We start from the raw sequence: 72,089 nt of genomic DNA, 5'->3' as shown, positions 1-72,089 counted from the left end.
TAAAGACAGACATATAGATGACTCCATCTAACAGACATAGATATTAATTCATTCAATATTACTGTGCCTAAATAGTTAAGCAAAGCGATTAAAGCGATATTACCACACTCATCATTTATATTATCGACATATACATGATTAAAAGGAAAGCATATCATAAAACATCCAATAGTGGAAAGAATGTAGAATTGCTGTTAAAGCGCATGCATATAATCAACAATAGCAAGGATAATCAAATAACAATTCACATAACAGGAATGAATTCAGACATAGATAGAAATACCATATGAGTTGCTTTGACACTCCCAATATCAATCGCTACTTCTAATTCTTCCTTCAACGCAGAAACATTCTCAAAAAAGACAATAGTGCACAATTGCATAAAAAGCCTCCTTGTTGAATTAAGAACAACTGGTCCAGTTTCATACAAGAATATTGACTGAAGCACAATAGTGCAAACTTCAGTCTTTAAGTTTGGTACAAAACTTTACGACCCTTTCCAAAACAATGAAAGGGTCTATAAATACTAAATTAATCTAAATATCTACTAAACTGAAATCCTACTAAATCGATATCAATAAATCTTGATCCTATTTTCCTCAGCGATCTGGCAATCGGCGGCATGATTCATCAAGTAGGCTGCTTGCCTTTAAATCTGAGCTGACTTATCGCAAGCATTGGCTCTACTTCAGGAGGTTTGTTGAGGCACGAACTGAGCTGGGCGGCATAGGTGGCATCCTGAATATCGGCAATTATATACCCGATCGCATCTGTTAGGCACTTAAGGGCGGCTCTCTGTGTATGCGGCTTTACCAGGAAGAGCCAATATGCTTCCATAGTTAAACTGTTAATCCCAGCGATTAACCTCCCCTTTTCCTCTAAATCAGGATAACATGATTGCTCCAATGTGTTTGTTGTTGTCAACTTTCCTGGTGTACATTGGGAAATCATATTCGATAAGTAGAGAGTGTTGTTGACTAGTTCAACCAGATTGCTGGAAGTTGATTTACATCTCGAAGCTGCCCTCTCTGCTTTCATCATCTGAGAGTGCCATTCTGTGAAAAGTATATCTTTATGTGTTTCTAAGATTCTGGGCAAATTTGCTGCTCTTCCTTGTTCAGAGTCTTGCCAGTCAAGAAATGCAGTTATGATTTCTTCAGCTTGATCCAATTCATTCCTGGCCTTCTCTACCTGCTGATTTATGGATGTCGTTAATTCACAGAGTGGCTCTGCCTGAGCGATTTGTTGACACAGAAGCCTAATTTGAGATATTAATGCAGTGTTTATTTGTAATGCTTCTGCTCTGAATTCAGCCACTTGTGGAGCGCCCTTTATTATTTCGAGCTGTGATGACAATTGAGCGATTTGCTCATCCTTTGTTTTCATCATTTGCTCGTTTGCTGCCCTTAATTGTGCCAATGCCTCTGATAATTCCTTCTGTTTCTGGATCGCGCTTTGGTCGATCCTTTGCTTTTCTGCCTGCAATTGCTGAGTTAATTGACTGTTCACTTGCTGTTGTGTCGACAATTGCTGCTCTGCCTGCTCTGCCTTCTGCTTTGTCTCAGCCAATTCTGCCTGTAATGCGAAAATTTCTTGGTCCTTGGTTTTCAATAGAAGACTTACCTCCGATGCCTTATCGATTGTCGCCGCCAAATAGGCTCCCGCATACTGTGATAGTTTTGTTAGGTCATCGGAGGGGTCGAATTCCTCCTTCCAAACCACGCTGCCCGTAACATTTTGCTCTGGGAAAATGGAAGGTTGATCAATCCTTCTTCTTTTCCTTTGTCGTTTAACCACTGCTTTATGCCTTGGGTTGTAGAAGACATCCACGGGAGGAATATCTTCTACCTGGAGAATGATTTGGTCGGAGGGGTCTTTTGGTATTACCTCAATATCCTTAGAAATGGGTGGGCCGCTGGTTCCACTTAGAACCTGAGGTGAAGTGATGTCCTGTGTATCGTTGGTCTTCGAAGTGTCTGTATCCTTGGAACATTCCAACCCACTGATGATAGAGTCAAATTGCTTCCATTCCTGGAGCAATTTAGGGTCAATACGAGTATCTATATTGACATCAATGGTGGTTTGTTTTTGCTTTTCAGCTCAGGACTCCTTTCGCACTTCTTCCTGCTCTTTCTTCTGTTGCCCCTCTTGTTCCTTCTTTTGTCTTTCCTCCTCCTCTTTCTTTTGCTGTTCCTCTTTCTCTTTCCTTTGTTTCTCCTCCTGTGCTCTCTTCTTCCTTTCTTCTTTTTCTTTTCTCTGCCTTTCCTCCTGTTCCTTTTTATGATCCTTTGTTATAACCGGAGGTTCCTTTGACTGTTGCCGACCAGGCTCGCTTGATGATGTCGCCGGGGTTGTTGCTAGTAAATCTAGAGGCAGAGTTTGCAACCTCTGTTCTCTAAGTTTATTAAACTCAGTCAACCCTTCATCATTATATTTCATTCTAGCGAATTCTCTAGCCTGACCTATTGATTCGGCTGAAACGAACAGGTCGTCAAACATATCTTCTTTATGCTCAAATTTTGTCAATTTGGCCTGTTCTAATGCATTATAGGCAACTTTCTTTGGATCAAAGTGCCTATTTGGGAGAGTCGCCAGAGTCAAGGATTGAATTTTTGTGGCTTCCTTTTCAGCATGTTTGAGATCGTGCAGAGTATAGACACCACACCTCAAGGGAAAAGAGGGCCAGCCCTTCTTCTTTTCTTTCTTGAGAGTCTGTGTAACACTCTCAGCCGTAATCTGATAAGCGATTTCTCTCGCTAGCAGTTTATCTGGTATGTACAAAGGGAGAACATGTGGTTTGGCTTGGCTACCGAAAACTCTAACATAAGTGAATTTTTCTTCTCCAAACCAACTCCCTACCACTGTTAAATCAAACGAAGCTTGATAGGAAATCTTGGGAATGGGTTTATCAAAAATAGAATAATAAATAGGCACCATAAAGCCATATCAGATTTGGTACAGATGGTGCTTGTAAGAGGACTTCCATAATTTCTAATGGTATATGTGGATAGCCGTGGGATCTTGTGGCGTCCACCTGTAGCCGAGCATGGGAAATTCAGAATTGAAACATAATATATCTAAAATATATGCACTGTAATAGAATGGGGGAATTTTCCTTTCAGAGACGACAGTATGATTTCTAAAATCTAGAACAGCTATGGCTAGTTTATCTGAGAGAATAGTGGCCCAATCCATTATTTGACTGTTCACTGCAGCTTCCATTAAAGGAACCATCTCTATGGTGAAATTAGAGGAGTCATGCAATCCCCACAATCTACACATCATTATTCCAGCGTAGCAATAAGGAGAAGCCAGGGAATCAACTGAGTACTTACCGGAAGATTCGTGTTTGTGCTTGGCCGGATTTTGTCTCCAATCCCGGATGGGTTCGGATTCAACTTCATTTTCACTTGCGAATTTCTCCAGGAACGCCTTATTGTATATCTTCTCTGGCTTAGGCAAATGGTACATTTGCCTCAAGTCCTCAGCTTTGAACGACCCGAAAATTCTTCCGTCTCTGGTGCTGAAGGTTCTATCCAAGATTGGGATTTCTTCAATCGCCCACCGTACTACATCTGTGTATGGGAGAATTTGCCCCCTGGCTGCTATCCTGTGAAGGAAGGAGTCAGCTAAATCCTTAAGAGTGCACTCAGATTTCCGAGTGGAATCAGTAGTGGCTTCTACTATTGTCACCGTAGGTTCTTCAATTTCGATTAAGTTGTAGGTACCCTGCCAAGTAGTTCTGCCGAGACCTGAATATGTTGTATCCGAAATTAATCCTTTCTTCTTGTCAGTGAGAACCTGTCCTGCAGCTGGCGTAGTGGAAGCGCCTGAGGTCTTCTTGGATTTCTTCCCCATTTTGCTTGAGCTTTCTCCTTTGGATGAATTCTGCACAGAGGTGCAAATATACGTAATACAGAGAAATAGCAATGAAAACTTGCAAGTGATGAGAAATATTGACAGATGCGTAATAAGGGATTAGCTTTTAAAACGGGCGCAGACACAATCCATGGGAGAATTTTAGGACTTACGATCACATTAAATGGCCGTTTAAAACCTGCCAATCTTAAATGCCCATTATATCGTTAATCGGTCGAATGATTCATTTAAGCGTGCTGTGGGAATTTTGGCGATTGTGCATAGGTGAATCATTGTTGGACGGATCAAGCCTTTAATATGAAACAAATCATGATATCCCTTCATTTAACGGCTTTTTCGAAAACTGTGCTTTATCGCAATCGGTCATCGGGGCAACCTTAAACCTTTTGTATTGACACTATTCAAAACCTCCGATCGCCGATAGCGATATCGCATCGCATCGGAATACATTACCCGGGTGCCTTAACAATGTGGATGAAATACTGTCGATCACCGATCGCCGACTGCGCATCGCATCGGGGCATTGGCATCACATAAGATATGAATTATATATCGCCGATCACCGATCGCCGATTGCGCATCGCATCGGGACTAATGGCATGGGGGCGCTTTAAAATGTGTATGAAGTATTGCCGATAGCGATATCGCATCGGCGGAGACCAATGTGCCACTTACGTATGCTCCCTTTATGTCATTGCGATATGCGATCTTGCGATCGCTTTATCCGAATGAAAAAGGATTGTTTTATTTGATCACATGGGTTTTTCAAAAGGTTTGTATATAATGTATTCATTTGGTTTTCGGACCATTTTGAAAGATACAATGTTGATACCAATTAAACTCTAAGGGACCCATTTCATATGATAATTTTGGGAATAAAAATGTTATGAAATGGGGGGTTGTTGTGGAGCACAACAGTTCCTTTCAATGCTACAATAAATATATATACATGTCGAAGAATCCATAAACCCCAATCCATTAACATGGATTAGAACATAACCATAGTTCCCTTGGCTGGATCTACAAAATACCATGGACAAAAAATCATCATGCCCAAAACCATGTGCGAAACCCAAATACAAAACCCATGCGTGGGGTAGTCATGGAAATAATATAACACAACCCAACATAGATGAGACATGAAGAGATTCTCCTTCAAGTCTCCATTCAAGAAAGTAGTCTTCACATCCATTTGGAAAATTTTTCATCCATTCAAAGCTACCAAGGAAAAGGTGGTACAATTGGTGTTCCATTTTGTTTTGAGGGAAAAAGTATCCTCATTTTAAACACGTTCCTTTTGTGCAAATCCTTTTGCCACAAACCTTGCTTTATGCTTATTCAAAGGATCTTCTTGATCTATTGAAGTGGTTGGAACTTCATGAGAGAGAGATGGTGCTTCAAAATGAGATTCCAAAGATTGATCCAAGATAGGAATCCCCCATTCAAGATGTGTAACCTTTTACCAAATTCATGATATCTCTTTAAATCAACAAATATATCCAAACAATCAAGTTGTCACTCAACAATGTAGCTAGTTCTGGAAGAATCAAGAAAACATACATCTCTGGAAAGAATAAACATTTTGATTACCTCATCATAAATACAATATGCCTTGGTTGTACTCGAATATCCCATGAAGATTCATTTTCAATCACTTGCATCAATCTTATTCCTTTCCCCTAGGAATCAAGACATAATCAGTGGAACTAATGAACTTGAGATGTCTTATCAAATGAATGCAACCATACCACATTTCATGAGGAGTCTTATTTATGGGCGCATGAGATGGAAATATGTTTTTCACATACACTACACATAGAACCTCATTAGTGCAAACCATCAACTTTAAATATTTTAAAAACATCGTGGAACAAACCATATTCAAGATAGTCCTATTCATTCTTTCAGTGACACCATTTTGTTGAGAAGTTTATGAAAATTTAGTTTGATGTTGAATCCCATGCTAGAAAAGAGAGTTTTCAAATTCATTCTAGGGATATTATCTTACATTATTAGTGCGAATGGATCCAATATGTGATTATGCTTCATTTTGGATTCATACATGAAAATTTCTAAAAGTTTAAAAAGCTTGAGATTTATTTTTCAAATAGTACATGTTGGGCAGCGGACCCCCCGTGTAACGGTTTTGGGGTTCAAGCCCGCAATTTTGGGTAAAAGTATGATAAAGGTTCTACCAAGTGAGCAGAGCACGAATTGTAATGGGTTAAGTCCAAGGGTAGTCCACCCTAAAATAATATAGATTAATCTAGAATGTGTCTGCTTGCCCATGGTTCGCAGACCATGGGAATGTATAAATAGAGCAAGGGTCTAGGTTTAAAGGACAGTTTTTGATGTTAATGGTAAGGAAGAAAAAAAGTGTATGCGTTTGTGAAAGCGAGAGTGTTCTGAGTCCGTAAGTCTGAGTCATGGATATAGGTTAGAGTAGGCTCTGCGGCTATGTGCATAGAGGCCTGGTAGAATCTGCAGCTATGTGCGTGTATCCCTGCAGCTGTGTGCACAGGGTGGAAGGTGGATTGTACTGAACAGAAGATTAATAAAGATAAGTGTTTCTGAATTATTGTGTATCTGATCGCAGATCTGGATGGTTATGCTTATGTTATGATTTTATGAAGTATATTTACTATTTATGACTGCGTGTACTGGGTTTAAATGTTAAATGTTTGCTTAAAGACCTTAAAGAATAAATCAGATCTATAATAACAGTAATAAGGCTAAGGATCTAAGAAAATTCCCTTCACGCCTCGTGAAGGCTAGATTGTTACACGGAATAACAGAAGTGTGTAGATCGGGTTGCGAATTCTCCAGATCTCATCAAGACATCCCTAGGGTGCGGAAACCTAGTTCCAGCACCCTCCCCTACTGCCTCGGGTGAGACTTTAGTCCGCGCTCCGTAGCCGAAAGGGCTGGTAGTATGGGATTTCTTTGGCTAAAAATCTTTCGAACCTGGGTCAGGGCCCAATAATCCAACAAATGGTTCCGTTGCTGGGATCGGGATCTGCCTAAAGGGATGTCTGATGTTGGAACACTAGAACCCTACGAAAAAATAGATTAACGAGTGGTTGGATCAAAAGCTTCACGAGTTTGTGGTACAGGAAAATGAAACCCCGCAAATATTTGAAAAGAGGTGATTGGATCGCTACATATACACAGAAATCCACGAGATCTTCTTCGCGTCCTTCTCGCTAGAATTGTATGAGTGGATCGCGAGGCTAGCAGACAACATAGGGAGGTGTAAGCTTGATCAGCCAATAGTGTGGACTCCGGAGTTAGTGCACAGGCTAAAGGCATATGAAGATAAAATCATGTGGGCCTAGATCATTGGTTGGATCGGATAATATGAGGGTTTATCACTAAATTCATGATAGACACAACTGTCAGCTACAACAAGGCCAAAAAGAGTTTTCTCAAAGGACAACGAGGTAAGTACATCAAATCATTGAATACCTAGATTAAAATTCCGTTATGTGAAAAATGGGTTATGCGAATGCATTGATGTCTGGGGTAATGCAGAGTGGAAGAGGCTACCAAAGGATCGAAGGATTAGAGAACGGTCCCCTGATTCAATTTCACAGAAAAGATAGGAGGAGCTCGCTGGGTTTTCTCCGAGAAGTGCAGTCCGGTTGATCAAACAATGCATTCCACAACTACTGTCCCCATCCACACTGTCACCTTCTCCATCTCCATCCACCCCATCTCCACCTACCCCACCTCCACCACCTCCCAGGGTTGGAATGGTGAGTGCAATCAAATTGCCCATGTTTAGAGGCATAGGAAATGAGGAACCAGATCAGTTCTAGTTTGTGGTAAATGCAGTATGGGAAGCCCAAGGCGTTATGGATGATAACATTAAAAATGCCACCTTGGTGAGTGCGCTATAGGATCGCGCGTTGACGTGGTATATTAAACACTCTAGTGATCATCCGAATGCTAGAATAGCCGAGATCCAAGATGAATTGAACAAAGAGTTTAGTCGACCAAGATCAAAAACTCAATCAATCATTGGATTTAAGGAAATTGTGATGCTTCTAGGTGAGACACCATGGGATTTGGATCAGCGCCTGAAAGGTATGATCCGTGAAGCTAATATGATGTTGTCAGATGCGTAGCACCGCGCCTGGTTTGTGGCATCCCTGACACCGCACCTAAGGATGACGCTGTCACAACAGAAGATCTCGACCCAGGCTGAAGCCTTAGAGATAGCGATGAGGTTGCATGAAACGCCAATTCAAGATCTTGGGTTGGGAGTCCAACAAATCCACGCGCAATTGCAAAACCTATGCCTAGAGATGCAGAGTTTGAAGAAGGATAGGGTGCCCGAGTAAGAAGCGCATGAAGAGGTGTGGTGTATAAAGTGTAAGGGCCAGGGGCACGATAAGGATCACTGTTGCATATTCGCGAACTATTTGGTAGGAGGGGGACCAAAGCTGGTAAGGCTGGAGGTACAAGCAAGGCAAAGTGCGGCCCCTGCACTTTGGTGTGTGATTTTTCAAGTAGGATGAAAGCACGCAACAAACAATTGTCACCAATTACAGAAGTATACCCAGCCTCCAGAGTAATTATACTACAACTTCTATAGATCGGTGGGCCACGATGAGCGAACATGTAGGAGCTATGAACTAATGATGGATAGAACCCCAGCGTACCAGATGTAGACCGAAATGTGAGGCTTCAATCCAGCCGCAGGGGCATGCGGAGGATTCCAAGGACGTGGACGAGGGAGAGGAGGAATAGGACCTGGACGAGGGCGTAGACAACTGATTTGTTATAATTGCGGAGAACCGGGGCACTATGCGCGCAATTGTACCAACCCAATGAGAATATCTTGTCTGTACTATGAGCAGTTTGATCATGAAATGGTCGATTGTCCAACTCTGATCACCCAAATGCATGAAAAAGGGGTACTAGAGTCTACCCCGACTCGAAATATCAAAATGATGAGTTCTGAACCACGCGAAGAGGACCCTAGCGTAAATATGATAATCAAAAGCGGTGCAACTACGGGGGAAGATAAGAGGAAATAGCCTGAAGAAGATGCGAAGGTTCATGAGGCTCCTACAAGGGAACCTATGTCTGAGACGGAACGCGTGAAGGAAACATTCAAGGAAGCCAAAAAGGGCATCATGGAAGACTCCAATACAGATAGTAGGGATCAACCTGAGCCGGGAGTGGATCCTTCTATGCTTAATACCTTCTTAGAAACATGTATGAAACTGCTATGCAACAATAAGGCAGTTAAAGGCCTATAAGAACTGATAACTAGGTGCACATGATTAGGAGAGCCATGCATGGTTCGAATGCTCGAGAAGCATGCTTTGCGCACTAGACGAGAAATGCGATTGATGGCGCAAATAGGTGAGTATGAGATGGACCAGGTCATCTTGGATTTTGGATCGGATGTGAATGTATTGCCTAAGCAAATGTGGGAACGCATGGGAAGGCCTGCACTGCAGTGGTCTCCCATTAAACTGTGGATGGCCAACCAGCAGAAGATTTTACCAATGGGAAGGTTACAAGGGGTGATAGTGGACATTGAAGGTGTAAGTATGCAAACAGATTTTGAGGTAATAGAAATTGTTGATGACGGTAATCCATACCCCGCGTTGCTAGGAATAGACTGGGCCATGGACATGAATGGGGTCATTAACTTAAAAAGACAGAAGAAGATATTCAAGAAAAATTCACTCCGTGTAATAGTTCCATTGGATCCAGTCGAAGGAGCGCATTACACTGAACCGGTGCACGATGAGGACAACGATGATGAACTAGACTAAATTTACTAGGTAACGACGCAAGACCAGGATTGGGTGAATCCAAAAGTGGATGGAAGACTCTCATGGGAGCACGACAATCCCTACATGTCAGATTCAGAAGAAGAGGTAGAGCGTTGGTAGAACTGATTGCATGAGGTAACGACGCTAAATTGTAATATGATGATCAGATCACTGCGGCATTTCATAATCGAAGTAAGGACAATGCTGGCAAGTAACTGTGCAACAAATGGGGAGGAAGTTGTAAACCACTAGGGAGCTACAATTATAGAGCAGAAGCGGCCCGGTGCGTAAGAAGAGGTGTTGTGCGCAACAACTACACAAGGATGGAGTACACCTAGGAAGATTAGGTGGAATAGGCAGCTGTGTGCAAGGATCGGAGGCTCGCAGCACCAAACACAGCCTGGATAGCCAGGACAAAGCAGGTTAACCTACCCTCGACAATGAATGATATAGCCGCATCTGTGTGTACCAAGGGTGTGATGGACCTATAGGACCGAAAACAAAATAGGGTATGCGAGGATGGCCTTATCTGTGCTCAAGCAGGATGGAACCAGGGAGGCAGAGAGAAGTTCCATGATCACCACCCCTACAACTCGAACCAGACACCAAGACTTGGGTAAAGGGATTCGGTGATTACAGGAAGCCATTCGGCGCGACAGCTTGAGACGTCTCGAACTTGATGAAAAATGGGCAAGGCTATGGAGGAAAAGCGCGAGGTTGGACGAGGAAATCAACAGAACAAAGATAGGAGTCACACAAATGGACTGCATGAATCTGAGAAAAAGGGGACTAGAACTGGCTGGCCCTCCTACGATACTAGAAAGCGCTGCGATCCTGCTATCATGGTTGCAACGACACCCTACTGAAAGGGCGAGTACAGAATGTGACACGCTACTAGGTTCCAAGGTACGCGAAGGGTGCCCGTAGCCTGGGCTAGCAGGGAAAGGGGAGCCTCGCACGAGGGGTGCGACCACCTGACTATCCATAGGAGGCCCAGTCTCAGCACTCCACGTAGTTGGAAGAGGGCGCAAGACTATAAAGAAGTCTGTAAGGAGGTTGTGTGGCTCGGATGTAGCGGGTAGGATCAGTATGAAGTATAGAACGCGGTCGCGTATAAGAGACTATGTTGCTGCATGGGGAGGATGGAAGGTGACCATTTCAGACACTGTTCATGACAAGATGTCCCATTTAATACACCGAGAAGTAGACGACGAGCAATTAAGACACAAGGGTCAAGGAATCTACCACCAAAATTGCATTAATAAGCCACGAACGGAAGGCACGACTGAATTTGAATTCGAAAAGATATATAGAGCACAGGTCACCTGGCACTAAACCATGTTTGGCCCTTTGCATATTAGGTCATTCTGGGTTCAAGACGACAGGAGCAAGATGAATAAGGTGCTCATGAAAGAAGGCACATGGTTTCAAGCATTGCTAAAGGAACTGCAAGAGTCCCTACTAAGGTTGATATCCACAACCAAGAACGTTACACAGAACCCTGCTTCACAGGTGGGAAGGACAGCCGAAATACCTAAATCACCCAGGACAATGCAAACCAAGAAGGACCCCCAGGTAGCAGGACCAGTATGGATGTCTTCGCAGAATCAAAGATTCAGCAAGCTGTTGATGGAAGAAAAGGGAAAAACCGTTACTATTGAGAGCGATGATGAGGAAGAGGATCCCCCGACATATGTCGAAGAGATGGAACCAAAGGAAGAGATAGAAGAGGATATCCAACCAGTACGGGCTCCTACAAAATGACCCAAGTATGTCCCCTCGCAGAAAGGGAGGGTCAAGGTACCTAAAGATTTGGATGCTATTCAGAGCAAGCTCATAACATCGTCCCTCCCCAAATGGGTTTCTCTCAAAGGAATGGAGTTTGGCCGCATTCATACTATGGAATTTTAAGACTGAGACCTCGAGGATACTAAGAAGTTTCCTCATTTGGAAACTAGAAAAATGATGGAACAAAGCACAGAGGGGGCCGTTACAACCCTACAGCTGAAGGAATGGCTGCAAAAGTTGGAGAAGGACGGGCTACTCCACCTCCTGTCAATTCCACATTTTCATCGGGCCCCAATTACAATATTGGTCATCAGGCAATTGCTCTGCCTACTGCACGATGGGTACTTGTGGCTCGGAAAACCCATCCCCATCACGGTGGAACTCATTCATACGATCTCTCAGCTTCCTTGCGAGGGAAGGGACCCCACGGAAATAGTAGGCATGGGTGGTGACTTGGCGATTGTAGAAATCATGAAAAAGAAATACAACTTGGAGAAAAACTAGAGAGGGTATGCTATTACCAGCATTCAGAACAAAGGGGTCCACATTGCTACCCAATTGTAAGCAAGGAAGGTAATGAGAAAATGCTGAGGCAGTGAGGTACCATCAATGGTCATCGCGTTAGCTAAGCAATGTGCAGAGGGTGTACAGTTTAATTGGGCGCAGTTCCTCCACGATGAATTCCTAACCAACTAGAGGGAAGCTCAGGAGGAGGGTAAGACCTTCCACTATGCGTGGTTACTCTTATCCATCCTATTGGTTACAAGTGAATTGCCCAAATATAGTCAGTTCCCCCCATGGACTAGGATTAGCCAGAGGTATCCAGATATGCATCACTATGGGAAACAAAGGACGTTGCAAGAATCTGTGAAGTCAAGATTTTCTGGATATTAATGGACACAAACATCCGACAGTGGATCAACTAGCAACCCTGCTTAACTACTGAAGTATATGACAGTGTAATGAATGTTGTTGAGTTCAAGGTGGATATGCACCATGTGTATATCAGGGTGCACAAGGATCCCAAGCAGACGTGGGCCACGCTTCCTTTCATCAACATTGATGACGCTATTTTCACGGTGCTTGATACTTGGCCACCAGAGTGGTGTGGACCAGATGTGGTAGGGCACGATGAGGTTGCAATCCAAAAGTAGAAGGCTGCCGCCAAATCCCTAGCACAGTAGAAGAAAAATGAACAACTCGCTGAGGAATTCTGGGCATCCCAGGAGGCAGCGTGGTTTGCCATCGACAAGATGACAATAGGAGGGGCTTCTACAACAGAAGGCGAAAGAGGCCCAAATATAACTACAAAGCCGGAAAAGGATACTGTGACGGAAGGTGCGGAGCCAAGCACCACCTGCTCACCCTTAAAATGACCACACGTGACAGAGCGGTCGAGGTCAAGGAAGAAGACCAAGGCATCCAAGATCAACGTGGAACCTATCACATTGACTAAGTGTGACCTTTGTGACATCGGGGATACAGTGCGTGAAGTTACTAGGGAGGCGCTCGACGAGGCCATGAGAGAGCAGCAGACTATGTTGGGGACATTCAAGATGCAACTGTAGGAACTTCAAGAACGGCCCCCACAGCTGGCTGTGATAGCTGCTCAAGGAGCTACGGGTACGACAACAACTGAGAAGCTGCTGCAGGCCCAAATGGCAAATACCATCATGCTTCCAGTCGGAGCAATGACAGCCGACAATGCGAAGGATAGAGCTGTGGTAGGCTGACTCTCGGGACTCGGATTAAACTTGGCTGCCCTCCCACGAGAAGTATTATATAGGCTACAGGATGGCGCAATGATGGAGCTCTGTGCTAAGGAAGGACATGCAGTACATCTCCTCAGTGAGCAATGAATTAACATCGAGCAGTTGAGCCTCCAACGAGATGAAGTAGTCGTACAGAATCAACAGTTGGAGAAAATTGTGCTGGAAGCATGTTGACGTGCCTCTGAGCTCGTGATTATGTCAGATTTACCTGTAGGCATACGGATCCATAAGTTGGCTAGTGGGTTTTGTGCAGCAAAGGAAGAAGCAGCAAAAGTACAGTTGGACCTCAGCTTATAGATCATCAAATTGAGACTCAAAGAACAACCTTATACACCACCAAAAATTAGAGAGCAGCGGCAACGCGACATGCAATTAAGGTGGGAAGCAATAACACGTGCCATATAAGAGTGCACTGGTTTTCTAGATCAACCATTTAGCATGGTCACTTCACTGTAGGAAATTCCAACATTGCAGTGGTTAGAGACTGAAGCACAGGAGCTGCAGCAAGCCTATGATAGTGTTCGGGGGACTGCAAAGATGGTTTCCCTCACTCAGCGATTGAAAAAAATGAGGGAGGCCCAGGATCTCAAAGCACAAGTTGACGTTGCTCGTAAAAAAGAAGCAGTCCTTAAAGAACACATCCAGCCATGGCTTGAAGAGGCATTCGTGGTCACCGTCAATATCAAGGGAAAGCTAGCCCACCTACAGGAAGTATATGCACTCCGAGAACTAAGTGAAGTTGATAATGATGTATCAGAGGCTTGCACGCAATGAGTACAATAGATGGTGGAAGAATGTGTTGCAGAAGTAAGTCAAGTGCAGAAGTTGCTGAATACCCTCCGTGCAAAGATCACTTCACCTGCCGAGTGACTCGAGACGAATCACCACGATATTGTTGGGGGCCTGTTGGGCAGTGGGCCCCCCACGTAATGGTTTTGGGGCTCAAGCCCACAATTTTGGGTAAAAGTATGGTAAAGGTTCCGCGAAGTGTGCGGAGCGTGAATTATAATGGATTAAGTCCAAGGGTAGTCCACCCTAAAATAATATATATTAATCTAGAATGTGTCAGCTTGCCCATGGTCCACAGACCATGGGAATGTATAAATAGAGCAAGGATCTAGGGTTAAAGGATAGTTTTTGACGTTAATGGTAAGGAAGAACAAAATTGTATGGGCTTGTGAAAGCGAGAGTGCTCTGAGTCTATAACTCTAAGTCGTGGGTAGAGGTTAGAGTAGGCTTTGCGAATGTGTGCACAGAGGCTTGGTAGAGTCTGCAGCTATGTGCATGGATCCATGCAACTCTGTGCATAGGGTGGAAGGTGGATTGTACTAAACAAAAGATTAATAAAGATAAATGTTTCTGAATTATCGTGTATCTGATAGCAGATCTGGATGGTTATGCTTATGTTATGATTTTATGAATTATATTTACTATTTATGACTATGTCTTGGGTTTAAATGTTAAATGTTTGCTTAAAGACCTTAAAGAATAAATTAGATCTATAATAATAGTAATAAGGCTAAGGATCTAAGAAACTTCCCTTCATGGATCCTCGCGAAGGCCAGACTGTTACGCGGAATAGCAGAAGTGTGTAGATCAGGTTGCGAATTATCCATATCTCATCAAGACATCCCTAGGGTGCGGAAACCTGGTTCCAGCACCCTCCCCTACAGCCTCGGGTAAGACTCCAGTCCACGCTCTGCGGATTGTTGCCAAAAGGGCTGGTAGTACGGGATTTGTTTGGCTAAAACTCTTCTGAACCTGGGTTAGGGCCCAATAAGCCAACAATACACCCAACACATCCTAGGTCTAATCATCGGTAAAATTCACCATATATTTATTTCCATGAGTAGATGGAAGAGACATAGGGACACACAAATCAAAATTTATCATTCCAAGTTTTCTACATACTCTAGAATTGGAATCATGAAAAGGTTGTTTGCTACATTTCCAAGGATACAAGCATTACACTGATTTAGTTTCTTAGGAGTAGTAGGAATACTAGAGATACAATTATTCTCCAATAAATGAGGGTTGTCATAATTAATATATCCAAATCTAGCATGTCATAGACTAGATGGTAATATATGTACCTTCATCATGATGAGAGAGATATGCATAATCATGTCCATGAGAAAATGTCCCTTTCAGCTTTAGTAGACTTTCATCCTCCACTTTAGTCATGACAACCATGTTGTCAGATGCCTTCCTTATTCCTACTTTACCATAAAGGAAATGAATAGAGTAGCCTTGCTAGAAAATTTCAATAAGAAATAACAAATTTATTTGCAGTTCTAGAACATAGAGTACATCATGTTGAAGAAATTTAGGAAATCCAGGAAATTTTAGCCTAATGGTGACAAATATTGAGGTTTTGATACTTGATTTACTTGTGAAATGCATTGTTCCATCTACATTGTCATAGAAGTATTTGCAAAATGTCATGTGGCATGTTGCAATTATGTGATGCATCCATGCATCTCTCTAAGAAGAAAATTCAGTTTGAATAAATCCTTCAATTACTCCAACATTGTAATGGAAAATGATAAAATGAAAATATTCAGGTCTTTTATTTGTTGTTGGATCTATTTTTACCTCTATATTATTTTTTATTTTATTTATCTTTTATCTTTTTCCATAGGATTTTGCATGTTGATGCATTATGTCCATCTATGTTGCAATTAATGCAATGAATATTATATTTTTCTTCTTGATGGTGCTTACCCCCCTTACCTATGAAATTATTTCTTCCATGTCTGCCTCTTTTACTCTCACTTCCTCTAGGGGAATCATGTCACTGATTCTTCCCTTTTGAGAAAGGTGCACAATTTCTTCAGGTGGTTAAGTTGTTGTCTTCCTCTCCCCAAAATTTTTCTCTAGTTCTGCAAATTTCTCAGCTAGACAATCAAATTTATTTGACTTCACTTGGTCACTATCTTGCGGGGATTCAAGGTAGTGAGAGTATGTAGGTTAGAGGGCCTTGATGAAATTTGTGAGAAGAATGTCTACGTTTCCTCTAATGACATATATATCATGCATGATGGTTTTAATATCATAAGCTAGGTCTAAGGGAATATCATCTTTGAAATCAACGTTGAAGAGTTTGACCATTAATTATAAAAGTTCCAAGTTTAAATGTGGGTTATACATATCTTTTAACTTCTTTAAAGCACCATAACAATGTGTAATGGAAACAATATGATGACTAACATCTTGAATTATTGATGCAATGATCAAAGCATACACTTTATTATCTTTACTCTTCCATATGGCTAGCTCCTTGTTTGATGTAGGCTTAGTAGGAGCATTTCCATCTTCTCCTTTTCCAATGGGAGCATCTCCTTGACAAATTATATTCCAAAAAACATTATAGATGAGGGTGTGCTTGATCATTCTAGACCATTCTATGTAGTTCTCTTTACTACTCAATACCATGCCTATGATGGAGATGAGAGGATGCCTCTTCATTGGTAGTTTCTCCTTGTAATACATCTTCCTTCCTTACAATCTACGGTTATTCTCTCAAAACCCCTCTAAAGTAAACAAGATATTATCCTCAAATTCCTTACCCTTATCACTATAAATGTGCACTGTGAATAGATTACACCCTTTCCTATGACTACACTTGGCTTGCATAGTTGTCACCATGCTAACTGATGTAGCTTTCTTCTTACCATGTAAGGCTCTTGGTTCTCCATTTTCATCAACACACTCAATAGATTTTTCATAACATTCTACCTTGGTTCTACGAAGATACAACCAATCCATGCCTAACAACATATTGTATGAATCCAATGGCAATTCATTCAAATGTGTTGCGATAGGCATACCATTCAAATCAAATGCACAAGATCTTACCCAATGATGAACTCGCTTCTTCGTACCTGTAACCAACTGCACTAACCAAGACTCTACATGAATTGCTTACTCAAACCACACTTATCCACCAAGTTAGGACTAACATAGCTATAATTAGATCCAGGGTTAGTCAAAATAGAAATAACTTGATCGCAAAGCTTACCATCCATTTTAATGATAGATGCCCAATGCTCTGCATGCTTGTTATCTAATGATGCAAATATACTTGGAATACTTGGACCAATATCTCCAACAATCTATGCCTCATGCACACTGTATATCTTAGGCCTACCACTATGGTACTATGGATTGTCCCTCTTGTGATAATCTCCTCCACAAGTCCAACACCACACGAGATTCTTATTCTGCTCCTCAAATTTGTGTCCCTGTCCTCTATCTGATGCATTGAACCTATTAGATGGTGCAACATTCTCCTTGTTACTTGTATCCCGAGTCATTACTCTCTTTTTATCCTATTTGTCTTTTTTTTGGTCCTGTTGTCACTTTTTGAAAATAGAGTTCCAGTTGTACTAATAATACCAAAGAAACATAGAAGTTTGCAGCCACCTTCTAAGCCATGGAATCTATCAATGATTAATTGTACCCTCTCCATTGCATAGTGCTCGGAAAGATATTTCCAACGGTATGTTGAAATCCAAAAATGGATTTCTGGATTAGAAGATAAGGCCTGTTGAAGTTACCCTTTGGAATCCAGAAAAGAAAGAGAAAAAGACCATAGGTAAGGGCTCATCGCAAATCACATATTGGAAGTCTGGGAGCTCATCTCAATTGCAAATTGATAGTTTTTATGAATTAGCAACAGGGAATGCAGTGAAATATGAGATCAGCTGATCACCGATATCGCAAATCGGCGCATCAGGCATATCGACGGGTCTGGTCTATCGACGATAAACGTATTTAGGGTCCAAGCTTATCGATGATCGGTAGGCCTAGGGAATAGAAATCAGAAAATTGATGGAACAACGGGGTTACCACTATAAAAACCTAGCGTTATTGTGTTTTTGCGATAATAGTGTTAAATCATCGGGGAAGGCCAGAAACTATTAACAAAGAAAATCAAGGAAAAACCAAGGGCAAGTGACCCCTTCTCTCTCCTCCAGGGGGCACGTGGTGGAATATGATTGGTCCCTCATATCATACTTACCGTAGATCGTTGATATTGAATGGGATTGGGGTTAAAAATACCGTGAAGTGGGAAAGTGTTGAGATAGTGTTAAATCATCGGGGAAGGCCGAAAACATTTAACAAATATAACTAATACAAAAATAGGGACATGCGATCCTTTTTCTCTCTCCTCCAGGGGGGCATGTCATAGAATATCATTGGTCCTTATGAATCCACATGGCATCTGACATCATCATGATGTGGCAGTACGGAGCTGACACATGGCACGTAGATTTGGAATTTTCAAGGGTCCTAAGAAGGCATTTTTGAGTGACATGTGTCACCACACACAGGGTGACACGTGGCACTAATGAGGTCACCCATCACAAATCAGCCATCAGTGAATGTGCAAGGCAAGATCCCTCCTCCACCAAAGTCACCTCTGACTTGCGATTATGATATGTGAAGATCCTCTCAGACAAGATATTTTATGCATTATATCTCATGAGGATTTCATGTCCGGACTATTGGCCAGAGCTATGAAAGGAGGTAAAGGGGTCTCTCTCTCTAGTATGGAGATTGTGATACCTATGGTGGGCTCAACCCCATAGATCGGCAATTGCAAGGGTCCATATGAAATATCAATGGCAAACATCAGAAATCGCTAAAGTGTGGGATTTCATGTATTAAAGGAAAAAGGCCCCCGGAAAGGCTTTTAAAGGTTATAGTGCCTTTGGGCTAAGCACCTGGTTAAAGACCCCGGTCAAATGAAGAATATTAGAGAAACGGGCTGAAGTAAAGGGGGCCTAAAGGAGATCGAGACTCACATGTTTCACAATGTTTTAGTGATAGGGGAAAGCACTAGAATTTCCTCCATATGACACCATTATCGCATCACCAACCATATCAGGGCATCGATAGTGCACTATAGGACTTTAAAGGCATGATGGGTCGGTAGCTGTGGCTTTTAAGAAAATAGGTGGTGCATTCTAATGAGGCTCATCAATGGGTAAATTATATGGGCCTTAATGCACCTCTAGCTTACTAAAATCAACTTTTCTCATAATTATTTACATGTTTTCATTATATTTTGCTTAATGGGGAGAGTGAAGATGAGATATCATGTTTAGTGGTCTAATGTGCATTTATTACAGGTTTTGGAGTAAATTTTGGCTAATTAAATTGAAAGAAATCGAATGAGACAATCAGGAGGGATTCTAGGAGATAGGATCTCCCTCCTTAACTCCTCACTCACTCGAAGATTCCTCAATCAAATCTCATCAGCTAGAAGTTGAAAGAAGTAAAGTCATGAGTTTCATTAGCAGCCAATCCAGTGACAGTTGAAGACCAATTGATCTCGAGATTGGGAGCCAAGCCTCCTTAAATTTAAGGAAGTTGTTGGTAACTTCAATTGTATAAATCAAGAGGGCTAGAGCCTCATTAGGATTCAGTTTTTTGTTCAAGATAGCTAGCATCATTTTCAAGTTGAAGCATTATAACCAAGCACTCTTGTGTATTTTTGATATTTTAATGAAAATGAGAAGCATTCCATTGATCCAGCATTGAGTTGACTCAGAGGACTAAAGCTCTTGTGTTAGGGCCCAACCCTAGTAGTAGAGGTTCCTCTTGATGTATATGTATGCTTAGATTATGCTCATAGTTAGTTTCCGAACTGATTTTGGTGTTGTTAATTTGCAAATATTGGTAGGGTTAATTAGTTTGCTTCCATTTGTGGATATTTCTAACACTAGCATCATAATGAAAAGAAGATATCCCATAAAGGCTGATAGCAAGTGGTTTTCACCTCATTTCTCCCGTTCAGGGATCATGGCTTGAGGAACACTTCCCATACAACCCAAAAAAATAGAATTCTTGCTTTTTTGTGTAATTGAGGGTTTCTTGCTAATTAGGTAATTATCTTTCACTTTCATAGGGTAAGCTGCAATTGGAATTTCTGATCTCTTAGGGTTTGAACTGATTTCGTATCACTTTTGTATTGGTTTCAATAACTTCCATGCATGAACTTAACAAATAAATGGTGACAACTTTGTTTTCTTCTATTTGAATAAACCATTCTTGTTTTTAGATCAATTTTATGTATAAATTCCAACAATGATCTGTGTTGTTGTAGGAGTTTCTACATTGCAGGGATACCTCATATCATCAGCCTCATCCAAGCCATATCCACCCATGATTTCCAAAAGTCACAAAGGTCTCAATTCAAATTCTTGTTTTATTAGGAAAACTTTCCATTTCCATTGACCAAATCCAACCATCTTAAAGCTTTTTCTTGAGTTCTGAGTAAGTGCCTACCACTTACATGTCTTATTCCCTCCTTATTCACCTTTTCCAACCTCCATCCCACCTTCTAGACCACTCCCTAAGATTTCGTCCTATTCTTGCAATAAAACAGGGGATCCTATAGGAGAACTAGTACATCCTGTAGACACCCTATAGGAAAACCTGTAGCAGCCTATTTTGAGCCCGAATTGAGAAAAATCATCACTAAAGCCAGGATTAGGCCCGTACCTGACCCTCCAAGCCATCAGAACCATTGCACTCCTCTTCCTCCACACCTATTTCCCATGCCAAAGGACAAAGAAAGATTAGCATTTACAATTTTCAAGCAAAAAGATAAAGAAAAAGAGTCATTTTATATTTATTCATGCACACAGTAGTTAGTACTCTTTAGATTATATTTCATGCTTAGATTAGTTAAGACCTCACATGTCTTAAAGTAGGGTTCTTTTGAAAGAAAGGTATTTTAGCAAGTAGATAGAGGATTTCATGTTATTTTGAAAGCTTTTTTTAGTCTTTCATTCTTGCAATAAGCAATATTTATTTTCTCCCAATTAGGGTAAATTTCCCCTCTCTAGTTGGTAATCAGACTTCTTCTAGTCAATAGAAGGCTGCTTTGAGAAACCCTAGTGGTCTATCACCCCAGCTTAGCACTGAAAACGAGTAGACCAATTACATCTATTTGTGTATATAACACTGTCACCTCTAAGTTTGTATGAACCCTAGGTTGATGAAGTAAAGTTGGTAGCCCCAGGAGTTGCAACATCCTTGCTGCAATACTGGTGCTCATCACTTTTTGGCACAGTTGCCAGGAAGGTGTCTGAGTAAATGTGATTTCTAATTTCTTTCTTTCTTTCTTCTCTCTTTTATTCTGTAATTAGTTCCATTCAACAAATAGTTGCAATTTAGTTCTGTTTTCTTTAATTTAAAATTATAAAGAAAAAAACACTCCTTTCATGCCTTGTAGGAATAGGGATAGCTTAGGAAAATTTCTTCCAAATACCCCCACCACTTCAAACAACCAACCTCCCCTCTTCTTCGTTGGCTATGAGCTAGAGGACCCCTTAGGCGAACAAACATATATTTTTGAAGAGATTATAGGGGAAGAAGAAGAAATCATTCCACCAACTAACACAATGGCTGAAAATAGAAATGAAAGGGGAGATAGGGAAAGAGTTGAGGGTGATTTTCCCATCAGAGAAACTAATGGGGATGCTAATATGAAAAACATAAGCCCCTCTTCTCTTCCTCACTCTCATGGCCTCACCTCAGAAGATCCAAATACTTTTTTTTTTTGAATTTTCTGTCATATCCAAAACTTATGATTACACCTCTGATGATCAAAAGTTGAAATTATTCCTATCCACTCTCAAGGATGTAGCCCTGCACTGGTTCATGGGTTTACCTGGGGACATATCACCACTTGGGATCATATGCAACAAGATTTCAACAACAAGTATAGGGACTACTATAAGTCCAAAGATACCAAAGAGGAAACTTTTAGAATGACCTTGGGACATGATGAATCCTTAGAGGATTATGGGGAAAGATTCCAACTCAGCTGCAAAAGGGCCAAGTGAACCCTTGATCCTAAATCACTTAAGTTAGTCCTTCTCAGGGGGATCAAGGAATATATCCTAGAAACTCTAAACCTACTATCAGGAGGGGACATCTACCAGTTAGACTATAATGATATCAAGACAGTTTTCAAGAATCATTCTAGGGTAGCTAGAAAGAAGGGTAGGGCTAGTCAAGAGGTGGCCAGTTCATCCTCTTCCAATACATCCATAAAAACTGAAATTGGGAACATGTTGGAAGACTTTATGAGTGAAATGTTGCAAACCCTTTCTCTGAAAATGGAGACTATGTAGATTAAAAGAAAGGAGGAATCAAAGAGAGAATTAGCCATATTTTGCCCTAGATGCATAAGGAGGAACCCTAGGAATGGATTCCCTTTGAACCTTATAGAAATCTGCTCGGTCTGTGAGGAAAACCACTCCACAGATAAGTGTCCTTCGCTTCCTAGATTAAAAGCTGTGTATCAGGGAACAAAAGGGGAGGCTGAAAAACTCTGCTACATAAATCAAAGGAGGCCTCATGGACCTCAACCATACCAGCAAGGCATGCAAGGGTAATCTTATTCATATTACAAACCTCATCAAAACACATCCATTCCCCCTTAGTGCCCCCCTTCTCATCCTTCCTGGTCTACACCTTCTCCTTGGTATTTTTCACCTCAATACCATTCCCAATCGGCCAACCAACCATTTCAACCATATACTCCTCCAAAACCTCATTGGAATGCACCACCCCAGGGGTGGATGCCCCCATACAACCAAGCCCCAACTCTATTTCCTTCACCTCCATCTCAACCACAACTCTTACACCTTACTCCACGTAAACAACCTCAGATGCTTGTCCAACCAAACCCGAAATTGAACAACAGATATGCACAACAGGTCTAAAGTGGAGAAACATCTTAACCTGCCTACGCTATGGAAATTCATGAAATTAACCTTAGGTCTAGGAGAGTTCTCTCGGATAACCAACCTCCATCTTCACCTAGGGAGAGTGAGGAGGAAAGAGAGGAAAATGTACCTAGAGAGAATCCACCCCCCTTTCTTGAAAGGTTAACCCATCCAGTCCAACGCACCCCAGAAGAGATTGAACTTTTGGGTGAGCTGGAAAATATGTGTCCAAATCCCACTTCTCCAAGCTATCAAAGATGTCCCCATCTTCAACTGTCTAATCAAAGAGAAGTGTCTCAAACATCCAAGAAGGCGAAAGAAAGACACCCTACCATTAATTTCATTGGACAGTTGTCCAACTTAGTGCTGCTACAGGTAATTTACCCAAAGTATCTAGAACCTGGGAGTCTTGTAGTAGAGGTACAAACCGATGGCACCATTGTTCCCCATACCTTGATTGATCTTGGGGTTACCATTAATGTGATGACTAAGGACACTATGCTCAAGTTGAATCTCAAGGGATCATTAAGGAAGACCATGATAGTCTTGCAGCTTGCAAATCGATCCATAGTAGCTCCTGAGGGAATTGTTGAGGATGCAATGGTCTCCATTGATTCCTGGGAATACCCTACTAAATTATTAGTTCTCCAGCCTAAGACCAAATTCAATGGTTATCTCGTCATCCTTGGGTGATTTGAAATGTAGAAATTAGATTTTTCTTTCTCTCCTTCGCAAGAATAATTAAATGATGCTTCATGCAACTCTATTAATTAGTTGTTCATTATGGATGAGTTCATCACATGTGAAATTAATTGTAAATAATTTTAAACATAAGTTACGCAAATCAACAAGATGGAAACACCAATGTTGATGACGGAGTTCACCCCTCGTGGGCTACGTCTTTGAGCCCTGCATAAAAGGCTAGACCACTCATATTTCAGTAATAAGAGGCATGTTACATTTGCTTCCACAGTTGCAGCTATTTCCATATAATGGAAATTCTCTTAGACAGAGAGTTCTCGCAACTTCACATGGACATTCTATCAGTGAATTTTTCAATTACAACAAAGCAAAAGAGCCTTAAATTTCAAACTCAAACCTCTACTTAAAATGAGAATATATCAATAGAAATGAGAATACAAATCAAACCTCCCTCAACTTGACATAGGAGTTAGATTGTCTCTATACTAAAATTTATAATTTCAGCTGCTTCATTCACCAAAAGGAACCTGTCAGTGTCTCTAGAGCACCTTAAAACCCATGTATAGGCTTTTGAATCACTCCATTGGTTTCTGTATGACTTCGGAAAGCCCAAAACTAACTGGCTCATGACTTCATGCTTCTCGATGCCTTGAACTGGCACAATGGTTCTCTACCTTCTACACTCAAATCTGAACTTTAATTCTTCTAATCGAATTGAGTATGTTGTATCCTCTGCTACCTTCCTGAAAATCATCAAGAAGAACTCTCACACTGAATATGTGATCTCCACAAGTGTGCCCTCCTATGCTTTAAACATTCAAAGCATTTATAGGATGGATGAATGCTATATTTAGCATAGTTAATTTTAACAAACTTAGAAGCTAGAAAATACAATGGCTCAGTGCAAATATATTATGCACTTAGTTTTAACAAACTATATCATAATATAGCTCCTTAACTTCAAGGTATTTTGAATGGTATCAACACCATGATTTTCAAAATATGTATAGATGACTTGAAGTCACCTTATGGTTGACTTATCCAAAGTCTCAACTATAATGCCTAGCGTAAATGAAAGTTGTTTGTTTTTAATAACAAAACCCAAAATTAGACTTTAGGAATAACAATAATACGCTGGCGGTTTGCAGACAGCGTGGAAGGCTTAATGTTTGTTATGTGACTGGTGGAACCCCTTATCCTTTATCGGTTATGTCAGGTTCCTATACCAATAGGTATCATTTCTCATGATTGACTATGGAAGTGCCAAATATGATCATCCTTTCCAGGTTGCAAAGGTTACATATTTTGTATACAAATAAAGAAAATTAAATAATGTAAAGAGGGTATGCCCTAAAAGAAAAATCAAAGGGCAAGAAGAATGAATTGGTCAACAAAAAGAAAAGAAAATGAACCCCAAAGAAAGACCGGCAAAGTGGCCAGTCAAAATTCCACTATTATCTTATTTGTGCAAAGCAAGTTCAAAAAGTGCAAACACTGTTTCATCACACTTAATGGATGGCCCAACAGTTCAATCTGGACCAGTTCATATTTAAATGTCCTGTTGTAGAATAGAGAATGAAGGTCTGTACAAACAGTTTAAGTTTGACATATCACTAGCTTGGTAGAGAAGCAAAGGGTCTCAACTGCTTAACTTGAGCCCTTGGAGGAAATAAGGGTAGACCTAGATAGGAGGGTAGCCAAAAGAAAAAAGTTAAATAAGGGTTTGCTAGTCCAAATGCATCCAATCCAAAGGAAGAAAAAATGCTAGGTGTAGGCTGGGTAGGCAGTTTGAGGTTGCAGAAACAAGTTTATGATCACTTTTTGTCTTATCAAGAAAGACTCATCCCATTAGTGACACTAGTACCATGGCAAAGTGACTGCAGAATAGTGGAAGCATGACTAATTTCCCCCATAATTCTCCCAGAAATCATTCACTAACATTCCCTCAAGGACCTTGGGATCTGCCCAATAGCCCCACTTCACTTCATTTTATGAGGAATGCTAAGTTGAACTCTGGGTTTACTTAGTTGAAAGAAGCCACATTTCTTGTGTAAAAATCATCATTCCATACTCCTTTCATTTCCCTATGCCTAAGTTTTCACTCTATAAACTTAGCATTTACTCATGCAGTTTCATTCCACAAAGTCATATTAACATTTAACTTTATTATTTAGCTCCCTCAATCATTTTTCCTACCCCTATTCTACAAAAAACTATATAAAAACCCAAAAAATATAAATATCCCTACCCATTGGCAATTATAGCCATACAATACAAGTTCGGGGAATATTAGGTTCATTTGGGACTTTATATTAACCCTTCCGCGTCCGTAAAAACCTTGGGGTTTATTTAACCTCTGGTTAAATAAATAACCACGCTAAACCCCCGCACAAACCATACATTTATACCCTCCGCGCATGTATAACAAGGGATTCGTTTAAAAGTTTGGTTAAACGAATAACCATGCCCACCCATATATACCACATAAACCCATAACCTAAGGATTAAACCCCTGGTGCAAACATTAAAATATTAAATATATGGGTAGGTCCCCGCGCCATATTGTACTATCACCTAACCTTCCCGTCAACCCTCTGATCTGGCCCTGCAGATCCGACGGTCCACGCTGATATCGGAGCCGCCTCGGTGTACACACGTTAGCTCCCGATGGAAAGCGGTTTTGTCGTCGTACATGGGGATGCATGTCCTATTCCTATTGCATCAGGCCTGCACTGACAGAAACCGCTCCCATACCAAAAGCGGTCCCATGGAAACCGTTTACCGCTTGTTCTCCTTGCCGCGCACATCATCCCCACGTCTGCGTCTGTGTCAGTGCTCGCGCTACTATACAATCTGTCGTTTCCACCCCATCACCCATCCACATCAGCTGCCACGTTACCCTCCGTACCATGCTACTGGACAAGGTGACGTCATGCTGACGTTAGCACAAAAAGCACCAAAAGTAAAAAAAAAACCCAAATTTGTTTAAAAAGTCATGAAAAGCGATGTTTTTTTGTTTATTTCCTATTCGTCGCTTTGTGGGTGCTGTGCATGCGAACTATGTTCAATCCACCACCCAAGTAAAGTCAACCTACGAACCGGATCCCTTCAGCTCACTCCGCAACTGTATTCTCTATCAAGCGCCTATAAAACAGGTATTTATTCAATTGTCGCCCGTAAACCCTGTTTTATGAAGTTTCTATGTTAAATCAATCTCCTAAAGAGATAAATGTGATTGAAATATGATTTTACCTCTAGACCTCCCCGTTTCAACTCACTACTTACCATTGCTTCCAAAGAAAACCTGTTTACTCTATAGCCCTATGCAAATTGCCCATGGAACTTGAAATTGAGCTCATTTCTGCCCGTAAAACCATCAAGAAAGCACCTGCGGGCGAAGCGATCTTTTCACTATTTTCTCAGCTTCCCAGCTAAACTCCGAAGACTTTGTTTCTCCTTTGAATCTTGCCCAGAGAGGCCATTCCCATATAAACTCAAATTGCAGCATTCCTGTCAAAAAATCCACTGTCAGGACTCTATTTCCTGTTGAAACATAGACTCAAATCCAACTATATTCACAGTAAATCATGGAGGCTCCAGTGGCTCTGAATATTGCACCATTAAATGCACCTCATAAAGAGTTAGAGTGGCTACCTCTTACTGACAGAGACTTTCATATCGATGATATGGAGGGAGACAAGCCTCACCTTCAGGCTTTCTGTGAAATAAGGAATAACTTCAGAAACAAAGTTGACCTATTCGGAATATGGGAGTCTAATATGCCTATATACTACCTGCCCTCAGTGAATGTCTTCCCTGACCTCATCCATCAATGTTGTGCTAATTATGAGCCTTCTCAAAGGGCAGTGATGGACCCTTCCGGAAATGTCCTCTTTTACATTACCCCTCAGTCTATAAATGAGATGCTGCAATTCAAGCCAACTCAGCCTTTGGTCCCCCTTTCCATGAAACAATTGTTGGATCAAGCCTCAAAGTTGTCCTCTACAGAAGTTGACCGAATTTCCAAGCTGTTTATGCCACCAAATTGTCACTCCAAATACAAAATTCCCTATCACCATGCCTAGTTTAATGAGGCTGGAAAAATGCTCATAGACATGATTTCTTATATCCTGGGATTCAGAACAAGTGAGATTGTGGATGAAACTATATTTGCTTTGATGTCCATATTTGCCCCAGGACAACCCCCTGCTGTCAAGTATGACTATGCTACCTACATAGCCAAAAAAATTCATGAGCAGTTCATGAATTTGGAGAGAGAAAGAGTGTTCAAATACACTTCATATATATATCATTCGCTGCTATACTATCATTCTGATAGTTTCCCGGTCTTCCTTAAAAAATTTGATTCTAGGGGAGAGTGAAGGTCTGTAATATTTTGGTCCTCAGTGTTCCATCATGTTAATTCCCCCCCATACACATACTGTGAGTTTATTGACCTTTTTATCTATCTAGCCACTTGCTTATTGTCAACAGATCCTCCTGCCAGGCTCACTGCTGAAATGCAGAGAATCCTACATCTCTCAAAGGGATACAACATTGGTGACTGGTACTACTACCAAAACCACACTGTAATCAGGATTTATGGCTGTGAATTAGCCCCCTACAGACTGCCAAAATATGTCCCCATGAGACTCTTTGCCTTGGAGTACTATCGGCAATTCAACAGTGCAGATTTAACTCACTTCTATGGTGCTAGGAAAAAAGCACAGCTTAAAATAAGACATCAATTGGGCCCCTTTATCTTTAATAAAAGGGAAGAAGCATGGAAGGATGCTGACACTATTCTGAGAGAGAAACTTAAGCTCAAACTAAGTTTCCATTGGTCACCATATGACCCTGAACATTTCATAAGCTTTAGAAGAGTTAAAAACAAGCTCACAGGTTATGTGCACCAAAAAATCCCTGAAATTCAACAATATACCAATCAACAGGAATGGGTAGAAGGCACACTAGTGGAAGAGCTTACTGAAGAAGAGATAACAGAAAAAGCAATCAAAGACCTTGAAAAATCAGTTGACCTGGAATCTTTTGGACAGGTGTTTTGCACATTGCCTCGACACCTTGGAGCGGGCACATCATCTGCCACAACTTCCCAACAGCCTACCCAAGAAAGTGCTCCACCAGCAGACACATCTAAAGGCAAGGAAGTACAACATTCCGAGTAGCAAAAGACAATGGTAGACATGCCAGTTTCAACAGATGAACAAAGTCAAGGGCAAGACCCTTCAACAGAAGAAAAGGTGGCTGAAATCCTTGTGTTACAGACTCCTCTTAATGAGGAAAGGGCAAAGAAAAAGGATAGGCAGGAAGAGACACCCACAGGGGCATCTACAGATCAGCAAGGAGAAAAGAGACAAAGATTAAATCCTTATTCAGAAGACGAATTGCCAGAGGGGCCAGTTGGATAGCAAGTTCCCCCAAGTATAGAAACATCAGCTAGCTCCTTTCAGCCAGAGCAAGAGAGACAACACGGTGTGGAGGTTACATCCACTAGGCAACAGAGCAAATAGGGCTCTGACATCAAGAAAGCATTCACTGATATCAAGGCCAGAAATGAGCCAGTAAGGTTCTAGCTCTATAACCAATTGCTAAGAATGGATCCCACTAATCAACAAAGGCTAATGGCAGCCTATGATATCCAAGAAGGGAAAATGACCCTCAGTCATTTCATACCTACAATGCAGCAACCACAACCAGCTGCTGACTATATCAGGATCAATCTGGAAGTTCTCTCCAAAGACATCCATCCAATGGACCAGATTGAATTACACAAGCAAACCGGTGAAATGGTATATTATACCTTGGCGGACAAAACATTATTGGCTCATAGATTGCAACATTCATTCCACAATACTTCTGCCCAACTAGAATTAGAGAAGGCCTCCTCAATGGCTAAGGATAATAGAATCAAATCCTTGGAGGAGATTATTATGGAGTTGGGACATGATCCCAAGGATCCTAAGGGCATTCAGGCCTTGATCAAAAAGAAAGAAGAAGACATAGCAGCCCTCAGAAAACAACTCAGGCTGCCAGCTACAATACATCCTCAAACTACAGAAGTAGCACAACAAAAAGAAGAGGAGGATGTAGTAAGCTTGCTCATGAGGATGCATAAAAGACTGATAGAAACAGAGAGTGCCTTGGAGGCATCACTGCAAGGAAGACAGGGAGAGTTGGCCTCTCAGCTAGTTCAAACAACTCACATTCTTACAGCTGCTCCTCCTACGGTCACCACAACAGTCCCTCCTACTGATCCAACATCAATAGCAGGTACCTCAACTCCAGCCTCAACTTCAGCAACAGTTTCAGCAACAACTATAGCAGCAGCAGAGCAAGAGGCCAGCCTAAGTATGGAGGAGATGATGAAAGAAATAAAGGCTCTGGAAGTACAGATGGTAGAATTAAAAGAGGCCAAAGAAAAGCTGGCCAAAATTGAGGTAAGATATGAAAAATCAAATATGGATGTAGCAGAGAAGATAAGGGAAGTAAAGGCCTTGGAGAAAAGAATAAAGGAGCTGGAAAAGGAGCTTACTCTTGGTAAAACTCTAGCTGAAATCAAGAAAATTTTGTGGGCCAAGATTGGCCAATCTATTACTGACCAATGGCAATCAATTGAAACTATACGTGAGAAAATGGAATTGATAAGCTTAGCTCAATTCGAAACTCAAAAGGCTAGAGCATCTTTAGGAAATATGCCTGAGCAAGCCAATAGAATGATTCAATTTCTGAACACTCATACCAAAGAGCAGTTGGCAGCAATAGGTATCAGGAACAGGATAGATACCATCTTACTAGTGAAAAGGGTGCTAACCCTAAGGAATTTTGTGCAGACTCTAGAAAGAAAATGCCAAGAAATGCAGGCAGAGATAAATGACTTCAAAATAAAGTTTGCAACATTACAGAGCAAAGGGCTACCCAGTTTATTAACCAGCACTGGAAGACTGCTATCACATGAGAAATATGCCAACAGGGTAAATAACTATGCCTCCAATCAAATTACAGCATCCTCAAGCACCTCAAAAGAAACAGGGCCTCCCTCTGGACAGAGTCTTTATGACAAATTAGAAAATTTGTTCTACATTGAACATGAGATAAACCACCTTTTCAAAGTCCAACCCAACTTTTATAGATACACTGAAGCTGATGAAACACTGATAAATATACAAAGACATCAGTTGCCTACAGAGGACTGGTGGCAAGGAATGCTGGAAATGTTACTTAGACAATTTTGTTTTTACTTCCCTTTCTGGTCAGCTACATGTTAGCAAACTCTAAAGCACAGGCCACCTGTCCAAAAGTAAAAACAGCAAAAATAAGAAGTCAATTTGTGACTACAGCTCATTAATGCAAAAAATCAAGCACTAATGACAAGGCCAAGACAGAAACACAACAACAAAGCAACATCAAGGCAGCAAACGCAGAGTAAATACGCAACAACCAGCCAACTCACTCAGTCCAAAAGGTCAAATATCTCTGACAAGTTGAACAGCCAGCACATACACATTTACTGCAGCATTTATTTCCCTCATTTACTTCTTCTTAAGAGTTGGTAAAGGAAGTTATGACTTCAGAACTTATCTTCATGATATTTTGTATCTCCCTGTTTGTATAAAAACCTCCCCATAATATGTATTTGGGGTTGGTGATTTTCTCTCTGGACTGCGCTGTAAATTTTGAGACTGTCTAATACCAATAGCCATTCAAGTTCACTGTTGCTACAATGTCTGAATGTGGATCTAATGTTCTGGGGACCGCTACAGAATTATTGTGTCTTTCTATGGATCAATAAGTTGCTCTAACCTATGTTTATGTCTTTTGTGTTTGCAAATATCATATATGTTTCATATTCTTAGTAACAGAGAAAAGGAATAACCCAGGATTTGTTTAAATGCACCCTGTGTTCAATCTCTGCTATTAATTATGTTTTCTTCAGAATTAGTCACAAATATGAATTCTTAACTGCTCATGTTTGCACTAATTCCTTCATTTTGAATACTATTTAGGAATTCTTAGTTGCTCCTGGATAATATTCAAGCACCTTCCCTCTGCTAGCATGATCAAGGATTCTTCACTGCCCTTCATCCACTAGCCTACATTCCATCAATTTCTAGATTTGAAAATTGTTCCAAACTGCCTATCTTGCTCTGTAGCATTGCCTTTACCAAAGCAACACCTCCAGCAGTACACCATTATTGACTCCATTGCCCAATAGTATAAACTGTTTTTGACTTGCACCCTAGTCCTATTTGATATCACCAACCAACAAACTAAAAACCAAACTCTGTGCATCATACCTAGCCTAAAATACTCCAAAACAAAGCTAAATTACAAAGAGAGAGCCCTCTCTGGTTGCAGATTGGCTAGAATCTGCAGCTAAAAGATTGGTTAGTGGTTACCTCGGCCGTATTCCCTTCAGGAGGCAGGGAACAACCTGAGTGATAACAGGTTATCTTTGCGATGGTTCCGGTCTTCAAACAACGACAACTATCTCTATGTAAAATGTAACATTGGTGGGTTGGAGTGTGGCCACATGCGCACAACCCCAAACCCTATTACATAGCATAAAAATCCACATTTAAATGGAGATGGAGTTAAGTTAAACACCAAGTGGAAACTCCACTCACCTAGGCACCGACATATGTGGTTAATGCCAATGGTTGGAGTGGGCGGTTAAAGCCACGCGGGTTTGACTCACCATGTGACAACTCCCATATTTCACGCTGACTATTTAATGCAACCGCCGCACTAGCCTGAAACCTTGACTCTGGTGGAACTTCGAATGTGACGTGGTCTTGAACCACTCCCATGTGGAGTCAACCATAGCCATCACAGACAGGATTTGCACTTTAACTGGCAAAACCTGGACTTAGAACCTTGACATATGATGCAACACCTTAGTCTCCTGCTTTGATGTTCTCCAACGCTTTCGTGGCATGTTGTTCTGACTGTTCAGCTACGTGGATACCATTGTATGCTTCATCATTTGGTAATTCCATGGATTTGCAATACAAATGTAATGCAACAATAATACATTTACCATATAAATGAGACATTTCACAATAGTTGAAAAACTATATCATATAGTTTAAAAACACTATTGTGTATAGTTTGATGGTGTTTATTAAAATTCCACAATGAATTTTATTAACATGAATAAACCATTCGATTTTGATTTTATATGCACTCACCTTGCCACATAAACTTTGGATATGCATCTTAAATGCGACATAACCTTTACCATCATGGTTTTAGACATCAAAGTTGTGACATCATAAGTTTGCAACAATAAAACAATCACGACCATGCTCCTGCAACTGGAATAAGAACCCAATGATCTTATCATCAACTGAAGATATGCACGGTAAATGAAAGTTTGACACATGTCGATCTGTAGAAATGTCACCTAGCCATGATCCAAATGGAAAATGGCATCAACCCATGGTATTCATCCACCCATGTTATTCATTCACCCATGGAATTTAGCCATGGTATTGTAAGTGGCATCTGTTAGAGTTGGTCTGGTCATCCCTCCATCAGAGATCAAAACTCTTTTTGCATTTCATGTTTAGGTGTCCCATCTCGCTCGATCAATTGCATTCCGTTAGGAGCATGCCATAAATATTTCTGAAGGGATTTTGTCATTCATCCCCCTCATGTTTTGCACTGCTGGCTCAGGTCTGTCCATCAAAATCAAGTCTTAAAAGTCATTTGCAGTCCCGTTTCAGTTTCTAGGTCATAATAGTCATTTTAGTCATTAGGTCTAGGGTCAGTCAATTTGGTCTTCAACAAAGTCTAATAAAGCCAGCAGGCCAGAGGGAGGTTCTTGATAAGTTGTTATTTCAAAGATTTTTATCATCATATGGATGGATTATGACTTTTCTTCAAAACTTTGTTTTGAAGACAAGTCGACATTTTGTTTTTTGTAATAATTTTCCAAAATTTTCAGTTCTTGAATTCTTCAGGCGCAGCCCTGGTCTCCTTTTCCAAATCCCATGTTACCTATTCCTGCAAAAATTTGCCAAGAAATTCATCATTTCAACCAAAAAATCAAGGAGGAAACAAAAAGTCAGAGTTGTATTAATTATGAAAAAGTGCCAATTTCAAAACATTACAAAAATGGGTTTTGAAGAACCAAAAATCAAATCAATGTCTTTATAAAGGTTTTGCTATGAAGATGAATGTCATTCTGCATGCCAAGGTCGAAGAAAAGCATTTCAAAGCGAATTGGGTGAGCAGTGCGTGTTTTGGAGAGAAATAGCTTGCAGCTAGCCGGCGCGGCGCACAGAACAAGTGGCGTGGCGCACTAGAAGCGCGCGACGCACTAGGAGTTTTCATCCAGTGTTCTTTTGAACGGGCACAGCGCATTGGAAGCGTGCAGCGCACTGGGCTCTTAGTGCGGCGCATACAGTCCAAAGCCTGAAATTGTTTCAAATTTGTCCAAGTTTCTCATTCCTTGTGTGAATTTGACAGGTAGGCCTCTCTTCTTGATGTTGCATCAAATTTTGTGATAAGTGGTGGTGGTTTATGGGTGATAACGGTTGAAACAAAAAACCCAAACCCTACATCTAAAGTGCCTTCAAAGGGAGATTGTTGTAGGTTCTTAAATCTTTGATTTGTCACCAAGGACTCTCCTCCTTCCCCATTTCTCCCTTGTTTCATCATTTCCTACCCCCCCCCCCCCACTAAGCTCATCAATCCTACATTTTATTTCCTACATTCAAATCCCAAAACCCCAAAACCCTAGCCCTTATAAAAATCTCCCAACCCTATACAATAATCCCAAACCCTAAACCCTATTCCCATACATAAAATCCCCCTCTTCTCCCTAATAAAATTTATTTCAAATATTCCCTAATCCCCTACTGTTTTCCCCTTCCTAACATTCCCTGGTTGCATTTGTTTTTTCCCCTTGGTGGCAGAATCCATATTGCATTACAAACACAACAGTTTCATACATCATTAAAGAGTAGTCCAATCACAGTTTATATACAACAACATCTTTTCTTCAAGGTATATTGTACAGCAGTCATGGCATCTGAGCATTCATCAGACTATGAAGTGGAAACCCAAAGTGACTCTCCCTTGGAAGAACAGGCACCCCGGAGGCCTCATAAAAGTGGCAGACATGTTAGGGAAGAACTGACCACCCTTACAGAATTGTAGGCCTGCCCTCTTGCTATGCAGTGTTTTCAGCATCAGTCATGCTATGAGTTTTGTCAAAAGGTGGCTAGTGTCCAATTTCATCATGAGCTAGCTCATCTGTTCGTGCTACACTTACATGGAGATCAGGCTACCTTAGCTGGTGTCACCTTCATGCTTACACCAGAAACTGTCTCATTAGCAACCGGTATACCGAAAATTGATGAACCATGGCACAAGAAACAGAAGATTGACCAACAGCATTATGAGCCATACATTAAAACCAGTTTCTTGAGGCAGCTCAAGAGAGTGTTCTTGATTTGATTTACTTTGACCTGAGAAACTATGTTTTTGTTTCTGTTTTTGGCTTGTTGTGTGTGGAATTGGGCAGATTTAGTAGATCTTGGATTATTTTTTATTTTTCATACTTTTGGGAGAGGACCGCACCCTCTGCTTGTAACACAGTGCGGACCTGTCCGCACTTTTGCTTTACACACAGAGCGGTACCGCACCTGTGTGGTCTGTGGACCTGCGGACCCTGCTAAAATTTTGAAAAACTTAAGATTTTCTCTTTCAGTCAGCTTAGTTTTTGTTTAGGTGTTGTTATCTTCTGCCCAGACCTACATGTGACTTGTCAGGAAATTTTCTTAGGTTAATTCCATTGGTGCCAGGGTTTTAGGTGAAATTCCTAGAAGTTTTGGTTACCGGGCTTGATTTTCATTTTGGTCTTGTAGTAGCTCAAAGCTTAGAAGCCTTAGAAGCCTCAGATCACCTTGGTTTTTACTGGCCTTCTTATGAGTCTGACCATTTGCAAAATCTACCTTTGTTGAGGAATCCATCTTGTGTTTTCTCTTTGCGAAACTTCGAAAAAACTTGTGTTAAAAGTTTTGGATTTCATTTTTAGAAAAGAAAACAAAAATTGGTTGTTTTTTGACTGATTTTTGATTCTGGACAAATTAGTCCTTAGTTTGCTTATAGCTAAGTAAAAAATCCTTGAAAAGCAATCTTGTAAGCTTTTACTTCAAATAGTTTTTTATAGTTTATAGATCTCAAGATTATATTTTTTCCATAGTTTTGAGTGTTTTATAAAAATAAAAAAAATATCTTTTGGAAAAAAAGTTTGTTTTTGTAGTATTTGAGTTTGAAAGAAAAGGGAAATTTTTGTGAGCATAACTAGTTGTCTCGTTTTGAGTGCATTGGAAAAGACAAAAAGCTCTTCTTTTGATTTGTTTGTTAAGAAAGATTTGTGTTTACAAGCATTTGCATTCTCAAACTCTTTCCTAGCTAGAAATTCATTGAAGGGAAAAGATTGCTTATCATCTTAAGTGCATTTTTTAGTGATTTCGAGTTGAGTCTTCACACCATAAGTTTCATCTCCGCACCTCTTGACTTAAAGAAAAACCAATAAAAATAACGCTTAAAGTAAAATCTATCTAGTAATCTTTTTATTTCTAGGGCTCTATTACATCAACATAGCTTAGGCTAGTATCTTGGAGTAGGGAGTAATTAACTCTCCAAGATAGTAAAACAAACAAGTAAATGTATCTTGCGGTAGGAGAAAAATCCAATTGTTACATCTATGCTCTAGGAAAGCTCCTCTTAAAGGAGAAGCACGAAATCGTGTCCGAACCAGTGTGGGAATCAATCCTTCCTGATTGGGAACGATGCCAGATATTCACGTATTAAAAACAGTAAACCTCGGATTAACCATTGTCGAGGAGCTTGGGGTCACTTGTTGGGAAACCTTGGATTATGTCAAGGAGCCTTCAAGGGGATTGAGCTTGTTAATCTGCCCTTGCGTGCGTATCGGATCGTAGAATGTTCCCCCAGGTATATTTGTTTCCATTGGTAACCATAGTGACCATATTCTATAGGATTCTTTCCTAAGGTGACGGTGGAGGGAAGATCCCACTGTACCTGGAGCAGACATCAGCTAGACTCACTTGGATTTTCTGGGGGGTTCTCTTCACTCGAGACGGTTTAGTGGAGAAAGTTGTGCCAGTCTATTCATTAAGCAGGTTGTCGGGGTAACTGTTCCAACCGCCATTTCTGTATTGAACTCTGCGACGTTGGATTTCATCACCAACTAGTGTTTTCAGTACGGAAAGTTACTGTTTGTGTGTGGTTTGATCTCCTAGATTCTTTAGGCGTGTGATTCAAAATTTGTTTGGTTCTTTAGAGGCTTTAGGTGGTTTTCATTGAGATTTTACTTTGTTTACGTGTGAAGTAGTTAAAATATTTAACCGTGGCTAAATTACCGAGGAAGTCCTGTAGACTTCGGAGCCAACCTCCTGAGTTTTCACCGATCCAGCCTGAAGGGTTAAGAGCCCTTGTAACTCCTAGAGACAGTAGAGTTGGGTCACCTGAAGAAGGAGAATCTTCTTTGGTTGTACATCCTGATTATCAAGCTCTAGTAGCAGATTATAATCCACAATCTGTTTCTGTTTCCGAAGTTACTGGTAGTTTTTCATCTACTAGTGATTTAGGTGAGGAACCTGAAATATCTAAACCTGAAACTAAATTTGCTGCTACTCCAACATCGGGATTTACCTCTCCAAGTTATAGTGGTCCTGGTTCACCCAGGGTAGAAAGAATAATTACCCAAAATATTCCTTCTGGACTCATAGCTATTGAAGAACTTGCTACTCCGGAAGAAGAAGGTATCCCTATCCCTAAAAATAAACTTGTTATAGAACTTGGGGAGCGTGAATCAATCTTTTACAGTCCACCTAGGAGCACCACCTCGCATTCCTTTTCACCCAACACCTAGGGGTTACTATCCTCCGTTAAATATGTCAAGACAGTTGTCCATGTTTTCTCAATCTCCAAAAACCTTTTTGTACGGCGATCCTTCTGTTCCCTCTGGGTATCAGTCACTTACTCGTACTTTTTCGGGAGCATCTCCTCAACCCATTGAACAAGGGTTATTAACTGGAAATAATGGAACTAGGCTGTTGAGTGTAGAAAATATTCTCATGATGTCAGGTACTATTCCTAATCCTCAACCTCAAGGTGGCTAGTTACTGCCTGGGGGGCAGCCTCAAAGTCATCAATCATCGCCTGGGGGGCAACCTCAAGGTACCCAATTTGTGCCTGGGGGGCAACCTCAAGGAAAGTACATACCTACGGGACAGTACGTTCCTCAAGGTCAACCCCAGACTCAATATGTACCTCAAGGTCAACCCAAATATCAATATGTACCTCAAGGTCAACCCCCGTATCAGTACGTGCCTCAAGGTTATCAACCTCAAGGTCAGTACCCGAACCAAGGTTTCCAACCACCTTCCGGTCAATCATATGTTCAAGGAGCTGGGAATGTACCTTTGAATTATAAACCCTACCCTCAAACCGGTTATGGTCCTCAATATTCTCAACCTGTTATGGGTCCGTACCCCGGAATGAACTTAGTGTCGGATCCATCTCAAACTCAACAGGTCTTGCAATCGAATGTACAATTGCCATCTCAAACTGGACAACCCTTGGTTTTTGGTTCACCCCAGCAACCTGTCTAGTCTACTATTCAAACTTCTGCACCTTCTGTAGTTTCTCAGCCTGGGCCTAGTATGCCTCGTACTCCGCCTCAAACGGTTGCTGCAACTGCTGCAACATCTGTTCAATCTACCCCACCTACTTCTGGAGTATCGACAGCTCCGGTTTCTACTGTCCCTGTATCAACTCCTCAGACATCTTTACCTCAGTCTGGATCCACAATTCAGACTTCGGTTCAAATGCCTGTATGACAACCTGGTCCAAGTACGGTTGTCATAAGTCAACCTCAATTTACTTATCAACCGTACCAGGGAGAGTACCAATTCGGTCCTGCTGTGCATCAGCTAGTCTATCAGTATCAACCGTACCCTGGGTATACATATCAGCAACCTCAACAACCCTAGTACGGTCTGGTTAATCCTGGTTTCTGAGAGGATATAATATCCCAAATGCAATTCCAATTCCTAGTTATCCTGGATATCCTCATCCTGGGGCTGGTCTCATGACCCAGGGTTTCAGGGACCCTAATCTTCAGTTACCGTTTATCGCAACTTTGGATTTTCCTAACTTGTCACGCCTTACGAATGATCCAATTAACTATCTTCCATTTTGGCCGCCAATGCCGAACAAGTTGCCTAGTGATATTCCTAAGTTTGAAGGCAAATTAGGAGAGGACCCGTCGAGCCATGTGATGACTTCTCACCTCTGGTGTGCGTCTAATTCCATTTCAGATGATTCAATCCATTTAAGGCTTTTCCAGTGCACTCTAATTGGTCTTGCAGCCAAGTGGTACATTGAGTTACGGCGAGCCACTTTTTATAACTTTAGTCAGTTAGCTACTTCGTTTTTAACTCATTTCAATTGCCAGTCAGATATGACAATGGCACGGAATTATTAACTTCATTAAAGCAGTCAACGTCCACATACATTTTAGATCACATTCATGAATGGAGATGTTGACGGCGTTTAGTGAAGGTTTTTATTCCGGATCAAATCTTAGCTGAATGGTTTGTAAAATCTTTGTTACCGAAGATCACTGAGGATGTAGCTAAGGCCAGTGTCGTTACTGAGGAGCAAGTAATTGCTCAAGCTCAGTATCTTGACTTAGTTTATACGCAGTCAGGTACGTTACACAAGAAAATCCCTGATCTTCCTAAGAAAAATCAAATCACTGTAGCTCCTTCAGGGTCTCATGCCGCTGATGGTATGATTGGTACAGTTAATACCAAAAGTAAGAAGAAATCTTCCAAGAATTCTTCTCCTATCATAACTTTGCCAGATTCCCCGACAGGAGATTCTTCCACGGAAATTTCCGCCGATATTCATGTTGTAGAGTCATCTACAGCCAAATCAAAATCCGACAGTAAGAAGAAATGGAAGAAGAAAAATATAATAGATAAAAATTCGAAAGAGAAACCAGAAAAAGCGGAATCAAATGATGAGAAACGCAAACCTCTTTATCCTTGTCTCATTTGTGACGAAGAGCATTTTACAAGAGACTGCCCTCATCGTGCAGAGGTTGCGAAAATTGTCAAATGTTCCCAAACGCCTGCTGTTTTGAAGGATCCTTTTCCTAGTTAAGACAGTAAGATGATAGGGTCTTCCTCAAATGCCTCTGAAGAACCCATAATGATGATGTCCCATGTTAGGATTGCGACTCGATCGCATGATTATGGTAGTAAAAGTCCTGTTGATGGTAAAGAAGTAGAATCTTCTCATTCTAACCCATCAACCTCAGCTCCCAGTTTCGATCCGCTATAGATCGAGAAACCTAACCGAGACTTAGTAATCAAACTGCCTGCCAAGGGTATACTTCAAAAGTCAGCTTTCAATCCACATGCTAGAGCGGCTCAGAACTATAACATTGTTGAAGATTTGGTTGTTTCACCTTCAGCAATATCGGCTTTGGAAGTGTTGCAATCATGTCCAACACAGTGTAAATTACTATTGTCGGCTATAGGAGCTATTGACGTTCAGGACTCGAACCTTATAATTTTCGATCTAGAAAATAGTACACCACGCTTATCTCATCAAATGGATTTCTAGATCCCAGTGTTAGTCAAAAACATACCTTGTTATAGGACTGTGATTGATGAGGGAGCCTCAACGTGTATTATGTCGATATAGTGTTGGAGATCGCTTGGTTCTCCTTCGCTAAATCAATCCCCAACGATTCTAAAGGCCTTTGATGGCCATGAGTTTCATCCTTTTGGCATTCTACAGGATCTACCTATAGGGGTTGAAGGCAAAACTATTAATCTAGATGTGGAGGTGGTTGATTCCCCTCTATTTACAACCTTCTCTTGGGTCGTAGTTGGTCTTACGCTATGATAGCTGTCGTTTCATCGGTCTTTCGGCTTATAAAGTTCCCTCATAACAGAAATATCGTAACTATAGACCAACTGACTTACTTTTCATCCGACCCAGCCTCTTCTGAAAGTATTCAGCATGTCAGCAAAACAACTATCCCGTATAAGGATGTTGGAGTAGGACTAGTTAAAGGTTCTGGTTTACTGGGAACTTTTCCCTTTCCTCCTATCAACGCATTGTCTTCGACTACAACCATTCATATGATTTTGTCAGATACCATTGTTTATGATGATCCTTGGATCGTACCTTCCGAATCTGAGATAGACTCATTTGGTGATGTTATGCCTTTTAGTCCATATGAAATTGCATATCAGGCCGTGCAGTCGTTTTCCGAACTTTCTTCAACCAAAATTGACTTAATGAATGTGGTCCAATGGGAATCACTTTCAACATCAAACTCGGATTCAACAACATTTTCCGAACTTGTTCACACTGATGAGCAAATTCGTGAAATCCTATGTGTCGATGATTTACCATGGGAAAATCTTCATCATAGATCTTCGTTTTTGCCCGAGAGTGATCGTTTTGAAAATGATTTTTCATCTATTTTTACGATTGAATATGTCAAGGAACCTCAGAATCCAATGAAAAATCCTGATTCAGAGTTAAATTTGGAAAACATTTCTCGAACTATTCCTATTGATATTTCGGTTAAGCCTGGAATTGTTGAAAACATTCATATAGGTGCCTCCTGTACGGAAGATGAAATTCAAACATATAAGGCCCTATTTCAAGAATTCCGCAACGTGTTTGCCTAGTCATATGAGGACATGCTAGGAATTGACCCCGCAATTGTTGTTCATGAAATCAAAACTTACCCGGATGCTAAACCCGTCCGGCAACGTTTGCGTCAGATCCACCTGAGAAACGCTGCTGCTATTAAAGCAGAAGTTGAAAAATTACTCAAAGCAAGTTTCATTTATCTGATTCCGTTGACGGATTGGGTATCGAATATTATTCCTGTTAACAAAAAGCAAGGGACAATAAGAATATGTATCGATTATAGGGATATTAATCAAGCCTGTCCAAAAGAAAATTACCCAACTCCATATATCGATCAAATCATTGATGATTGTGCCGGTAGTGAAATATTCTCCTTCATGGATGGTTTTTCTGGATACAATCAAATCAATATTCTACTTGCCGATCAACCAAAAACGGATTTCATTTGTCCATGGGGGACATTTTCTTATTTCAAATTATCTTTTGGACTTAAGAACGCCAGGGCAACTTTTCAAAGGGCCATGTCTTACGCATTTCATGACATCAAGCACATTGTGAAACCTTATCTCGATAATTTACCTACTCATTCATTACAGCGAGCTGATCATCTCATCCATTTACGAGCAATCTTTATGAGGTGTAGGCATTATCGGATTAGGTTGAATCCACACAATTGTGTTTTCTGTATAGAAACGGGTCAGTTACTGGGGTTTGTTGTTTCAAAAACCGGCATTCGCGTCGATCCCTCAAAGGTTGAAGCTATTGTCAAATTGCCTCCTACTTTGAGTCTTCGCCAACTCCCAAATTTGCAAAGGAAAGCAAACTTTTTACGTCGATTCGTTCCTAACTACACTGAGATTACAAAGGGTTTTACCCGGTTGTTGAAACAGAATACTCCATTCTTTTGGGATGAGATAGCTGATAAATCTTTTGATGCACTAAAACACGCGTTGACCCATGCACAGTTATTGCATCCTCCCAACTACAACCAGGACTACGTCTTGTATCTCGCCACTTCCCATTCCACCATCAGAATGGTTTTAGTTCAGGAAGATGAATTCGGTACTGAACATGTGATATATTACCTTAGTTGAACTTTAAATCCAACTGAGCTAAAATACTCACATGTGGAGAAGTTGGCATTGGCAGTTGTTCAAGCTGTCCAATGTTTTCCTCATTACATTTTACTACGTAAAACTACAGTAATTTCTGATCGCAACCCTATGATCTATATTTTAACCAAGCAATTGCTAGGGTCAAGTAATCCAAATGGATTGTGATCCTACAGGAGTTCGACTTGGAATTTGAAAAGTCTAAGTCGAAGAAATCTTTAGTTTTTGCGGAGTTAATGTGTGACTTCCCGCGTGCTGACACGGAAATTATGGCGGAGGAGCCCATTGCTGATGAATCCTTGCTTCTAATCAACACTTTAGATCCATGGTATGGGGATATCATCATTTATCTCCAGACCTAATCCTTTCAGCCAGAAATTTCAAGGTCAGAACGTCGAAAAATACGATTCGAATCCCAGCAATTCAGAATTATTGGAGATACTCTTTATCGTCGTGGGGCGGACTCTGTTTTTCGACGTTTTTTAACTCATGAGGAAGCTGAAAGGGTTTTGAATGACTGTCACTCTGGAGCGTGTGACGGTCATATGTCTGGGTTTGCCACAACCCAAAAGATATTGCGCGCTGGCTATTTTTGGCCGTTTTTGTTTAAAGATTGTATTAAGGCGGTCCGAAAATGCCACAACTGCCAAATTTTTGATCGAAAGATGCGCGCTCCACCTGCTCCTCTCCACCCTATAATTTCCATTGGTCCATTTGCAAAATGGGGTATCGATTTTATTACATGTAACCCTCACTCGGCTGAGGGGCATGCGTATATCATCCTTGCGGTAGATTATTTTACCAAGTGGGTCGAGGCGATGCCTACATTTGAGGCAGACAGCAAAATAGCTGCAATTTTTTGTTGGAAATAATACTGAGAGGGGGGGTGAATCAGTATTATCAGATCAATCAAACTTTTCAATGCTCAGAAACATATACGCTACTTCAGTTAGGTGAACCAGCGTGTACACGCTACTGTGATTAAGTAAAACAGCGTATAAGAAGAAAACTCATAATTTAGTCAGCTTATTCTTTAGTTAAGTTCATCAGGACATTATTCACCACATTAACAGTAAGCAGGTGCAGTATAACAGAACAGATCAAAAACCACACACATGAACACCAAGATATAAGGTGGAAACCCAATGTGGGTGAAAACCACCTGCTGCAAGTTGTCTCTATCTTTCTTTAATAAGAAACTTTAGTTTACAATATTTTGTACTGGTGCAGCCTTGTACCAGTACGCAGGCTACAACCTGCAGAAGGCTACAACCTTCTCTCGTTCTCCAAACTTCCTTGGAAGGGAGCTCCAACCCCCTTTGCTCTTGTACTAGCCAAGATACTAGTACGTAGGTGCTGGCCTACAATCTTCTTTCTTTCAGGTACCACCTTTCATACATTTTCAGACTGGATATTCCTGAAGCACATCATTCAATCTGTAGAACCCAATTCATTCAACTTTCATAACAGATCCATGAAGCATAAAACAACCAATACTAGAATTATCAAATTTTGAATCACTGAACCACTGAACCCTGTCAATCACCAGATACCAGAACCCAGAGCAGTCTACAGAACTCTGTAATAACAGTCAGATCCAACTGCAAACCCAAAAATCAAGCTTTAAGAGATATACGCTACTTCAATGAGCGAAACCCGCGTGTACACGCGTTTTTACTTAAGCCAACCTGCGTACAGATCTAAAAATAGATTCTCTCAACTTGCAGCTGTACCAGACATCAGTTAGATCCAGAACATAATATTGCGACAGTATGCAGATCTAGAAATACGCATAATCAACCATATCATAATAGAGTATTTCAAACCATTAGATCCCGATTTGTCCTTAGATCTAGTCTTCCATCCGCCGATGTGATTTCTCCTTAGCTCATATCAAGCAACCCGAACCCTGCATATCAGATCTCTTTCTCTCTTAGATATTCAAGCCTTGTCAAAAGATGAAATTGCCTAATGATCTTCTTCTCCTTATATAGCCTTAGGCCTTGCTCAATACCAAGAGCCAAAACCATAGTAACACAATACCATCAACTTTAAAACTAGGGATCGACACGCCCGTCGAGACATAATGGTCCGAAATCATAGGCACAACTTCCAAGGACTAACCACCATGGACCAAAGGAACCTTTCCACATACACGCGCTTTTTCTGAATCGAACTAGCGTGTACACGCGACTTGGGCTTAACGAAACTGCGTGTATGACCTTCCTTGGCATGCTGTACTGAGATCTGTCTTCTGATTAAGTTGCCATCACCTGTACCAACCTCTGAGCACCTGTACCAACCTCTGAGTGAGTTGCCATCAAGGACAATACTTGAATCATAATGCCAACAATCTCCCCCTTTGGACTTGATGGCAACCACCACACCAAGTCAACCACCACACCAAGTCATTCTCCCCCTTTGACATCAAGGGCAAAGGGCTGTGCTCCCCCTGAGGACATGCTGATACCTCTGCTTGCTGTGCTGACTCATGCTCCCCCTGACAGTAGGCCAGATCTGCAAAAGATGTTCTTCAACAGGAACCAAGACTTATACACCATAAGAGACCTTCCTATCACCGAAAGACTCAATACATACATCCATACTCCCTACCAAGAGGGGATATATCAGAAACAACCAATTATATTACAGCATTCATCCCAGGCATAGAGGGGAAACCAACATAGGCCGTTACATGACCTTGACACCATAAAAGAGATATGACAAGAGAGATACATGACATAGAGACAACAGATCTAGACCAAGACTTAGGAAAGGCACCAACAGCATCTGATAAACATCTTGTTAGATCAGCAACCAGGATTTCTTTCTGAGCTCCTTCTCCTGAAACCAACAACCAAAACATCTAAATGCCAACAATGCTTTATGAGACTTTTAAGCTGCTCCCCCTGAACCTGTGCCTGTTGCACCCCCTGAAACTGTGCCTGAAGAATTCTGACATTCCCATTGCTGTTCAGAACTCCAGAGTTTTCCCTTGCTGTTCAGAACTTCATATACGCGATTTCTCCTGAATAAAACGGCGTATGTACGCGGATATAATCTCTGCAACAAGCGTACACCTTACACGCGACTTTCCCACCATAAATCCGCGTGTATACGCGTATATACCTTTCGTAACTTGCGTATACCAACTTTTCTGTAGAACAGACAAGCTTCAACAGCAGGATGAAGCATCAACTACTCCCAGCTTTTGTCTGAGATATTCAAAAGTTTCCCTGGGCAGTGGTTTTGTGAGAATATCAGCAACTTGTTCCTTAGAAGGAACATACTCCAACTTGACCTTCTGTTCAAGCACTTGTTCCCGGAGAAAATGGTACTTGATTGGTATGTGCTTGGTCTTTGAGTGCATGACTGGATTCTTTGAAATGCTGATTGCACTAGTATTATCACATAAGATAGACACTGGTGGAGTGCAAGTGATTTGAAAGTCCTGCAAGGTCTGCATCATCCAAAGAAGTTGTGTGCAACAAGATGCCGCAGCCACATATTCTGCTTCAGCTGTAGATAAGGCAATCGAACTCTGTTTCTTGCTGAACCAAGATACTAATCTGGAACCCATGAAGAAAGCACCACCACTTGTGCTTTTCCTATCATCCACACTTCCAGCCCAATTTGCATCTGTGTAAGCATGAAGAGTGAGATCTGTATTTCTAGGATACCATAAGCCATAGTTTTGGGTCCCTTGAAGATATTTGAAGATTCTTTTGACTGTCTGAAGATGAGTTTCCTTTGGGTTGGCTTGAAATCTTCCAACCATTCCTACTGCATGTGTAATATCTGGTCGAGTACCTGTCAAATAAAGCAAACTCCCAATCATGGATCTATAAGTGGGTTGGTGAACTGCTGCTGATTCATCATTAGCACTGAGGCTGCATCCTGTAACCATGGGTGTACAAACTGGCTTTGACTCTTCCATGCCATACTTCTTCAATATCTGCTTGAGGTATTTGGTTTGAGACAAGAAGATACCTCCTTCATTTTGTTGGATTTGCAATCCAAGAAAATATGTCAATTCTCCAAGAAGTGACATTTCGAATTCTTTCTGCATAACCAAGGCAAAGTTTTGACTCATAGTCTCTTCATTGCTGCCAAAAATAATATCATCTACATAAACAACAAGAATTAGCAATTTGTTATTTTCAACTTTTATATAGAGATTGCTATCTGCTGATCCTTTTGAAAAGCCTTGTTGGTGAAGATATTTGTCCAACCGATAGTACCAAGCCCTTGGAGCTTGTTTGAGTCCATAGAGTGCCTTTTTCAATCTGCATACAAGGTTTGGATCATTCCCAAGAATGAAACCATCTGGCTGCTCAATATATACTTCCTCTTCTAAGTCTCCATTCAGGAAGGCTGATTTCACGTCCATTTGAAATACCTTGAAGTTTTGAAAGCTTGAGAGAGCAAGGAACATTCGGATGGCCTCAAGTCTTGCCACAGGAGCAAAGGTCTCTTCAAAATCTATTCCTTCTTGCTGTGCATACCCTTTACAAACAAGTCTGGCCTTGTTTCTAATTACTTCTCCATTTTCATTTAATTTATTCTTGAAGACCCATTTTGTTCCTATTACATTCTTATCTTTTGGTCTAGGAACTAATTCCCAAGTGTTGTTCTTTTCGATTTGCTCAAGTTCTTCATCCATTGCTTTGACCCAACCTTCATCTTTGCATGCCTCTTTCACATTTTGTGGTTCAGTGGAGGAGAGTAATGCCAAGTAGCTTGAAGCTTCTGCAAGTGTCCTTCTTGTTTGTACTCCTACTTCTTTCTGCCCCACAATCTGAGTTTCTGGATGATTCTTTTGAACATATCTGGATGGAGTCTTCTCTTCCGTTCTTGTCTGCTCCTCTGGTTCTTCTTGAGATTCTTCTTCTTCTTGAGGTTCTTCTTCTTCATTATTTCGCCTTTGAGAGTAACCTTCATCTTCTTCAATGTCTTCATGATGAACTTGCCTAGGAATATATCCCTTCTCATCAACCACTATATCAATACTGTCAACAATTCTACCAAGTCTTTTATTGTAGCACTTATATGCTTTGCTATGTGGAGAATAACCAAGAAGAATGCCCTCATCTGCTCTAGGTTCAAGTTTGCCAAGTTGCTCATCAGTATTCTTGATATAACATTTGCTCCCAAAGATTTTGAAGTGCTTCACGGAAGGAGTTTTACCACTCCAAAGCTCATGAGGTGTTTGAGTGCTGTTTACTCGGACATTTGTTTTGTTAAGAATAATAACAACAGCATGTGCAGCTTCACCCCAGAAGGTTGCAGGAGTACCTGATTCATCGAGCATAGCACGAGCCATTTGTTGGATAGTTCTGTTCATTCTTTCCACAACCCCATTTTGCTGAGGAGTTCTAGCTGTAGAGAATTCTCTTCTTATCCCATGTTCATCGCAGAAATCGAAAAATTCATTTGATGTGAACTCCCCACCTCTGTCAGATCTGAGGCACTTAATTTTGTGTCCTGATTCATTTTCAGCCAATGCTTTGAAGGATTTGAATTTTTCGAATGCTTCATCTTTGTGCTTCATAAGCCCTAACCAAACAAACCTTGAGAAATCATCAATGAATAATATCAGATATTCTTGTCACACGGAATCTGTCAAGGGTGCGGACACGACTGACCTTCCTAGAAGTCTAAGATATTCTAATGACAAACGAGACAAAATGGAGTGATCTTTCTCTAAATACACCTTTTATAACATGAAAACTACAAGTGTTTAGGCTTACCTTATTCCAAAACGCTGTTGTTGAAGTCCGTTCTTGACGATCCGGATGAGCTCCTCCTTCAAGTCAATTCCTGCAACCACAAACAATCAAACAATTACCAAGCACTTGCATTTCATATAATAAAACATATATCCAACATGCAGACCAAGGAACACATGAAATAACTCATTAACATAAGCTATTGAGAAAAATAAACCAGTTTGTATTAATAACGAAACAAAGAAACTCTTACAACCTGGCCTTGGTGTTGTGCAAGTTCCTCCCAGGGTCCATCAAGGGTTTTCCTCTACTTTGACAAAGCTCACCCTCTCCCAAGTAGAATCAAGTGAAGACAATCTCTCCTCACAAAGGCTCTAATGGAAGACCTAAATCCTGCAGCATTTACCCAAAGAAAATGTATAGCTCCCACCTCCTCTCCTTCTGGCTCAATGCCTTTATTTATAGTGCTGTAAAGAGGTTATTCTGGTCCACCATCAATGGGATCATCCCCCTCTTTGGGTGGGATAACTCCCTTATTGATGGGATAAGCTTCCCCTTAATAGAGATACATGAACCAACTGGAGGCGCATCCATTTCATCAAACCGACCTCTAGAATGTTCTAGAAGTAACCACAAGTAACTTTTTCAAGATAAAACTCGCGCATTTTGTCTTTTACAGAGGGACGCACCTGTCCCTTTACATACAGAGCGTCTATGGACGCAGCTTTTTGTGAACAAGGTCCACGTCCCCGCAGGTAAGACTAGAGAGAACCTGCGACCCCAGAGATAAACATGATTTTTACAAGACTTTCTCTCTTTTTTGAGTTTGAGATGGATAACAGAGGCATGAGACTTGCCTAAGAGGGTAGCATGACTGTTGATTTGAGCCATACTAACTGTAAGTAGTCAAGGTGACATTTTTTAGTGTAACAGATTGCCCCCTAAAGTGCGAAGCCTGAAATAGAATAGGGTTTTGTAATTCTAGGAAGGGTGAAGCGCTTTATCATTTCAAGGATTGCCTTGTGGATGGCCCGGTTGGAACCTGCAATTTTCAACACAAAATACATGGATAAGATTATATCATCACTGAGGTAGGCATTCCCATACTCAGATTCAAAACTTTAACTAATGGACTAACTACTCTGATACAGGAATGATCTTGCAGTACATCATTTTTATAGACTTTTGTAGACACAGTATGGACGCAGCCATCTGTTTATGATTAGTCTACATAGATAATGAATACAAAACGCCTCGCAGCCTGGATGGTAGAAACTAGATCCAGGGTCTTCACTTCTACTTCCCGAATTGGTACGATTCTAGCCATGTGATTAAATGATTCGATGTCGAACATGGTAGAAACCACTTGATTACCAGTCAATGATGTAAACTGTTAACAAGCGTGAGAGAAACCACCAGTAATGTCAATGGTCCTCAAAGTACCAAGCACAACCCGTGAAATGTGAATAGATGTTTTGATGTCGAACACTTCACGGAATCCTCTGATCGAAAGTTAATGATGTAAACTGACGTCAAAGGCGAGAAACCTGCCATTGATGCATGCAGACTTCAAGGTACTGTCGATTCCTAAGTCATCTTTCTAGATAATGTGTCGATGTCGATAGAAAGCGACCCGTTGCAGGCAAGCCCGCAACACGAAATCATTGTTCAAGTTGAAGAAATGTTGCTGTAAGGACTGACTCAGTGATGGTAAAATGGATGACAAGTATTTTGCAGATGAAAGTTTTTTGCTTGCAGACCTCTTGAACACATAACGACACAACAGATGGCTTGGTGACGAATAACTCAAAGTTAATCCCCGAAACCCGGTTAAAGACTTTCAAAGTGACTTGGTCAACTGTGAGGTAAAAGATTTCCCAACCCAGGTGAATGAAAAGTGTCGTGTTCAAGAGCGGTAATAAAGTTTCTTCTGAGACAAAAGGTGACAAATAGGTTCATTCTTCTCTTTTTTCCCCCACCATTTCTGGCAAGTACCTCTTTATTTTTAACAAGCTTGAGGAGGATAACATATGCTTGATTGTAAGCTCATCCTTCGGACGAGTCCAACCTAGTTTAAATTCGAACCCTAGGAAGGAGTGGTTCGTTCCTGTTTGTAATTGAACAGGTCCTTTACTGTAAAAATTTAACGAGCCCAGTATAGGAGAAACTCGGCGTTTTTCATTTTTAGAGAGTCTGAAAAAACTAAAGGAGACTCCACGTTGAACTTTTTCGTATATTTGTGTCCCTCAAGCCCGAAAAAGTATAAAATAATACCTGGGGGAACCGCTTGATCTTACGACCAAGGAGTACTTTCATATTAGTGTCGTTAATCTGAAAAGTAAAAAGCGATCAAGGACACGTCGTTTTATTTCCTTATCGAGTTCGAAACGACAAAAACCCGGCAATCTTTTCCTGATTTTGCGGTCAGAAAAGAGCTAAAAGGGGACCGTCTTTTAATTCCGTTTTAACGAGTGAAAAAGAAACACTCGGCGATCTTTTCATTTTTTAGGAGTCAGAAAAGGGCTTAAAAGATGACTCTGAAATTTTGTTTGTGAAAAATTTACAATTTCCCTCGAAATCCCTTTGTCCTGCACAAAAGCGACACATTACTCATACCTGTTTAAAATAGGCAAAAATACATTCAAAAACATCTTTTCATGGTAAAAAATGAACTAATTCATCCAAAAAACCTATAAAAAGACCTTTTACCATGTCATTTTTACCGTTTCACTGTTGAGGTTGAAAAAAGGGCTTTTGACAAGAAAACTTCCCGTGGTCGCTGCGGAAAATCTGACCGTTGGAATCGAACGCCGTCTCATCCAGGTATTTTACACATCCTACTCTGCATTTCTATCCGTTTAGAATCAATTTTTAGGTTTTAGTTTTATTTTTTGGGGGGGTTTTGGTTTTGGAATGCGCCTCTCGGCGGACGCAGGTGCCCTTTGGGTGACCTGCGTCCCCCGACTTTTTCTCATACGGGAAAAAGGTCGGAAGACGCAGCCCGCCTTCAGGCCAGCTGCGTCCGGGCGCCCTGTGCATCAAAGCCGGGGTGCGTCCTCCGAGAAACGCGCATTTCAAAACCCCAACTCTCTCAAAAAACCACCAAAAATTCCCAAATTAATTTCTAATGCTATTTTTTGATATGCAGGCACTAATCATGTTAGACTGGAGAGAAAGAGAGCACGTAGAGGAAGATGAAGCTGCAATAAATCATCAACCTTCTCTGGATGCCCTAAGAGCATGCGGATTGTACAAATATTGGACCATACCGGGCATGAGGGGCCAGGTAAGATTCTTGGAATGGCTGGTTGAGCGATGGAACGTACAGGAACAATGCTTTTACATAGGAGGGCACCAGCTCGAGATAGAGCCCTCGGATGTATACTTTCTCACTGGCTTGCCAAACAGAGGTGAGCAACTCAACCTTGCGGGGACTAGGCCGGGTGGCCAATCCCTTGATAGTCTCCGCGAGACTTGGTCACCTGGAGCTCACCATTCAAAAGGCATAGAGATAAAACACATCACTCTGCCGGAACTCAAAGTCATAGCGTTCACGGTTACCAGAATTTGCGGCGCGGCCGCTTTACACATTGCTTCCGGATCCCAAATGCGGATGGCAATTGACTGTTACCGAGGCACCATTTTCAACTGGTGTGAAGCTGTGTCGGCTCATATGAAGAGCCAACTGACCAAGGCAAGGAACGGACGACTAAAGACTTTTGGATATGGGCCTATAGTCGTGAGCTTTGCCTTGGAGAGAATTCCAATGCTGATCCCTCAGCAACTCACTGTTGATATCTTGGGTCCTCAGCAGCCAAAGCTGATACGATGGGTTGCGGTAATGGCCCGGCATCCTGACGAGGGCGCGACAGTAGTTCGATTCTCAGATAGTTATTTTGACTGGTTAGAGGGCCAGCTTTTTGTGATACAGGATTTTCCGTATGCCGGAACGGATTTCAGAGGTGATCCGGACATGGTTCTTCCACAGGGAGAACAATGGGACGACAGAGGTACTTTTTATTTTCACAAGTTTTCTAGTTATGTATTTTTTTGTATTTTTTATATATATCGTCTCAAAACTAATAGTAAATCTTTCAAATGCAGATGTTGGCCCACAGCGTCCAGCCAACCTCCGGCCTTATGATAGACTACATCCAGCTGCACCGGTACCGGCCCCACAGGATGCGACAGCAGAAGTACTAGCTGATTTGGAGCATGATCTAGAGCGTCTCACGGCAGATATACCTGAGACTACTATGGATGATATTCCAATGAGGCTTCAGCGCTTCGTAGTCGCGGTCCCTGGACCATTTAGGAGTTTTTTGCGTAAGGTAGCCCGCGCAGTGGTGTCGTACAGAGAGCACCACCAGTGATTGACTAGTCACTTTTGTAGTCACATGTGACATTTTGATTTTTTGTACTATCATTTTGCCGATCATAAGGTGTTTTAAACCTATGATCGAAGACGATGTATATATTTTTTGACACACTTCTATCTATATATATATCACTATTACCGGCTTATCTTGTTTAACATATGTGATGAAATGTTTTTAAATTTACTTGCATGATTATCGTAAATGTCTGTCCAACATTCGAGAAGCAATTGCATCTGCTAATGTATTCAAAGACCTTGGAATATGTTGATATTCAATGTAATCAAATTCACGTTCCAAGAGACGCACTCTCAAAAACAACCTTAATAACACAGGATTTCTAATGGCATAAACTCTATTAAGCTGTAATACAACAAGTTCAGAATCTAACCTCACTATCAAACGTCGAATTCCAAATGAAATAGATTCGGATAATAATTCAACCACTGCACTGTATTCTGCAATGTTATTCGTTGTTTGACCGAGGCTTACCCCATGCATAGAAACTAACTCGTCAGAGGGCGAATAGATAACCCAAGCTGCGGAAGAGATATTCCGTGTACTACGACAAGCACCATCAGCAAATCCAATGTATGTTTGGAGAGGCGTCGACATCTACAATATCAAGAGTAAAACCAAGATGAGCCAAAATAATGACGAAAAACCACACTTGCTAAGCTAAGCACACTGACTAAACTAACACACTTGCTAGCTAGAAAGAAAATCTAACCTATCTAAAAATTTCTCCATACCCATCATTTTAAGCATAATACCTCTTTAGGTAAAGTCCATTTCTGGGTTTACCCAAAGAGTCCCCATCAAAATCAACTAACTCATAAGCCCCTTTTGCTAGCTTTCGCTTTACAATGTAGGGCCCATGCCACATGGGAACGAATTTTCCGGCACCTAGCTTATCGTTAGCTTGATCATATAATAGTACTAGGTCTCCTTCCGAAAAACTTCGAGGGGTTACATTTTTATCGTACTGAGCTTTCATTCGTTTCGCGTGAGTCTCGATAGCTAAAGTAGCGTCACGTCGAGTCTCATCTAATTTAGCCAAGTATAATAACCGTTTCTCCTCTTCGGAAGTAGCTGGAAGTAATTCGACAGCCATTTGAAGTGATGGGATTTCGCATTCAATAGGTAACACAGCTTCTAAGCCATAAACTAGCTGAAAAGGGGTGAAACCTGTTGAATTTTTCACTGAAGTTCGATATGCCCATAGCGCCGAAAATAACATGTTATGCCAATTCGTTCGATGGATACCAATGATCCGTCGAATCATGACGACTAGAACTTTGTTGATTGACTCAACCAAACCGTTGGCTTGCGGATAATAAGGAGTAGAGCTATCGTGGCGCAAACCAAGCTGGCTTGTAAGCTCAGTCATCATGACATTTCGAAAATGGCTCCCATGGTCAGTAATGATTGCTTGTGGGACACCAAACCTAGTTATGATATGATTGAATACGAAAACTGCAGCTGTCTTGCCGCTTGCGTCGAATGTAGGCATCGCCTCGGCCCATTTTGTAAAATAATCAACCGCGAGGATGATATACGCATGCCCCCCGGCCGAGTGAGGGTTACAAGTAATAAAGTCAATGCCCCATTTGGCGAATGGACCAGCGGCAATTATAGGGTGGAGAGGAGCAGGTGGAGCGCGCATCTTTCGATCAAACACTTGACAGTTGTGGCATGTTCTGACAGCAAGGATACAATCTTTAAACATAGACGGCCAGAAATAGCCAGCGCGCAACACCTTCTGAGCTGTGGCATACCCAGACATATGACCGCCACATGCTCCAGAGTGACAATCATTCAAAACTCTCTCAGCCTCTTCGTGAGTTAAACAACGTCGAAAAACTAAGTCTGCCCCCCGGCGATAAAGTGTATCTCCAATAATTCTGTATTGCTGGGATCGAAACCGAATTTTTCGACGGTCTTCCTTGGAAGCTTCAGGCCGAAAGGTTTGGGTTTGGAGATAGATGATTATATCCCCATACCACGGATCTAAAGTGCTAATAAGAAACAAAGATTCGTCCACAATGGACTCCTCTGCCACAGTCTCTGTGTCAGCACTCGGGAAATCACACATTAATTCCGCAAAAACTAAAGATTTCTTAGACTTGGACTTCTCGAACTCCAAGTCGAACTCTTGCAGGATAACAATCCATTTAGAGTACTTGCCCCCTAGCAGTTGTTTTGTCAAAATATAAATCATAGGGTTGCAATCCGAAATAACTGTAGTCTTGCGGAGAAGAATGTAGTGACGAAAACGCTGGACAGCTTGAACGGCTGCCAGGGCCAATTTCTCCACATGCGAATATTTTAACTCAGTTGGGTTTAAGGTTCTACTAAGATAATATATCACATGCTCTGCTTTGAATTCATCTTCTTGAACTAACACCATTCCAATGGTGGAATGCGAAGCTGCGAGGTATAAGAAGTAGTCCTGGTTGTAGTTGGGAGGATGCAATAACGGTGCATGGGTCAACGCGTGTTTCAGTGCATCAAAAGATTGTTGGGCAATCTCGTCCCAAAAGAATTGTGCGTTCTGTTTCAACAACCGTGTAAAACCTTTAGTGACCTCGGCGTAGTTTGGGATGAATCGGCGTAAAAAGTTCGCTTTCCCTTGCAAACTTTGGAGTTGGCGCAAACTCGAAGGAGGAGGCAATTTGATGATAGCCTCGACTTTCGAGGGATCGACGCGAATGCCGGTTTTTGAAACAACAAATCCCAGCAATCGACCTGTTTCTATACAGAAAACACACTTGTGGGGATTCAACCGAATTCGATAATGCCTACACCTCATAAAGATTGCTCGTAGGTGGACAAGGTGATCAGCTCGTTGTAAAGAATGAGCAGGCAAATCATCGAGATAGGGTTGCACAATGTGCTTGATGTCATGAAATGCATAAGACATCGCCCGTTGAAAAGTGGCCCCGGCATTCTTAAGTCCAAAAGGTAATTTGCAATAAGCAAATGTCCCCCATGGACAAATGAATGCCGTTTTTGGTTGATCGGCAGGTAGAATATTGATTTGATTATAGCCTGAGAAACCATCCATGAAGGAAAACATCTCACTTCCGGCACAATCATCAATGATTTGATCGATATAAGGCGTAGGATAGTTGTCTTTTGGACAAGCTCGATTGATATCCCTATAATCGATACAGATTCTTATTGTTCCTTGTTTTTTATTGACGGGAACAATATTCGATACCCAATCCGTTAACGGGATCGGATAAATGAAACCTGCTTTCAACAGCTTTTCGACTTCTGCTTTGATTGCAGCCGCTTTTCGAGGGTGAATCTGACGCAACCGTTGCCGAATGGGTTTAGCATCCGGGTAGGTTTTGATTTCATGAACAACAATGGCAGGATCAATTCCCGGCATTTCCTCGTAAGACCAGGCAAACACGTCGCGGAATTCTTGGAATAGGGCCTTGTAAGTTTGGATTTCTTTTCAGTACATGCGGCACCTATATGAATGTTCTCCTCGATTCCGGGCTTCACTGAAATATCAATGGGAATAGTACGAGAAATATTCCCTAAATTCAGCTCTGAATCAGAATGTTTCGTTGGATCCTGAGCGTCTTTGACATATTCAGCGGTAAAGATAGATGAAAAATCATTTTCAAATGCATCATCCTTAGGTAAAAACGAAGATCTGTGATGGAGATCTTCCCATGGTAGATCATCTACACTTAGGATTTCGCGAAGTTGTTCGTCAGATGACACTTCTTCGGGAAACGTTATCCGTTCTAAGGGTGAGGTGAAAAGTGACTCTTCACTGACCACATTCATTTGGTCGGTTGAATGAAAGTCGGTAAAAGACATAAGAGCTTCATAAGCAATCTCATACGGACTCAACGGCATAACATCACCGAGTGAGTCTAGCTCAGAGTCAGAGGGAACATACCAAGGATCATCATAAATAATGTTTTCTGACGTGATCATATGAATTGTTGCGAACGAAGGGTCTGCATTGAGTGGAGGGAGAGGAAAAGTTCCCAGTAAACCGGAATCCTTAACTAAACCTACACCAATGTCCCTATAAGGGATTGTCGTTTTACCAACATGCTGGATAGTTTCTAAAGAGGTTGGGTCGGATGAAAAGTATGTCAGCTGATCAATAGTCACGATCTTACCGTTATGTGGAAACTTAATGACTCTGAAGACCGATGAAACGACCGCTGTCATAGCATATGACCAACTTCGACCCAAAAGAAGGTTGTAGTCTAGAGGGGCATCAACCACTTCCACATCCAGACTAACGGTTTTACCTTCGACCCCTATAGGCAATTCTTGTAGAATACCAAACGGACGGAACCCACGGCCATCAAAGGCCTTAAGGATGGTGGGGGATTGGTTCAACGAAGGAGAACCAAGCGATCTCCAACATTGAATCGACATAATACACGTAGAAGCTCCCTCATCAATCACAGTCCGATGAATAGGCCTGTTTTTGACTATCACTGGAATTTGGAAAGCCATTTGATGGGGGAGACGTGGTGTACTACTTTCTAGATCAAAGATCATTAGGTTCGGGTCCTGAACATCGACAGCTCCAATAGCCGACAAAAGCAATTTTCGTTGCGCTGGACATGATTGCAGCACTTCGAGTGCCGACATTGCTGAAGGTGAAACAGCTAAGTCTTCAACAATGTTGTAATTCTGGGCTGCTCTCGCATGTGGATTGAAAGCAGACCTTCGAAGTACACCCTTGGCGGGCGGCTTAATCACTAAGTCTGGGTTAGGTTTTTCGATCTGTAGTGGATCGGAACCAGGAGCTGAGGTTGATGGGTTAGAGTGAGAAGATTCTGCTTCCTTACCATCAACAGGAGCCTTACTACCATAATCTTGCGATCGAGTCGCAATCCTGACATGAGACATCATCAAAATGGGTTCTTCACTGGCATTCGAAGAAGAACCTATCATCTTATTTTCCTGCTCTGGAAATGGATTCTTTAACACAGCAGGAGTCGGAGAACCTTTGACTATTTTCACTACCTCGGCCCGATGAGGGCAGTCTCTCGTAAAATGATCTTCTTCACAAATAAGACAAGGATAGCGAGGTTTGCGTTTTTCGTCATTGGTTTCCGACTTTTCCGTTTTCTCCTTTGGAGCCTTGTCTGCTTTAGCCTTCTTCTTTCCTTTCTTCTTTCCACCGTTTTTGGATTTGGCCGTAGATGACTCTACAGCGTGAATGTCGGCGGTAAGTTCAGGAGGAGAAGACTCTCCTGTCGGAGAATCAGGCAAAGTGATAATTGGAGTATTGGAGGCCTTGGAAGACTTCTTCTTACTCTTCGTAGTCACGATACCGATCATACCATCAGCGGCATGAGATCCCGAAGGAGCAGCAGCGATTTGGTTTGACTTTGGAAGATCCGGAATTTTCTCATGTAACGTACCCGACTGAGTGTAAACTAAGTCAAGGTATTGTGCCTGAGCAATGACTTGCTCCTCAGTAACTACTCCGGCCTTAGCTACATCTTCAGTAATTCTTGGTAATAATGATTTGACAAACCATTCAGCTAAGATTTGGTCCGGGATAAAAACTTTCACTAATCTCCTTCGACGTCTCCACTCATGGATGTGATCAGAAATGTACGTGGATGTCGATTGTTTTAGCGAAGTTAATAACTCTGTACCATTATCGTATCTGACTGGTAACTGAAAATGAGTTAAGAACGAGGTAGCTAACTGGCTAAAGTTGTAAAAAGAGGCCCGTGGTAACTCAATGTACCACTTGGCTGCGAGACCAATGAGTGTACGCTGGAAAAGACGTAAGCGGATGGAATCATCTGAGATGGAATTTGATGCACACCAGAGGTGGTAAGTCATCACGTGATTAGACGGATCCTCTCCAGACTTACCTTCGAACTTGGGTATATCGCTGGGCAACTTATTTGGCATTGGCGGCCAGAACGGAAGATATTGAATTGGATCGTTCGTTAGGCGCGTCAAGTCGGGTAAATCTAAAGTTGCAATAAATGGTAACTGCCGGTTAGGATCTCTAAAACTCTGAGTCACAATACCAGCCCCAGGAGGAGGATATCCAGGATAACTAGGAACAGGATTCGCATTGGGGATATTATATCCTCCTGGAAAACCAGGATTAACCGGACCGTACTGGGGTTGTTGAGGTGGTTGATAAGTGTACCCAGGATACGGTTGATACTGGTAAACCGGTTGTTGGGCAGCTTGCCCAGGTTGATACTGTCCCTGGTACGGAGGTTGAACAAATTGAGGTTGAGTAGTAACAACCGTACTTGTACCAGGTTGGCCTACAGGCATCTGGACTGTGGTTTGAACCGTGGGTCCAGACAACGGTACAGATGTCTGAGGAGTGGTTACAGGGACAGTAGAAACCGGAGCTGCCGATACTCCAGAAGTAAGCATGGTAGATGAAGCGGTAGTTGCTGCAGCCGTGTGAGGTGGAGTACCTGGTGCAATTGGCGGCTGAGTAACTACAGAAGTTACAGGGGTCTGAACACTTGACTGGACAGGTTGCGGTTGCTGGGGTGGACCAGGAACTGCAGGTTGTCCTGCTTGAGGTACCGACTGTATACTTGGTTGCGACATCTGTTGACCCTGTGACGGATCCCATGTTAACATTCCAGGGTATTGACTCGTAACAGGTTGAGGATACTGAGATCCATAGCCGTATTGAGGATAGGGTTGATAACTGTAAGGTGCAGTCCCATATGATTGCCCTTGAGGTGGTTGATAACCTTGACCAGGGTATTGACCCGTAGGTTGATAACCTTGAGGTAAATACGAATACTGGGGTTGACCTTGACCTTGAGGTTGGTATCCTTGAGGTTGATACCCTTGGGGTTGATACCCTTGGGGTTGCCATCCTTGAGGTTGCCATCCTTGAGGTTGATACTGATACTGAGGTTGACTTTGGGGTACATATTGAGGCTGGGGTTGATACCCTTGGGGTTGATACCCTTGAGGTTGCCCCCCAGTCACGAATGAAGTACCTTGAGGTTGCCCCCCAGGCATTAACGAAGGTTGCCCCCCAGGCGGTAATTGGCCACCTTGAGGTTGGTTAATGGGAGTTGAACCTGACATCATATAAATGTCACCTATACTCAATGGTACATTACCACTGTTTCCAACTAATAACCCATGATCAACAGGTTGAGGAGATGCTCCCGCAAAGGTACCAGAAAGTGATTGATACCCAGTAGGAACAGAAGGACCGCCATGTAAAAATGATTCAGGACTTTGTGAAAACACAGATGACTGACCAGACATATTTACAGGAGAATGAATTCCTCTAGGTGGAACCGGAGTACGAGGTGTAGAAAAACCTACTGAGTTGTCTAAAAAATTGGTTAATGCAAGGTACCAAGATTCACTTCTAGGAGGACTGTAAAAGATGGATTCACGCTCCCTTAGATCAAGGGTAATTAGATCTTCAGAATCAGAAACGCCTATTTCTTCCTCTGGAACAAGTTCTTCTATAGCAATTAATCCAACAGGAAGATTTTCGGTGATAATTCTTTCTATTCTTGGTGAATCAGGAACACTAGGAGTTGGAGTAACAGGTTCTGAAATTTCAGGTTCTTCGCCTGTTTCACTGGCAGATGAAAAACTACCAGCAAGCTCGGAAACTGTAACAGCTTCGGGATTGTAACCTGTTTCTAAACTTTGGTAATCTGGATGGACTACCAAGGAAGATTCTCCTTCTTCAGGTGATCCTACTCTACTGCCACTAGGAGGAGTTACAAGGACCTTTAACCCTTCTAAATTACCTGGGTCGTCTCGAGGAGGGGATCCCCTAAGTCTACGGGATCTTCTCAACAATTCGGCCACAGAACAACTTCAGGAGACTGGCCCCAATTCGACGGGACCTTCTCGGTAATTCCGCCACAATTAAAGATTTTAACTACAACACACGAAAACAAAGTAAAAAATTTCAAATCAAACCACCTAAAGTCTTCTAAAGAACCAATCAAATTTGAAGCACACGCCTAAATAATCTAGAGCGTCAAACCACACACAAACAGTAGTCTTCCGGACCAAAAACGCTAGTTGGTGATTAGGCCCAACCTCGCAGGATTCAGTACAGAAATAGTGGGTGGAACAGTTACCCCGGCAACCTGCTTAATGAATAGACTGGACCAAGTTCCTCCACTTTAACCGTCTCGAAGTGAAGCGAACCCCCCAGAAAATCCAAGTGAGTATAACCGACGTCTGCTCCAGGTACAGTGGGACCTTCCCTCCACCGTCACCTTGGGTAGAATCCTAGATATTATGGCCACTAAGGTTACCAATCACAACAATTACACCTGGGGGAACAGTCTAAACTCCGACAGCACGCAAGGGCAGAGTAGCAAGCTCCAATCCCCTTACCGGCTCCTTGACAACAATCCAAGGTTTACCGATAAGTGACCCCTGGCTCCTCGACAATGGTTAATCCGAGGTTTACCGTTTGTAATACGTACTGCCTGGCGTCGTTCCCAACGAGGGAGGAATGATCCCCTCACTGGTTCGGACACGAGCTCGTGCTTCTCCTTTAAGAGGAGCTTTCCCAGAATGTAACTGAAACAATTGGATTTGTTCTACTCAAGATAGACTATCTGTTTGGTTTTGTAGTCTTGGAGAGTTAAGTACTCACCTACTCCAAGACCCTAGCCTAAGCTATGTTGGTGCTTCAGAGCCCTAGAAAAATAAAGATTACTAGATTGATTTTAATTTAAGCGTTACTTTTAAGGTTGTTTCTTAAGTCAAAAGGTGATGGAAGTGAAACTAGTGGTGTGTTGACTCGACTCGAAACCACTACAAAATGCACCTAGAATGATTTATCCACTACTTTACTTTTCGATGAATTGCTTAACTAAAAAGTTGAGAGAATGCAATCTTTATAAAAGCAACTTTTAATTGAAGACAATCAAAGAAACAATTCGTTTGTCTTTTCCAAGCATAAAAACATAACTTCTCTTTACATGCACGAAAAAACTCTTTTCTTCTTTTGAAAACAAAAAGCTACTTGAAACAAGACTTTTAAGAAGATGTTTTTGTATTTTTCTTTTAATAAAGCAAGTAAATCTAATTTAAACAAAAAATCAATCTTAACAACTCTTAAAATCTATGAAAATGCACTCATAAGCAAACTAAAGGCAAATTTACTCTAAGCAATCTTAACGAGGCCAAAACTAACAATGATTATTTCTAAGGTGTTTTACTTGATCACAATCAAATCAAGGACTAGCTTATTGCAGAATCAAAAACTAGCCAAAACAAAATTCTAATCTTTTTGTTCTTTTTGTAAAATGGAAATCAATACTTTATAAACAAGTAATTCGAAATTTGACCCAAAACAACTCAAATGGCAAGTTGCTCACAAAAGGAGACTTTACGACAGGCCCGACTTCTAAGAAGGTTGACTAACCAGAGATATCTAAGGCTGGACAACTTTCTACTAGCAAAGTCACTACAAAGCCTTTCCAAAAATCAAACCCTAGGTCAAAACTTCGTTGAAAACCACTAAAACACTCAAAGCTCACAAAACTAGTTTAGGTGAAAATTCTTGACAGGGTACTAAAGGATCTGGGCAGAAAACACTAAGGAAAAACAAAATCTAAAAGCAATTTGAAGCAAAAATGGAATTTTCTTAAGTTTTACAGGAAGACGCAGGCAACCCGTTGTCACAGGTGCGGCCCCGCTCTGTGCAGACGGAAACAGCGCGTCCAAAGACGCACTGTGCAGTACTAAGAGGGTGCGTCCTTCTGGAAAAATGAAGAAAAACCAAATCTAACTAAATCTAAAGCTAAGCCACCCAAATACTAATTCTCACAGTCAAAAACCAGAAAATAAAAATGATTTTCTCAAAGCAAAGTTCATATAAAGGAAAAGACTCTCTCATTAATGGATTCCCCAGCGGAGTCGCCAATTTGTCACACGGAATCTGTCAAGGGTGCGGACACGACTGACCTTCCTAGAAGTCTAAGACATTCTAATGACAAACAAGACAAAATGGAGTGATCTTTCTCTAAATACACCTTTTATAACATGAAAACTACAAGTGTTTAGGCTTACCTTATTCCAAAACGCTGTTGTTGAAGTCCGTTCTTGACGATCCGGATGAGCTCCTCCTTCAAGTCAATTCCTGCAACCACAAACAATCAAACAATTACCAAGCACTTGCATTTCATATAATAAAACATATATCCAACATGCAGACCAAGGAACACATGAAATAACTCATTAACACAAGCTATTGAGAAAAATAAACCAGTTTGTATTAATAACGAAACAAAGAAACTCTTACAACCTGGCCTTGGTGTTGTGCAAGTTCCTCCCAGGGTCCATCAAGGGTTTTCCTCTACTTTGACAAAGCTCACCCTCTCCCAAGTAGAATCAAGTGAAGACAATCTCTCCTCACAAAGGCTCTAATGGAAGACCTAAATCCTGCAGCATTTACCCAAAGAAAATGTATAGCTCCAACCTCCTCTCCTTCTGGCTCAATGCCTTTATTTATAGTGCTGTAAAGAGGTTATTCAGGTCCACCATCAATGGGATCATCCCCCTCTTTGGGTGGGATAACTCCCTTATTGATGGGATAAGCTTCCCCTTAATAGAGATACATGAACCAACTGGAGGCGCATCCATTTCATCAAACCGACCTCTAGAATGTTCTAGAAGTAACCACAAGTAACTTTTTCAAGATAAAACTCGCGCATTTTGTCTTTTACAGAGGGACGCACCTGTCCCTTTACATACAGAGCGTCTATGGACGCAGCTTTTTGTGAACAAGGTCCGCGTCCCCGCAGGTAAGACTAGAGAGAACCTGCGACCCCAGAGATAAACATGATTTTTACAAGACTTTCTCTCTTTTTTGAGTTTGAGATGGATAACAGAGGCATGAGACTTGCCTAAGAGGGTAGCATGACTGTTGATTTGAGCCATACTAACTGTAAGTAGTCAAGGTGACATTTTTTAGTGTAACAATTCTTCTCCTCGAGGTGTCCTTTTCCTAAATGGACCACATACATCTGTATGGACTAGCTCAAGAGGCAAGCTAGCTGATCCTTCCTTCTCTGGAAAGTTAGTTCTGGTTTGCTTTCCAAACTGACAAGATTTGCATATGGTGTTGTCTGGAATTTTGATATCTGGAAGATCGCGAACTGCCTGATATTTGCATGCTTTCCTTATTTGTGAGAAACTTAGATGTCCCAACCTTCGATGCCATAACCAGTGCTCTTCATCCTTGCTAAGATAGCATTGTTGTTGTCCTTCTTCAAATATGTACAGATTATTTGGAGTTCTTTTGCCCTTGAGAACTGTTTTTCCTGTATCAAGATCACGGACAAGACATCCATTCGATCTAAAAATAACCTCGGTTTTTTGATCACACATCTGGCTGACACTTAGAAGATTATGCTTCAATCCATCAACATATAAAACATTTCCAGCCTTGACCTTTTCTTTCAAAGGAGCAATACCTTTTCCTTTTATAGTTGCAGGAGTATCATTTCCAAAAGAAACTTTCTTTCCCTTTTCTAAAGTAGAATAAGATTCAAGTTTTTCTTTATCACCTGTCATATGTTTCGAACATCCACTGTCAATGTACCATAGATTTTCCTGTCCTTCTGCATAAAATGCTATCCCACATCTTTCTGTTTGAGGTTCCTTTATTCTCCATGTTTTGGTGCTCGTGGCTTGTTCCTTTTTCTCCTGAAACCTGCTCCTGCATTCAGAGTCTTTATGACCAAAATTATTGCAAATAGAACATTCAACTTCATTTTCAAGAACCGAAAAGTTGTTATAGGTCCTTTTTGTAATCCCTGTCATACTTCTTTGTTTTTGAGCTTCCCTAGTCATGATTGTTTTATATGCAACACATTGAGCTGCTCTGTGACCAAAGTTGTGGCAAGAAAAACATTGTGCATTGAAGAAGCTTCTGCGGTTATTGAATCTACCAGCCAACTGATTGTAATTTCTATTTTCATCTATTCTTGAGCCAAACTGAGAAGATTTTACCTGTGGTTGGTTGTAGCTTTTGTTCATCCTTAAGGAGGATTGTCCCTGATAGTTTCTGTTTGTAATTCGTCCCTGCTTTACCTGATTATCTTCATTGTTCTTCCGCTCATTTCTTCTTGCTGCATCAAGATAACTTTTTGAGGTGGATGCTTGAGAGGTTTCTCCATTATAGCCCAAACCTGTCTTGTTTAGAGGAGACCGCTGCACACTGATAATCTCATCCAAAGTTTCAGATCCTTTGACAAATTTAAGATTAATAGCTTTTGTTTTCTCAATTTCTTTTCTGAGACCAACAATTTCACCTTCTAGTTTTTCAAGATGTTTTTCCTTTTCATCAATTTGAAATTGCAAAGTATCAATGATCACATTCTTTTCTTCTATGCCTCTCTTGAGTCTAGTGATTTCATTATAGAGATTATCCACATCTACAGCATCCTCATAATCATCATCTTCAAATGCCATTAACAGCTTATATTTATTACCTTGTTCATCTTCATCACTGTTTGATAAGCCATCACTATCTTCATGGGTGTAGTAGCTTTTCTTATTTGCACTTTGTTTCTTGTTCCATCTAGCAGGTTCTTTTCCTTTATCCTTATAAGGACATTTTGCAGCATAATGACCTACTCTCCCACAAGCAAAGCATTTGAAAGGTAGCTTACCTCTGAACCTTCCAGAACCCCTTTGAAGATTTCTGACAAAATTTGATTCTTCTTCCTCTTCTTCTGGAACATGGCTTGCTTCATAGTAATCTTCTTTTCCTGATGCCTTAAAAGCAGCTTCCCTTCTGTCAGATGGACCTCCCTTTCTCATTTCATAAGCGGTTAGAATTCCATGTAGCTGAGACATAGTGAGAACACGGAGATTTTCTTTTTCTTCTATTGCAGATACTTTAGATTCAAACTTGGGGGATAATGATCTTAGAATCTTTTGAACTACTATAGTTTCTCTTATTTCTTCACCCAAATTTTTCATACAATTAACAATCTCATCTACCCGAAGAAAATAATTAGCCACACTTTCATCATTATACATCTTGAGAGTCTCATATTGAATCCTGAGAGTTTGAAGTTTAGCTTGCTTTACCTGTTCATCTCCTTCATAGCTAGTGATCATTTTGTCCCATATTTCTTTTGCTGATTTGAAGTGCATGACCTTCATGAATTCTGTTTGAGATATACTTCCTAATAGAGTACTGACTGCTTTTGCATTTGTTTCATACTTCTTTTTCTCAGCTGGATCTGTAGGAGTAGCTGAAGGAAAAGCATAGCCTGTTTCTACAATGTTCCAAACTTCTGTACCAAGAGATTGAAGATATGCAGTAACTCTTACCTTCCAATAATTGAAATTTGTCCCATCAAAAATCGGTGGCCTGATTGATGCTTCTTTCTCGTAGCTGCTCATGATGAATGATCTACCTTCAAGCGATCAAGCTTCTCTGAAGGACCTGCTCTGATACCAATTGTTGGAAATAATACTGAGAGGGGGGGTGAATCAGTATTATCAGATCAATCAAACTTTTCAATGCTCAGAAACATATACGCTACTTCAGTTAGGTGAACCAGTGTGTACACGCTACTGTGATTAAGTAAAACAGCGTATAAGAAGAAAACTCATAATTTAGTCAGCTTATTCTTCAGTTAAGTTCATCAGGACATTATTCACCACATTAACAGTAAGCAGGTGCAGTATAACAGAACAGATCAAAAACCACACACATGAACACCAAGATATAAGGTGGAAACCCAATGTGGGTGAAAACCACCTGCTGCAAGTTGTCTCTATCTTTCTTTAATAAGAAACTTCAGTTTACAATATTTTGTACTGGTGCAGCCTTGTACCAGTACGCAGGCTACAACCTGCAGAAGGCTACAACCTTCTCTCGTTCTCCAAACTTCCTTGGAAGGGAGCTCCAACCCCCTTTGCTCTTGTACTAGCCAAGATACTAGTACGTAGGTGCTGGCCTACAATCTTCTTTCTTTCAGGTACCACCTTTCATACATTTTCAGACTGGATATTCCTGAAGCACATCATTCAATCTGTAGAACCCAATTCATTCAACTTTCATAACAGATCCATGAAGCATAAAACAACCAATACTAGAATTATCAAATTTTGAATCACTGAACCACTGAACCCTGTCAATCACCAGATACCAGAACCCAGAGCAGTCTACAGAACTCTGTAATAACAGTCAGATCCAACTGCAAACCCAAAAATCAAGCTTTAAGAGATATACGCTACTTCAATGAGCGAAACCCGCGTGTACACGCGTTTTTACTTAAGCCAACCTGCGTACAGATCTAAAAATAGATTCTCTCAACTTGCAGCTGTACCAGACATCAGTTAGATCCAGAACATAATATTGCGACAGTATGCAGATCTAGAAATACGCATAATCAACCATATCATAATAGAGTATTTCAAACCATTAGATCCCGATTTGTCCTTAGATCTAGTCTTCCATCCGCCGATGTGATTTCTCCTTAGCTCATATCAAGCAACCCGAACCCTGCATATCAGATCTCTTTCTCTCTTAGATATTCAAGCCTTGTCAAAAGATGAAATTGCCTAATGATCTTCTTCTCCTTATATAGCCTTAGGCCTTGCTCAATACCAAGAGCCAAAACCATAGTAACACAATACCATCAACTTTAAAACTAGGGATCGACACGCCCGTCGAGACATAATGGTCCGAAATCATAGGCACAACTTCCAAGGACTAACCACCATGGACCAAAGGAACCTTTCCACATACATGCGCTTTTTCTGAATTGAACTAGCGTGTACACGCGACTTGGGCTTAACGAAACTGCGTGTATGACCTTCCTTGGCATGCTGTACTGAGATCTGTCTTCTGATTAAGTTGCCATCACCTGTACCAACCTCTGAGCACCTGTACCAACCTCTGAGTGAGTTGCCATCAAGGACAATACTTGAATCATAATGCCAACATTTTTGTGTTCAATCATATAATTTCTAGGTTTGGTGTTCCACAAGCGATTATCATTGATCATGGGCGTCATTTTCGAAACGTTATGATGACTGAACTTATAGGCCAACTTGGTTTGCATCACGATAGTTCAACTCCTTATTATCCACAAGCTAATGGTCTGGTTGCAGCCATCAACAAAGTTCTAGTCATCATGATCCGACGAATCACTGGGATTCATAGGTTGAATTGGCATAACATGCTATTTTTAGCGCTTTGGGCATATTGAACCTCAGTAAAAACGTCAACAGGGTTCACTCCTTTCCAACTAGTTTATGGTCTGGAAGCTGTGTTACCCATTGAATGCGAAATCCTGTCATTGCAAATGGCCATCGAGTTACTTCCAGCCACTTCCGAAGAGGAAAGAAGTTTTTTATAGTTGGCTCAGCTAGATGAGAATCGATGTGATGCTGCATTAGCAATCGAAACTCATGCCAAACGTAGTAAAGCTTAGTATGATCGAAATGTTACCCCTCGAAATTTTTCGAAAGGAGACCTAGTCTTATTGTATGATCAAGCAAATGATAAATTAGGCGCTGGAAAATTCGTACCTATGTGGCATGGTCCTTATGTTGTCAAGCGAAAGCTGGCAAAAGGAGCCTATGAATTGGTAGACTTTGACGGGGTCTCTTTAGGAAAACCCAGAAATGGTCTTTACCTGAAGAGGTATTATGCTTAAAAATGGGTGTGGAGACTTTTAGTTAGTTTAGTTTTCTTTCTAGCTGGTGTGTTTTAGTTTAAAAAGTGTGCTTAGCTTAGAGAGTGTTTTTCGTCATTATTCTTGCTTATCTTGGTTTTACTCTTGATATTGCAGATGTCAACGCCTCTCCAAACATACATTGGTTTTGCTGATGGTGCTTGTCGTAATACACGGAACATTTCTTCCGCAGCTTGGGTTATTTATTCGCCCTCTGACAAGTTGGTATCTATGCATGGGGTAAGCCTCGGTCAAACGACGAACAACATTGCAGAGTATAGTGCAGTGATTGAGTTGTTATCTGAATCTATTTCATTTGGGATTCAGAGTTTGATAGTGAGGTTAGATACTGAACTCGTTGTATTACAACTTAATAGAGTATATGCCATTAGAAATCCAGTGTTATTGAGATTATTTTTTAGAGCGCATCTCTTGGAACGTGAATTTGATTCTATTGAATATCAGCATATTCCAAGATATTTAAATACATTAGCATATGCAATTGCTTCTCGAATGTTAAGTAGACATTTGCAATAATCATACGAATAAATTTAAAAACATTCCATAACATGTTTTACAAGATAAGCCGGTAATAGTGATATAGTATAATATAGGAGTGTGTCAAAATATACATCATCCTCAATCATAGGTTGAAAAACACCTTATGATCGGCAAAAATGATAATACAAAAAGCAAAAATGTCATATGTGTCTACAATAGGCGATCATCCTATCACTGGGGATGATCTCGATAAGAAACCACTGTACGGCCACCTTACAAAGGAACCTCCTGAAAGGTCCTGGGACCCCAATTACATAGCGCTGTAGTCGAAGAGGAATGTCATCTATGGCGGTCTCCAGAATGTCTCCTGTCAAATGCTCTAGATGGCTCTCCAATTCGGCCAAGGTCTTTGCTGATTCGTCCTGTGGGGCTGGTGCCGCTGCAGCTGGTTGTTTCCTCTCGTAGGGCCGGAGAGCGGCTGGTCGCCATGGACCCACATCTGCATTTGAAACTTTTACTATCAATTTTGGGACGAGATAAAAACAAAAAAAAATAAATTAGGAAAATGTTGAAAATGATTATACCTGAGTCATCCCATTTCTCTCCTGGTGGAAGAGCCATGTCTGGGTCACCGTGAAAATCTACCCCAGCGTAAGGAAAGTCCTGAATAGCAAAAACTTGGTTTTCCAACCAATGGAAATACTCAAGAGTGAATCGAACAACCTCTGTCCCCTCCTCAGGATGACGGGCCATAACTGCAACCCATCGCATCAGTTTGGGCTCTTGAGGAAGTCTAACTCCAACAGTGAGGTGCTGTGGGACCAACATTGGGACCCTCTCCAGACCAAAGCTCACAACTAAAGCACCATATCCAAAGGTCTTCAGTTGTTCATTTTTGGCTCTAGTCAGTTGGCCTTTTATATTAGCCAACACAACATCACACCAGTTGAAGATGGTGCCTCGAAAGCAATCAACTACCATCCGCATCTGGGATCCAGTGGCTACATGTAGTGCTGCGCTCCCACAGAGCCTGGTAACAGTAAATGCTATTACCTTGAGTTCAGGAAGGGATATGGTTTTGATATCTATCCCTTTGTCTCTAGTCTGGTTGTTACAGAACTCTAGCCAGAGGCTATCGACAAACTGGCCACCTGGCCTAGTCCCGAATAGAGTCAAGTGTTCACCTCTCTTAGGAAAACCAGTCAAAAAGTATATGTCTTCTGGCTCCATTTCGAGCTGGTGGCCACCAATGAAGAAGCATTGGTCCTGTATGCTCCACCTGTCTACTAGCCATTGCAGAAAGTCCACCTGGGCCCTCATGCTAGGTATGGCCCAGAATTTGTATAAGACACATGCCTTCAATGCATCAATCGAAGGTTGATGATTTATCATGGCAAGATCTACGTCCTCATGCTCTCGTTCTCGTCAATCAAGCATGATGTATACTCTACATTCAACGAAAAGGCGAATTAGAATATGTAAAATTGAAAATTTTGGGTGAAATTTGAGTTTGTTATGTTTAAAAACCTTTGCGCGGGGTACGCACCCTCTCTGTTAGAGATAGTGCGTGGGTCCGCATGTTGCCTTAAGGGCAGGTGTGGACCCCCAACTTTTTTCCTTGTGCGAAAAAGTCGGGGTCCGCGGGTCCCCTATGTTATACCTGCGGACCCCCGCGCACGGGTTTTTTGACCTAAAAGCTCCTAAAAAATGAAATTAAAACCTAAAAACAACTTTGAAACGGATAAATTGAAAGAGTAGGATGATGTGGATTACCTGGAGGAGACAACGTTCGATTCCAACGGATGGATTTTCCGCAATCTTCACAGGAAGTTTCTGACCAAAAGCTCTATTTTATCACCCAAAACTCAAACGGTAAAAATGAATTTACAAAAGCCCTTTTTATAAGTTTTTTGAATAAATGAGTTGTTAATTTGTTTATGTTTCACTTTAGAAAGGTAACTTTTGCAGCGTTTTTATCCATTTTAAACAAGTATGAGTAATGTTTGAGTTTTTGTTCAGGATAACGGATTTTTTTAGGCGAAATCGGCCATTTTCGACGGGAAAGCATTGGAGTCACCTTTTAGCTCTTTTCTGACTCCTAAAACATGAAAAGATTGCCGAGTTTTTCTTTTTAAACTCGTTAAAACAGAACTAAAAAGATGGTCCACTTACAACTCTTTTTCTGACCATAAAAACATGAAAAGATTGCCAGATTTTTGTCGTTTCAAATTCGATATTGGTTATAAAACGACGTGTCATTGATCGATTTTTTACTTTTTCGGATCAGAGGCACTAATTACGAAAAGTACTCCTTGGTCGTAATGATCAAGCGGTTCTCTCAAGTATTATTTTATACTTTTTCGGGCTTGGGAGACACAAATTTACGAAAAAGGACAACCATGGAGTTTTCTTAAGTTTTTTCAGACTCTCTAAAATTGAAAAACATCGAGTTTCTCCTATACTGGACTCGTTAAAATTTAACAGTAAAGGACCTGTTCAATTACAAACAGGAACATACCACTCCTTCTTAGGGTTTGAATTTAAACTAAGTTGGACTCATCCGAAGGATGAGCTTATAATCAAGAAAATGTTATCCTCCTCAAGCTTGTCAAAAATAAAGAGGTAATTGCCAGAAATGGTGGGGGAAAAGAGAGAAAGATGAGCCTGTTTGTCATACTTTGTAACCACTCTTGAACACGACACTTTTATTCACCTGGGTTGGGAAATCCTTTGCCTAACAATTGATCAAACCACATTGAAAGTCTTCAATCGGTTTCTGGGTATTAACTTTGGGTCAATTGTCACCAAACCATCTACTATGTCGTTATGTGTTCAAGAGGTCAGTGCAAATAAGCCATTCATCTGCAAAATATCTGTCATCCATTTTGACCATCCCTGAGTCAGTCCTTGCAACTAAATTTCTTCAAACTTGATCTATGATTTCGTGTTGTGGGCTTGCCTATGACGGATCGCTTTCTATCGACTTCAGCTCATTATCTAGAAATATGATCTAGAAATTGTTAGTACCTTGGGATCTGCATGCCTCAATGACAGGTTTCTTGCCTTCGATGATAGGTTGCATCATTGACCTTTGATCAAAGGATTATGTGACATGTTTGACATCAACACATCTATTCACATTTCATGGATTGTACTGAGTACTTTAAGAGCCATTGACATTACTGGTGGTTTCTCTCACACTTGTTAACAGTTTACATCACTGACTGGTAATCAAGTGGTTTCTACCATGTTCGACTT

The sequence above is a fragment of the Pinus tabuliformis genome, chromosome 1_1 (assembly GCF_031772625.1).
Source record: "Pinus tabuliformis cultivar Carrire ecotype Pingquan chromosome 1_1, CPIR1, whole genome shotgun sequence".
Taxonomy (NCBI): Eukaryota; Viridiplantae; Streptophyta; class Pinopsida; order Pinales; family Pinaceae; genus Pinus; species Pinus tabuliformis.
Note: the sequence above shows the minus strand (reverse complement) of the source record.